General features: G+C 48.8%; 1 protein-coding gene across 5 annotated transcripts; it reads left to right on the top strand.

Moving 5' to 3' along the window:
* Positions 1-20,824: 20,824 nt before the first annotated feature.
* spata17 (spermatogenesis associated 17) lies at positions 20,825-70,602 on the top strand. 5 transcript variants are annotated; one of them, XM_084668089.1, is made up of 11 exons: positions 20,825-20,963; positions 21,381-21,470; positions 22,550-22,631; positions 24,501-24,551; positions 26,768-26,871; positions 33,108-33,207; positions 35,272-35,490; positions 38,240-38,388; positions 41,274-41,409; positions 68,492-68,603; positions 70,385-70,554. In XM_084668089.1, exons 1-11 carry the CDS (start codon positions 20,896-20,898, stop codon positions 70,537-70,539), a joined length of 1,266 nt encoding a protein of 421 aa, XP_084524215.1. In that variant the 5' UTR covers positions 20,825-20,895; the 3' UTR covers positions 70,540-70,554. The 5 variants fall into 5 exon arrangements, with proteins under 5 accessions (XP_084524215.1, XP_084524218.1, XP_084524217.1 ...); XM_084668090.1 differs by having other exon boundaries at positions 20,851-20,963; positions 21,319-21,470; positions 70,385-70,602; XM_084668092.1 differs by lacking the exons at positions 68,492-68,603; positions 70,385-70,554 and adding an exon at positions 55,416-55,552.
* The last annotated feature ends 1,487 nt before the right edge of the window (positions 70,603-72,089 follow it).

Raw genomic sequence — 72,089 nt, 5'->3', positions numbered from 1 at the left:
ACACACACACTAACATAATCATACACACAATCACACTCACATCTACACAGACATATTTGTAAGGATACACACATGGGCACACAGTTGTGGTGTGTGTGATGTGTCTGTATGTGTGTGGGACGTCTGTGTGTGGGTGTGTTTCTATGTGTGTTTGTGATGTGTGTGGTAATGAGAGAGAGGATGCTAGTGTTTGTCACAGGTCACTTGTGTTTGATCATTTCCACTGCCTGCTTTCACACATACAGGGCCTGCCCTAAGGCCTCAGGCAGACATCACACACTCACACACACACAGACACACAGACACACACACAAAGACACACAGACACACTCACACACACAAAGACACACAGACATATACAGACACGCTACAAAACACGTAACAGAAAAACTAAATTGAAATAAATAGCTGGACTTTCTGTTGCACAACTAGAAAACAGAAGTTCTGAAAGTTCATTTCCTGAGTTTCACTCTCGTCTAAACTTCTGATTGGCTCTCTGGTCTAATTCCAATGACTCTGTGTAATTCCCTGGTGTTACTCTGAGTTAGTGTCTTTTACAGAACTGTCCCCTCCTTGTCCACCCTCCCTCCATCTACCCCCTCTCCCCTACCCTCATCCCTTACTTGATCTCTCTCTAATACCCTATGCACTGTGGGATCCAACCCGGTAACAGTCGCCCTGAAACACCACTGCACTCCTCCTCATCCCTCTGTCTCTCTCTCTTTCCATCACTTTATATTTGTCTCTTTCTCTTGATCTCTCTCAATCCCTCAACCTTTCCTTTTCTCCCTCCATTCCTAATTTTAATTCCTTTTTTTCTGCACCTCTATCAACCACTCTCCTCTCTCCTCCCTCCTTGTCATTTGTTCTATTGTTCTATGTGTTCTGTACTTTCCTCACTCTGTCACTGCGGCCCAGCATCTCTCCATCTCTCCCTCTCTCCTCCATTTCTTCCTGTGTTTGTTCGGCTCTGAGCAGCAGTGTTGTGGATTGGCCAGGTAAATCCCTGTCTCTGGAATGTGCTAGAATATTGTATAATGAAGCAAAGCCTTCATCTTCACCTTCATCTCATTTAGGTCCTCTCTCATGGAGGGGAAAGAAATCAATTTTCTCTTTTATTAAAGACTCCTCTACTCTTTAAGTCTGGGATTCAGGGTACGTTCCCTGTCTCTCTCTCTTTCTCTCTCTCTCTCTCTCTCTCTCTCTCTCTCTCTCTCTCTCTCTCTCTCTCTCTCTCTCTCTCTCTCTCTCTCTCTCTCTCTCTCTCTCTCTCTCTCTCTCTCTCTCTCTCTCTCTATCTTGTTCATTTTTCATTCCATCCTCTCCTGTCTGTGATTATCCTAGTGCATATCAAAGGTTCTTAATGAAGATTCACAACATTTTCCCCCTCTCCTCTAATACCTTATCAAAGAAGAATCTCCTTCCGGAAAATCAATTTTCTTTCATATTATTAAGTCCTTCTCCTCTACGCTTGCACACCGGATTCCTCTGTTAGCGCCAAGCAACAGAGAAGGACTTAACCCTGCACAACCTGAACCCTCCACACAGACACTGTTATTACTGATCACAGTACACCGAGAGGAGAGAAAATGAGGAGAGAAGAAGGAGAGGAGGGGAGATAAGAGGAGAGGGGAGGCAAGGGAAGAGAGGAGAAGAAGAAGGGAGGATAGGAGGAGGATGGGGCCTGTGGTGGAGGCAGAGTAGGCCCCACGGTGGAGGATGGGGCCTGTGGTGGAGGCAGAGTAGGCCCCACGGTGGAGGATAGGGCCTGTGGTGGAGGCAGAGTAGGCCCCACGGTGGAGGATGGGGCCTGTGGTGGAGGCAGAGTTGGCCCCACGGTGGAGGATGGGGCCTGTGGTGGAGCTGGGTGATAGATAAAGTGGGCCAAAGGTAATTATGAGGTATCATGGATGTAAATGATACCCTGGTTTGTGGAAAAAGAAAGAAGGAAGGATGCAGAGAAACACATGGATGGGAGAAAACAGAGAAAGTCAGGAAAAGAGAGGGAGAAAGACGACACGAGAGAGAAGAGGGAGAGATAAAGGCAACAGAGATGGGGGAGGGGTTAAGGTGGGAGGGAGAGGGGGTACAGCGATGATGAAGGGGGAGCAGAGAGACAAACAGAAGTATGGAGGGTGGTGATGTATGTGAGGCTGTCAGAGAGGTCGGGGAAGATGCAGTGTGTTCCTCCACTGGGAACCTAACCCCCTTCCCACACACATACACACACACACATGCGATAAGGACACTATCTTATCATCTCTTGCAGCCTCCCACATTGTTGGCAAGTTTGTGTTTTCATCACTCTGTCCCATGGCCTAAATAGTGTCTTACAGCTTTGTGTCTCTTATAGAGTAGGATTGGATGTGTGTGCAGGCACAGACATCTATTTGTGTGTGTCCCTGTGTCCGAGTTTGCGTGTGCATATGAGTTCACATGTCTGTGTAAGTTTGTGTGTGTGTGTGTGTATGTGTGAGTGTATCTGTGTGTTCGTGTGTCAGAGTGTGTGTGTGTGTGTGTATCTCCTCCTAGCTGGGCCAGTGTAATCCATTATCCCCAGCGTGGCTTGGTGTGAGGCAGGGCCATGCCTATAGTCATGCTGAGTTACATGGCGTCATGATCACATTATCCAGGCCTGGACCAGACACATTTATTCAGTTTACAGACGCTCTGTTCCCAGCCAGCTGATTTCCTACAGCCTCGGCTGCCGACAAGCTCCTCCACGCTGCATTAATCTGGTTCACTACACCTATCTCACCAGATAACACGACCAACACAGGACAGCAGGCAGGTACACAGCAACGGACACACACACACACATGCTCAGACATTGCCCCTTTATCCATCTTCTCACAATACTTACTCACACACACACACACACAGTCCCCCTCACACAGGGCGAGGCTGGAGGAATGCAATTGTCTGTGTTTACCTGCAGGAGAGACAGTGTTTGTGCGTGCATGCGTGTGTGTTTGTGTGTATGTGTGTGTGGTGCAGGCAGGGGGTACTAGATAGATGCAGGTTTTCACCAAGATGGGGATAGAAGTTCAGATTTGTCACAGAGAGAGAGAGAGAGAGGGTTTTCACAGTACTGGACATTGTCTAGAGAAATCACCTAGCTTCAGGGGATCCCTTTTCAGCAGAATTACATTCCAGTTCACATCTTCTGTTCTCAAATGGCAAAAAAGTACATAAAACGTAGGTATATAAATATTTTTATTACGCAATCCTCATGTAAAACAAAAAAATACACAGACATACATTTTTCACTACTACAGTAAACACTAGATCTTTCATACGGATTTTTATCTATTTACATTTTCTACACTTTTCCCCCATTTTCTCCTTTTCTTCTTGGTGCACTTTCAAAGCTGGAGACATATTGATTTGGCGTCACCTTTCCCTTCTAAAGATGGAATAATGAAGGAATGTGGAAAGAGAGGGAGAGGGAGAGATATGGGAAGAGAGAAGGGTGGGTGGAGCAATGGAGAGAGGGCAGGTTTGGGGGAGAGAGAGAGGGTGAGAGAGAGAGAAAGAAAGAGAGAAAGGGGGGATGGAGACAGAGAAAAAGAGAGGTGAGAGACAGAGAGAGAGAGAGAGAGAGAGAGAGAGAGAGAGAGAGAGAGAGAGAGAGAAAAAGAAAGAGGGAGAGGGAGAGAGGAAAGAGAGAGAGAGAGAGAGAGAGAGAGAGAGAGAGGGAAAGAGAGAGGGATAGAGAGAGGGAAAGAAAGAGGGAAAGAGAGAGAGGAAAGAGAGAGAGATGGTCCATGCATTGACTAGGGGATGAGAGAAGTCAGGATTAAGATGATTTCATTAGCTATATCCTCTGTGAGTTCCTCCTTAAACCCCAGCTTAAATACACACACACACACACACATACGCACGCGTGAGCACACACACATACTATTACATCCTGTGCTCAAGTCAGTTCCCAGACAGACAGTAAGCCTCCCGCACTCATCACTGTGCAGAAGGAACATGGCATGAAAACACACATACACACACACATTATTATAATTATATTTCAATAATATGTTAAATCAGGATTTATACATACAGTGAGTTAACATTGAATTCCAGTTAATTTCATATTTATTTAGAATAAGAACATTTACATTTTAACTGTTAATTAATAACATGACAAATGCAGATTCTAATCGCAGTTAAAACATGAATGATAATAATTGATTGTGTACATTGAGTAATAACTATGTACATTTGAGACAAACTCATAACCAAACAGTTGCAGTTTTACCTAAGATTTATTTTTTTTGTCTCAGATCGAATTATTTCCACATTTTCACACATCTGTGGTTCTTCATATGTTTCTGTGAATGTGTTTCTGAAAGAAACGACCACAATAATGAAAAGATTCCTCAGAAAGATGGAGATCCTGTGTGTTCCCTCCGCAGAGTGAGACACTTGTATTTTACAACCCTCCCCTGTACACAATACACACACACACACGCAGTCTCTCTCACACACACATAGTCTCTCTCTCTCACACACGCGCACACAGTCTCTCTCTCTTTCACACACACACACACACACACACACACACACACACACACACACGCACACACACACACACGCACACACACACGCACACGCACACACACACACACACACACACACGCACACACACACACACACACGCACACACACGCAGCTCATCTGCTTCCCTCTCTAATCCACGCAGCGAGCATTTATCATCCGCAGATCAATCGCTGCAGCTCCAGTTCATATTTTCTCATGGATAAATCATTTATCTGTTTTTACCACCCAGTGATAGATGGTTCTCTCTTACATTGCGGTGCTGGAACACACTCAGACACAGACACAGAGCACCTATCACACAACATCACATCCTAACTTCCTACTACTGCACGCCAGAGAAGAAATAACACTGGAATTGGTATGGAATTGGTACAAAAATTTGTTGGAACTGAATTTGTTTTTAAACTAGTTTATTATTAAAACAGTATTAGAATTTGTCTTAGGATGCTAATATAACAAGGCTTGGTTGTTTCTTGGCAGTGGAGTAACATATCAAATGTCTAAAAGTTAGTTACCCAAAGTGAAATGAAAGAATGACAGTCTGACAACACCAAAGAGAAACACAGGCAGTTTGTTCACGAGTCTCTGTCTTCCTCCTCTTAGCCACACTCTCTACATGTTTTTCCATCTCTCCCTCTCAGTCTTTACGTAACTTCCACTCTCCCTCCCTCCCCTTCTCTCTCCTGTCGTTCTCTCTCCATCTCTGTCCAGCCTTTCTCTTTTCACCAGTCCTTTGATTGTATCATTCTCTCTCTCTCTCTCTCTCTCTCTCTCTCTCTCTCTCTCTCTCTCTCTCTCTCTCTCTCTCTCTCTCTCTCTCTCTCTCTCTCTCTCTCTCCTGTCTCTCTCTCTCTCTTCTCTCTCTCTCCCTCTCTCCCTGTCTCTCTCTCTCCCTGTCTCTCTCTCTCCCTCTCTCCATGTCTTTCTCTCTCCCTCTCTCCCTGTCTCTCTCTCTCCCTCTCTGTCCAGCCTCTCTCTTTTCACCAGTCCTCAGATTGTTTCATTCCCTCTCTCTCCCTGTCTCTCTCCCTCTCTCCCTGTCTCTCTCCCTCTCTCTCTCTCTCTCTCTCTCTCTCTCTCTCTCTCTCTCTCTCTCTCTCTCCCTGTCTCTCTCTGTACAGAATGATGTGACTGGCCTCTACTGGTTAACCAGGGGCAGTATGAGTCACAGAGCTGAACCTCAGGACCATTGCATGATGAACGCACACACACACACACACACACACGCTCTTTCTCTCTACATGCCGTCACAGAACTACAGAACATTGTCTTCATCAAATCAGCTGTCGTGGGAGTGTGTCATATGTCTGTGTTGTGTGTCATTCTGTGTGTGTGTGTGTCTGTGTGTGTGTGGCGTTATGATTGGTGGTGTTTGAGCACAGCATGGATTTATTGAACCTTAGGAACAGAAGCAATGAGACCCAGGAGTGGGTCCTCACATCAATACAACAATGAGAGCCATCGACCTATCAGAGGGCTTGATTTATCAGTGGGCGATGGGTAAGTCGATACAGCTGTGTAGTTAAAGACCTCAAACATCCTCACATGGATGAGAACACTTGGACATACACAGGCTTCGGAGACGACACACACACCGACACACACATGTGGGCCAAAACGACACATGCAAGTACTGGCCAATACACACTCACTCACACACACACACACACACACACTGATAAGAAACACAATGATGGCCTCCCAGTGGTGTTTCAGCAAAGTTTCTTTGATATATTTTTATCATATATATGAAATTATTTGTTTCTCCTCAAACAAAACAAGGAAGACTAAATAATATTTGTTGTTGGGTTGACGTATCGTGACATCTCATCACATACAGGCAAACGTCCTGTTTACAGTAAAGGACTCATCCAAAAACTAATGAAGCACTCATATTTAAAAAAGAGACAATTTACTGTTAGTCATCATCATAATTTGTTTCTTTGACATGTTTAGAATTTCTGTAGTAACACATCATGAATCTAAAACAGGTCAGTTTGCTTCTTTGTGTGTGTGTGTGTGTGTGTGCGCTCGTGTGTGTGTGTGTTTCTAATGAAACTGTAACGATCAGAGCCTTTATGCACTTAGGGAGCGTTTTATTATAATCGCCATGAAGAAGCTTTTCATGCATGAAGATGAGACACACACACAGCACCCAACACACATCCATACAAAGAACAATAAAACAAACACAGAGAAAGAGAGAGTGTGAGAGAGAAAGAGAGACAGAGACAGAGAGAGAGAGAGATAGAGAGAATGAGAGAGAGAGAGAGAGAGAGAGAGAGAGAGAGAGAGAGAGAGAGAGAGAGAGAGAGAGAGAGAGAGAGAGAGAGAGAAAGAGAAAGAGAGCCAAAGAGTGACTGAATGAAAGAAGAAGTTAGAAAAGAAAGAAGGAAAAAGCTGCAAAAAAAATCCCATTAGAAGGAGAAGACGGAGGAGGGAATGTGCTGTAACATTGAAGGGAGAGTTTGTGCCATTGAATGATGGAAAGTCCATATGTTGCCGTGACATCATAAATTATGTCCAAACGCATGGCGAGGTCACAGAGGGGGCGCCCAGAAATAGGCCACAGAGGGAGACAGCACGCCTGGAAACAAATAGCCCTGATATCAGGAAGAGAGACCCATCGCTACACACAGATATATAAACACACACACACACACAAACACACATACACAAAAACACACGTACACAAACACAGGACAAGAGAAAGGGAGAAGAAAGTGAAGAAGTGTGTTGAAAAGGGAGAGTTTGAGAGAGAGAGAAGGAGGGGTGGAACAAAAGTGGAGACATAAACGCAAGGGGAAGGGATTGAAGCATGTAAAGAGAGAGAAAGGGAAAGAGAGAATTAAAGAGAGAGAGACAGATATGGAGTAAAGCAGTTGACAGAAGGAGACAGAGACAGTGTAGAGGTAGAGAGAAGGGTAGAGAGAGGTAGATATAGAGATGCAGTAGAGAGGTAGAAAGAGAGGTAGACAGAGAGATGGAGTAGAGAGGTAGAAAGAGAGGTAGACAGAGAGATGGAGTAGAGCGACAGAGCGAGGGAGGCAGAGGGAGCCAGACGGAAGCAGCAGGACAGAGGAGTGCAGACAGGTTATCAGTCTGCAGACCTGCACTCCAGCACCACCCTGAGGTTATCCACAGACCAACAAGACCCTGCCACAGTCTATAACCTAGCTCTCCAGCACCCTGATACAGTCTATAGACCATGACCACCCTGAGACCGTCGATACACTAACACCATCATGCCAAACATCAGACCTGCACTCCAGCACCACCCTGGGACAGTCCACAGACCAGCACCACCCTAGGACAGTCTACAGACCAGCACCACCCTAGGACAGTCCACAGACCAGCACCACCCTAGAACAGTCTACAGACCAGCACCACCCTAGGACAGTCCACAGACCAGCACCACCCTAGGACAGTCCACAGACCAGCACCACCCTGGGACAGTCCACAGACCAGCACCACCCTAGGACAGTCCACAGACCAGCACCACCCTAGGACAGTCCACAGACCAGCACCACCCTAGAACAAGGTACAGACCAGCACCACCCTGGGACAGTCTACAGACCAGCACCACCCTGGGACAGTCTACAGACCAGCACCACCCTGGGACAGTCCACAGACCAGCACCACCCTAGAACAGTCCACAGACCAGCACCACCCTGGGACAGTCCACAGACCAGCACCACCCTGGGACAGTCTACAGACCAGCACCACCCTAGGACAGTCCACAGACCAGCACCACCCTAGAACAAGGTACAGACCAGCACCACCCTAGGACAGTCCACAGACCAGCACCACCCTAGGACAGTCCACAGACCAGCACCACCCTAGGACAGTCCACAGACCAGCACCACCCTAGGACAGTCCACAGACCAGCACCACCCTAGAACAAGGTACAGACCAGCACCACCCTAGGACAGTCCACAGACCAGCACCACCCTAGGACAGTCCACAGACCAGCACCACCCTAGAACAAGGTACAGACCAGCACCACCCTAGGACAGTCCACAGACCAGCACCACCCTAGGACAAGGTACAGACCGGCACTCCAGCACCCTGAGACAGCATGTAGTCAATGAAGAGTTCTCTAGACAGCAGCGGTACCACCGCGAGCACGCACACACCTCGTGATGAGCCAGAGGTGGGGTTTGATCTTGATGCAGTGAGAGGGATCGCTGGGTACACTTCTTAGCTGCTGTCCTCGCTGCACTTATTTATTTACTCAATAAATCATCACATTACACATCATAAGTAGGCCATCATAATTAATTGGCCAACGGAGAGTATTTCTGACAGCAAGCCTCCAGTGGCAAAAGGCACACATTCACACACACACACACACACACATTCACACACACATTCACATCCACACACACATTCACACACACATTCACATGTACACTCACACACTTAAGGCACACAAATACAGTACATAACTCACATACACAGCATTACTTACGCACACTCACTGTTCTGCAAGTTGGCCACGAAAAGAGAGACATGAAGAAGTAGGAGAGAAAGGAGAAGAGAGAGAAGGAGAACTACACGACAAAAACAAGGAGATAACATTGTTCATTTTCCTAATTTTCAACATTTTCTTCTTTCCTAGAGATGGATCACACGTTTTGCACTGTGTGCAATCTTGTGTTCATTAGAATGATGCAGTTCTCTGACATTAGAGTAATATAGTTGGTATACTGTACAGGCTTCCCAAGGTGTGCTCTATTTCCTCTGGCACCACTCTCTCTACCTCTACCTCTCCTTTTTTTCCTTTCAAACTCCCCCTTTCTATTTGACTCCTGGCTGTAAAGACTAGGATCAGTAACTCTCAAACACTTTTCCTTCCCTCTTCCACCACTCCTCCTCGTCTGTCCTCTCTCCCGCCTCTCCTGTCTTCCCCTTCTCTTTGTCCTCCTCCACCTCCACCTCCCTCTCCTCATCTCCTCTGCTCCTGCATGTCCTCTCCCTCCTCTTTACACCTCAAGGCCCATTGTTGTGTTTAAACCAAAGAAAGTTGCATTTGGAGCAATAATCTCAACATGGACACCAGAAGGTCACTATTACACACACAAACAATCCCACACACACGTGTGACCCAACACGTCTCAAACAAAGACAAAGAGAGAGAGAGAGCGTATGAGAGAGAGAGAGAGAGAGAGAGAGAGAGAGAGAGAGAGAGAGAGAGAGAGAGAGAGAGAGAAGAGAAGGTGATGTTTTTGAGGGGAGTAGGACAAGGTGACCTGTGACAGGAAGAACAGACCATCTCTGATAGTGATCTTGTGATGCGAGGAGAGCTGATGTGATTGGGTCTGAATAATTAAAGGGTTTCTCAGCTGTGCGGTAACACAGGCTAACAAAGAACAACAGCAAACAACAACAACATCAACAACAAGACAAACAAACATTACATTACAATTCTTCTCAGCTGAATAGTTAAGTTAGTGCTGTGTTTGGTTGAATGTGTTTTTTTTATATTTTTGTTTCAGTTGCAAAGTTCCTATTATGTTATCTCTTTTTCTGTCGTTCTTTTGTATAAATGAAAATGAAACTGCTCAAGCAGATGTTTTGTGGTGTAATCACTGTAACTATAAAATAACATTTGGTTCCTTCTCTCCTTTTGTCAGTTTCCACATCCTTCTCCTCCCTCCCTCCTTTCCCTCCCTCCCTCCCTCCCTCCCTCCCTCCCTCCCTCCCTCCCTCCCTCCCTCCCTCCCTCCCTCCCTCCCTCCCTCCCTCCCTCCCTCCCTCCCTCCCTCCCTCCCTCCCTCCCTCCCTCCCTCCCTCCCTCCCTCCCTCCCTCCCTCATAGACAATACATTAAAACATATTGAAATAAAACCAACATTTTATAATATGTAGTTTGTACTGTCTATATAAACAAAACGTCATACATAGTATAAGTACTGTGTGTGTGTGTGGTGTGATGGTAGCTGAGATGAGAAGGAGGGTGTGATGGAGAGCCATCCTCCTGCTGGTAGTCTCTCACTCAGAATGCAGATGGAACCTTGAGACTCTACCAGACACACAGATTTATTGGCTTAATTTGCCGACCACACACACACACACACACACACACTTAAGGTCTTAGCGAGCTGGAGGAAAGGAAAAAGAGGTGTGTGTGTGTGCGCGTGTATGTTAGTGTGTGAAGTGTATGTACATGCAATGTGTGTGTGTGCGTGTGTGAGTGTGTTTGGGGGAGGGGCCAAGGTCAGTCAGATTTAGCAGGGTCAAGTTCACTCTGTCTCCCTCATGCATTCTATTATGCAGTCACCAGTCTCTGAATTAGCATTGCAACCTAATTTACCTCTTCACCTCATCTGACAGAGACACCGCAAACCCAACACACACACACACACACACACACACATTGAAACACTCACCCACACACACAGACCTTGCATTCCCAACCCCTCACTTAGATAATACTTCTTTAGTGTGTGTGTGTGAGTGTGTGTGTGCGTGTGTGTGTGTGTGTTTGAATGTATCAACTGAGATGTGCTTACAGACAAACCCCTCTCCTGATAACCCAGCTCTCTTCTGCTCCGTGTGGTTTGGCCTGCATCAGAGTGCACAGGCTTGTATGGGTGTCATCCAACTAATCCAATATGAACTTCCTGTTGCTTTGTTAGAAGGTGAAGTTAGCTAAGAGAGAGAGAGAGAGGGAGAGAAAGAAAGAAAGGGAGAGAGAGCGAGGGTGAGTACAACGTGTCCTCTCCCATTGATCAGAAATTCAATTCAAAGTCTATAAATATAAATAAATGAGCTTCAGTCGTTCTTCCTTCACACACACACACACACACACACACACACACACACACACGGACACACACACACGGACACACGTGCACACAGACACACACACCCTTCAGGTGCCAGCTAGGTAGAAATCAGATCTATAATCCTTCAACTCAGACGGCAGAGCTTCCAAACTCTGTCTCTTTCCATCGCTCTCTCTCACATACACACACACACACAGATCATTCACATGCACAACTCAGCACAGGCCAGTCCAGAATTAAATGACTTATCCAGTAATAGAATGAATGTCACAAGTTGAGAGAATCTGTCTCAGACATGGGCAGTATCTGAAGAGAGAGAAGGGGGGGGAGGGAGGGTGGAGAGAGAGCGTGAGATTGAGAGGGAGGTAGGGAGAGGGGAGAGAGGGATGAGTGGGGAAAGAAAATATAAAGAGATGGCTAAGTCTAAATTAAGATGTTGGATGTGGGGTGTCCAATAAGACCTTGACATCATTGTTGACCCACTCATGACACGATCACAGTGGCGAGGATTTGGGATTCTATTAGTATTACCACAGGAGAAAAAACTCGAGGAGTCATCAGGATAGCAAATCCATAGCTTCTATCCATCAGCCAATTAGGCATGTTAAAGTAGAATTAGATGGGTATTGACAATGAGAGGGGGAGGAGTGGAGGAGAGGAAGAATGGAGTGGGGGGAGCAGCCAAATGACAGAGAGAAGATGGCATGGCCAGCGCACTGCGAGGGATAGGAGGAGAAGGGGCCACAGGGAGAGGTGGGAGGGTGAGGGGAGGAGAGAAGGGGAGGAGAGGAGTGGAGATGGGAGGAGAGGGACGAGAGGATGGTGGAGAGGGCGACACAGAAAGAGGTGAGAGGAGGGGGGAGAGGAATGAGGGACATAGAGTGGTGGTTGGAGAGAGGAGAGGAGAGGTGGACACAGAGAGTAGGGCAGGAGAAAGCCAAAACAGAGGAATGACAAAGAGAAAAAGCAGAGAGAAAGAAGTTGATGAGAAATAGTTTTTGTTGCACAATAAACCCTGACATTGTATTACAATTATTGGTAAAATAATATAAAAATCAATACTTAAACAACAAAGAAGAAAGTATCATGAAAGTGATTGTTTTTCTTCTTTTTTACCTCATACCACAGAACACGCATGACCTCACACCACGTTACAGTAATCTACTGAGTTGGACTGTACACACACCCAGCCCCTGAAACAGGTACATACTCCGTTCCACTGTTTAAGGTTTCACCTTGCTGTCTCTCCTTTTCGAGGGAGGAAGAGAGAGAGGATGTTTAACCACAGGAGCTTTACCTACGCTGCCTGCACACACTCAATACACACACAGGTCCCCACAGAGGAGCACCCAGGATCTCCAAAACAACACAGCAACAAAGTCACACGGTGACGAGAAAAGCAGGAAGAGCGATGGAGGGATGGAAAGAGCCTGTGTGTGAGAGAGAGAGAAATAGACATAGAGAAAAAAAAAGAGAGAGAGAGAGAGAGAGAGAGAGAGAGAGAGAGAGAGAGAGAGAGAGAGTAAACTGAAAGCGATGTAATGAATTTATGCCAGGCTGCCAGATCTTTATAACTTATTGGAAAAATAGCTGGGGCCAGTATTGACACAGAGCTGTGCGATCAATACATTGAGAATGAGCAATACATTTTAATTTAAAAGTGCTCAAACTTCAGCAGCAAATCCATGCAGCTCAGCTCAGCCCCTGCCCCACACACTGCAAATAAACACACACACACACACACACACACACTCACACACACACACACATGAGCACACAGACTTGGTTAGGTGACAGAGAATCACACTCCAACTGTAGGTCAGAGTCCTAGTCCTGTTGAACCCCAGTGACACTCAAACACACACACGCAAACACACACATGCAAACACTCACACAAACACACACAGTCTGTCATGGGCAGTAAATGACTTTAAAGTTTGCCAAACACCTTTTGCAGCATCCTACCAGATTGTACTCAAAACCACACACACACACACACACGTACATACACACACACACCTTTGTAGGAGCTGCAGGAGGCAGAGGAATGATCTATTCTCTATCCTGACTATCAATAACAGTTTAAGTGCATCACAGCAGACAACCCGTGTCTCTCAGTGCGGGCGTGTGTGTCCCCCCCTCCCCTCCCACGCCCGCCCCCCGCCCCCTCCCTACCCCCCGCCTCGGACGCCGGAGATTCCCGCCCGGGCACGCCAGGAACGTCTATAAATCACCAACATAACGCATTTCCAGGAAGAGGTGTCGGGATAGAGTTAACCTCTTCCTCTCCTCCACACATCACCAGGCAGGGTTCATTTAATGCACTGCATGATATGCATGATAAACACTGTAATGAGCGTGTGTGTGTGTGTGGATGTGTGTGTCATCTTTTCTTGTGATCAGAGACAGACCTGGCTTGTGCTTTCTCTGGGTCAGGAGGTCAGCTAGAAGGAGAGAGAAAGAGAGAAGCACAGCATGTTAGATCCTGTGCTTAGTCAGTGTCACAATTCTATACAATCCTATCACAAAGAATGCCGTTTCAAGCAAACCAGATAAAGACCACTCAATGCAATTCAATTAAATTCTGTTTAGTTTTGTGCGATTCAATTCAGCTAATCCCAGACATTCATTCCTGTGTCTGTGGATGGATGCTCTCCAGTGGTGAGTCATGTTTGTCTAAATGATGCTGCCTGATCAATAATGAGACCTAATTCCCTCCCATCTCCTGTTTAAGCACTCATAACTCATTCCAGCCAGCCAGTCAGCCAGCCAGCCAGCCAGCCAAATTGGCTAAAATTATACTTTTTACATTAGTGGTGGATAAGCAGTGGGTATACTCTGTGTCCATAATTGGTATGCTGTGCGGTCCTACAAGTGGTGAGTGCACTAAATGTAGTTTGACTGGCAGCAAAGCTGTTGTCAGCGCCACAGGAAGTCTAACAGCATCACAGGAAGTGCGGCCATGTTGTCCAGCCCAACCCGACCTAGGCCTGTCCAGTCCAACTGCGTCCAGCCTACTTTAGAGTTATTTTTAGATAACTGATACGATCAGTAATTAAGGCCTGGTCTAGTATTGGGGGTTGGGGGGGGTAGTTGGAGAGTGAGGGGCGGGGGGGACATCTGTTTTCGCCCTGCACAATTAGCATAATTAATTAACGTTAATCAATCCAAACAAATTATTTTTTAACACCTAGAATAAATCACAGAGCGAGGCACACACCACTGATCCTGTGGACCAGGAACAAGTCATTGATCACCAGCAAATGAGACAATGCTGGGAGATAGAGCTGCATTGTGTTGCTGCATCTCCACACCTCCCTCGTCATTACTCAGAGAAAACAGATGGATGGAGGATGGAGGCAGGATAGAGGCAGGATGGAGGCAGGATGGAGGCAGGATGGAGGCAGGATGGAGGCAGGATGGAGGGATGATGGAGGGAGACATCCTCCTCTCCTTCTTTAACTTCGTCTGTAACTCCACATCTCTCTCTTGGTCTCTCTTCTTTGCCTTTGTATCTCTGTCTTTGTTTCTCTCTCTCTCTCTTAGTTGTCTTTCTCTATCTGTCTGTCAGTCTTATTCGTTCTTGGTGTCTTTCTCTCACCCTAGCTCTTTCTCTCTTTTCCTTCTCACACACACAGCCATAGGTGATGTATTGTTAGCTGCAAATATGTTAATCGAATGAGGAGAAAAAAGGTGAAAAAGGCAAACCTCTTCCAGTGAAAGCGATAAACACTATTACACACACACACACACACACACACGCACACACACACACACACACACACACACACACACACACACACACACACACACACACACACACACACACACAGGAGGCCATAACCACCACCACACCCATACCTATAAACATGGCTTCAGATGTGTCCAGAAGGGTTTATGAAAAGACAAAAGCAGTCCCAAGTGTGCGTATGTGTGTGTGTGAGTGTATAAGAGTGAGTGTATGTGTGTGTGTGTGTGCTCCAGGAGCGCTAGGGAGCAATATTGCTGTCAGCCTCCAGTCAGATGGGTTAATCACACACGCAGGGAGAAAGGTGCTATCTGCTCACCACACCGCCATTTTTTATTGATTCCATTTACACTGGCAAACACCCACCATGACACTCCTTTTACTATTAAATTGGCCCAAAATAGATTTTTCCATTTTCCACAGAGGAGGTGGAGGGAGAGGGATGGAGGAGGGGGGAGACTGGAGCAGAACAGTGGTGATATAAATGTATCAAAACCAGGGGAACAAACACTGAGGGAGATTTATTAGGAGCAGTTTTAATGCATCCGAGGCAGATGAATTGATTTTGGTTGGAGGTATAAGAAACAAATTTATTGGGTGGGAAGATGCATTATTTTCCGATTGTTATCAAGCTACTGTAAAACTGATTTGTGTTCTATTGCGCTTTATGGATAAAAAGGAGAGAGAGAGGGAGAGAGGGAGAGAAAGAGACAGGGAGAGAGAGGGAGAGAGATGGAAAGAGAGTGAGAGGAACCTTTGATGATTTAGATGAGATGTATTAATCCGAAGCGTTAGACTGTGAACCCATAGATCTATAACTAAAGAAGGCCTGCTGACGTTTAATTCAGCCAGAGCTGTTTGGGCCTCTCAGCCTCCAAGCCTCCGAACCTCTCACTCTCTCAGCCTCCCAGTCTTTCCCCAGTCCCGCCACAGTCCACAGGACACTCCTCTGCTTGCCTCTTATTTTATGAGACCTAAAGTATCTTTTAACCATCCAAGCGGCAAATAAGTCGAGATTACAGACATTTAGTGTTTTCCTGAACTCTGCATAGAGACAATCCTTCACACCACAACTGTGACCTCCGCTGTGTGTGCCGATCGCGTATGTGCGTGACTGCACTGAGCTACGTGTGTGTGTGAGCCTGCACTGTGTGTTTATGTGTGTGTGTGTGTGTCTGATGGACAGAGCTGGTCTGGAGCAGGGGTGGGGTCAGCTCAGCTGTTTATAAAGGGCCAAATAGAGGGGCTAAAACACCAACCTAGCACCGGATCCAGTGGTTAGAGAGAGGCAGCACACCGGCCAGTAATGATTGTGTTTGGCCGGGGCAACACACACACACATGCAGTCCTCCCTCATCATACTTAAGGCTAAAACAACACTTATGCCCACTGACTGTGGAGCACTTACCTCAGTTGATTTGATAGTTAGAGAGAGCTGTTCCACTGGGCGGGGGTGGGGGGGTAGGTGAGCAGTGATTGGTTTAGGGACCAGCTGACCCATCAAAGGTAATAGCCTCTATAAAGGCCAGACCTATAGCTAGGGACAAAGAGGGGAGGGACGAGGAGCAGGCTACAAATCCTGGCCGTACTCTGCAAAGCGTTGAAGCAAAATACACACACACACACACACACACACATAGGTATATACAGAATGTAAACACTCTCACACACACACATAAATGGGATCAGGGGCCTTGGTACCTCATGGCTGAACCACAGTCTCAGAGGCCCTGAGGGTCAAGGGTCAAGGTCTGAAGGAGGGAGGGAGTGGAAGTCACACACACAGACATACATACATACATACATACATACATACACACCCGTACCCACACACAGAAACATTCAACATGCACAGACACACAGGTGCAAAAAACAACACACTGTCACACACTATTTGCCCAGAACTGCTTACTATTTTCTGATTGTGGGATTGGCTAGATTATGTTCAATCCGAGGCAATTTAAAGATGTTACTGGAAAACATATAATCCAAAAACACTCAGACCCTGAAAACAGCCATCTCACACAGCTTTACTCATACTGCAGAAAACAATTTGGGATGATCATGTGTGTGTGTGCATGTGTGTGTCTGTTTGTGTGTCAATTCTGATTGCTCTTGACTTCATTAATCTCTGCAGTGTGGTTATGATTAGCTTTCCCAAGCCTAGTAGAGGACATCCAACTCTCTCTTTCTCACACACACACACACACCGCACACACATACTGTCGTCGGGTCTATGGCTCCAGCCCGGCACCACTGCCATGATCCTCCAATTAGCCCTGGCAGAGAGGAATGGATGCCTGCCCAGGTTGACAGATCCAACACACACATACACCTACCCACACACACACACAGTGTTTGGGGGATGATTGAGGGCCTGGCGGGGCGGTCTGTTGTCGTCTGTAATGACTGAGGTGTTTGTTGTTGTCACATGTTATACATGGTGCCACTGCTGCTTTTGTTCCAACCCTCCTGTCCGTGTCACCATTAACAACGCAGACAGAGTGGGTGAGTGGGAGAGAGGGTGTGTGTGTGTGTGTGAGAGAGACAGAGATAGGGAGAGAAAGGGAGAGAGAGAAAAGAGAATGTGTGTGTAGACAAGAGTGGGTAGGTTAATCTGTGCGTCTGTTTGTGTGTGTGTCTGTGTGTGTATGCAGGGAAGGGACAGGGAGGGGGTAGACCGGTCGAGGAAGAGGAGTGGAAGAGACAGCAGAGAGAAAAGATCAAAATAACAATTGATCTTTGAATCGTAAAATGATATAGAGGGAAGCTGGCTCTGTGAGGCTGGCTAAGCCCTGGGATGATCAGAGCTGGATAACATGATTTATTTTTCTCTTTTGCCTGCTCTAGAATTGGGCCCTGCAAATATCTCTTTTCCATTAACTACAGAGGGTATTATTTTGGGGACATAAAGCCTGTGTGTCTCTGATGGAGAAGGGAAGGGATGGAAGGATGGATGGATGGGAAGAGAGGGAGGAGGGGTGGAGGGTCAGTGGTGAATCTGGAAGAAGGCAGCCATGCATTACATTATTTCTCTCCTCTGCTCCTTTCCTCTTTCCTCTCCCTGCAACTCCTGTCTTCTCCGCTTGTCTCCTCTCCGCTCCTCTCCGCTCCTCTCTCCTCCTTTCTTCTCTTGTCTCATCGCCTCTCTCCACTCGTCTCCTCTCCTCTCCCTTGTGTTCCTCTCCCCTCCTAGTCCACTTGTCTCCTCTCCCTTCCTCTCCTCTCCCCTCCTAGTCCACTTGTCTTCTCTCCCTTCTTCTACTCTCCTCTACTCCTCTCTCCTTGGCTCCTTTCTCTCCACCCCTCACTCACAAAACACACCATAACAGCCATACCTCCATCTTGGTCAACCTGAAACATATAAACAAGGAACGAGGAAGTTGTAGCCTGTGTGGTTGTGTGTTTCAGTGTGTGTGCATGGGTGTGTGGGAATGTTTGTACATTCTATTTGTGTGTATGTGTGTGTGATGATGAATCTCTTAATGCGACAGTGGGCCGGCAGCAGCGAATGTCCTTCCGCATGGAACACACACACACACGCACACACATAGAGGATCGTCATAGAGAAGACCATGCTAATGGATCACCCCTGTCTCTGAACGCAATTCACCACAAATAATGATGAACCACTCCCGTGTTAGACTATTTTACACAATGCTCAATTCATTACCCAGAACCCTCTGGGTACAGGTGGGCCAATGAAGGTTTGATCTCCCTCTTCCACAGGCACAATCACACTTTTTATCCATTAGAAAGATATTAAAGGGAGAAGGGGAAATTGAGAAGGAGGAGGAGGTATGGGTAAACGAGACAGAAAGAGGGGGAGCCAGAGAGAAAAAGAGAGAGGGTGAGGGAGGGAGAGATGAGCTTAAATTGGGTTTAAAAGCCATGGGAAAGAATTAACAAATATCTATGGATTTCATTATGGATTTGGCTGAAGTTCTTCCTGTACTGGGAGGGTTGAGTGTGAGCATGGAGGACGGTGCTCTGAGCAGATGTTTCATAATGGTGGCTCTGGGTCAGAAAACTCAATCCACTGTACCTGGCAGCCCCAAGAAGACCAGGGCAGGGTCAGATAATGAGGCATGTGGGTTTGTGTGTATATTTATAGCCTTATTGTGTTTGTATGGAACTGTGCAGGCTTTATTGTGCGTCTCTGTGTGTGTGTTCCTTATTTATGACCAGTGCTGGCCGCAACACATATGGCCCTCATTTGGACACAATGAGCCTGGCGGATGAGTGCTTGGATGAACCTCCTGACTGCGAGAGTTGAGCAGAGGGATGATTGCCGAGATGAGGCACCTGACTGTGTGAGGGCTGCTAAATGACATCCCCTGTATGGATAATGTGGCCAGGGCCTGGAGCAACCATATCATCTGGCATACTGCTAGAAAGGAGAGACCTGGGCAGTGTAGAGAGAGGAAGAGAGGGAGGGAGAGGGGAGGGAGATGGAGAGAGAGAGAGAGAGAGAGAGAGAGAGAGAGAGAGAGAGAGAGAGAGAGAGAGAGAGAGAGAGAAAAACAGATGTAGAGAATGAAAAAATTGAGACAAAATTTAAACTCGGACAACATGAGGGAGAAAGATAAGCTAAAAAAGACAAACAGTAAGAGAGACAGAGAGAGAGAGAAAGAGAGAGAGAGGAGCGGTGACAGGCACCACCAGGGCTGAAGTGGGTCATGTGCTGGAGGTGTGTAAACAGCCGGCCTCTCCACATCCTCTCCAGGTGACAGCTCATCAACGTGCCTCTGGAGTGATGGCTTACACCCCTCCGCCTTGTCAAAACAACACTTCCACCGCAATTACCAGGCTGGCCAGCCCTCCGTGGGCCCGGATGGATGGGCCGGGCGGCCGTGGGGTCAGCCCTGCCCCCATAACTCTTACCTGCGGCCAGAGGCAGCACCGCCGTGCCGGGACAGCAAATTGGCCCACACGCCTGTCCGTCCATCGGTTCCCGCTGCTCGTGCATTCACTCGTCCGTCGCTGGTTATCTGTGAGCTGGCCAGACAGGGCAGGGAGCCTGGGCCGAGTGGGGAGGTAGGACATCTGATGTGTGTATATGGGGGGGATGAGTGGGGAGGGAGGGATGGATGGAAAGCGGGCGGGCGGGAAATAAACTGATAACTATGTGATGAGGGGCGATAACGTCAGGAAGGAGGCAGACGAGGAGCCGGCGAGAAGCTGACAGATCAATCCTCAGACGGACAATCTGCATCCTGGGATCTGTCAGCCTTGAAAATGAGGGAGAGAGGGGGAGAGAGGGAGAGGGGGAAGGGGAGAAAGGAAAAGAGGGATTGCGGTAGAGAAGGAGGGAGGGAACAAGGGATTGAGAAGGAGAGAAAGAAGAGATGGAATGTGACTAAACAAAAATAAAAATTTCTGCAGCAAGATAAAAGAAAGAAAGCTAAACTGTCTGACCCTGTAGTGTATTAGAAATATGAAGTGTTGACATACAAAACTGTCGAGACATTATTCAGGCTTATTTGTCTACATTATTTATGCAATTTGGAAGAAGAAAACATATAATTTACTCAATTTAACACTCCAAAAGACTAATCCAAAACCATATTTTTTTCTTGTGTGTTATTACACTCATTAAATGTAACTATTCACAATTTAGTCGAAATACGAGGCATTATAATTTTTCGATTAATGCAGAATTAACAATAATTCATGTAACAGAAGACAAGCTCCCATGCGTTCGCGCGTTGACAACTTTTCCCGCGAGCATTGAGGAAACAGCTGTCTTGTTGCGCTCCTCTGTTGTCACGGAAACATGTAAACTCTTGCCCTGCCGAGCATGGCTAGGTTTGTGAAGTTAGAGAATAAAATAGAGCGAATTAAAGAGGAATTTTTCATCAGAAACCGGTAAGGAACCAGAATACTATTAATTCAACTGTTTGAACAACTGTCCCCAGAAATAGGTCATTTTATTTCAGTTTTTCAGACACTATTTAGCAAGCAGCTTGAACTTCTTGCTATGCTAATCACGTTCGCTTTACAGTACAATACAGTACAATAGCGATACAAAAACAATATCAACAATTCTTGTTTACTACTTAACTAGTTTGTAAAGTACAGTAAAACCACATTCGTCACTATGGAGTAAAGGAGTGTAAAGCAAGCATAGGTTTGTTTTCAAATGTGGGTCTGGGTGGGACATATTTTCTCATTTTTAATAACCGACAATGCGGTCGTTAAATATAATTTCCTTTATAAAAAGTGTGTTGGGCGGGTTTCATTGATGAAACCGAATGAAACCAAACGTACGCCAAACGTATGCAGGATAGCGGAGGAGAACCGACCGGGGGAGAACCGAGCGGCTATCCAGATCCAGAGCTGGTTCAGAGGCTGCCAGGTGCGCGCCTACCTCAGGTAAGCTGTGCGTGCTCTTGTCCGTGGCCTGTGAGCTACTGCGTCGGTCTGAAAGGGATTTCATGTCGACCATTGCTATTTTTTTTATTAATATTTAAATAATTCCAAATATATTTTACAGTAACATGGCAAAACAATAATACGAAATTATATAATAATGAAAAACAAATACTAATGAACCTACACAATTTCAAAACAAATTACTGCTGCTGTTTCCATTTCACATAAGCACGTAATCAAATTCTACAGAATCCCGGTGTCAAATACTACCCCCACCCCACCCACCCACCCACACACACGCACAGACAGACACACCCACACCCTCCCCCAGCACACTTCCCCAAAAGCTGAATAATAAACCTCTTACATTCCCAGTAATAATACCTCCTTCCCTGTTAGAGCTGTGCAAATGGCAGCAGGATGTAAACCACCCTACTAGTATGACCCCAACACCATTTTGCAGGGTCAGCAGACAAACTTCCAGACAGTAGGTTAATTCAGATTACTTTAGTTAATTGATCAATGTGTTAAGTGGTTAATTAGCCACTATTTGAGCCGCTTAAGTGCAACTCCAGGGCTAGCCCACTCCACCTATAAGCATTGATTTTCTGGGCATATAAATGGCCTTTTGGAAATTGATGGCCCGGTTTGAGGCTGGGATTGCAGCGCTCTCGCATTTAGAGTATGTTTGATGATGAATACCAATGTCCGTTCGCTCTGAGAGCCTTGAATGCAGCACGTTGTGGAATAAAAAAAGCCTTTAAGTAAAGGTGCATGATGATGGTGATGTGAGGGAGCGTGCCGCTAGCTTGACCTTTCAACTCTTTGCTCTACAAGCTTGATTTCAGTCTCAGCGCACAAATCACAGAAGCAGTGTGATTGCATTTAGGCTATGATCTCATACCTGACTAAGGCCTAACTTTGTGTGTGTGTGTCTGTGTATGTTTGTGGTGGCTGGATGTTTTTCCTGCCTTTGACTGTAGTTTTTTTCTCAACTTTCTTTTCTTTATAAGGGCTGATGTTAAATCTCATTAAAAAATATCTAAAAACTCTTCTCTTCGTTTTCTTTTTTTCCCCAGTCACCTAGACAAGCATGCGACCATTATCCAAAAGACATGGCGGGGTTTCCAAGCAAGGGCACACTTCAGACAAATGGTGAAGGTATGTTAGCCCTATCCCCACGCCTTGGTGCTATTGATTATGTTATGATAGCATTCATTAAAATTCAATTGCTATATTCCTAAGCTTCTGACTCTGACCTTAAGCAATATAATTCACCCATTACACATTTGGAAATGAGCACTTAGAGAATACCGAGTGTTAGAATGTAGAATTGCAGCAGGATCACCGTCAGAATGCAAAGAGGGAGATGTGAGCGATGAGAGAGGTATGGAGTGAGAGATGGAGGGGAGAGGGAGGGAGGGAAAATAAGAAGGAGAGAGGGAGGGAGAGAAAGAGAGAGAGAAAGAAGGGTTTAGCAGAATGAGGCCATTTTCAACATATTGCCTCCAACTGCTTCTTAATTGAACAGATTGTTGATACTGAATCTAATCCCCACTGCTCTCACCAATAATTTTCTCTGGATTGAGTTTTGTAAACACATCACAACAGCTATTTATCACTCCCTAAATGGACTGTTTGGAGAAAACATAACAGCCAGGCGCATTTGGGAAGCTTTCATGAAATGGAATCTGGAGACCACAAACAAGTGTGACAAAACACATATGGCATAAAAAAAAAATGGTAAACAGCATGCACAACGCCTATTTCTGTTCACTTAAAAATCCCTAAATCAACCCAGAATTGTAATGACTCCAGACAACCTGGGTTGCGTCTGCATCTTATTTTAAACGAACGCTCATCTTTTGTTTCAGTCTTTGTCTCTCTTCCCTCCTTTGCTCTCACTCACTCCCTTCCTCCCCCCCTATCCTCACTCCCTTCCTCCCCCCCCATCCTCTCTCCCTTCCTCCCCCCCTATCCTCACTCCCTTCCTCCCCCCCCTATCCTCACTCCCTTCCTCCCCCCCTATCCTCACTCCCTTCCTCCCCCCCCTATCCTCTCTCCCTTCCCCCCCCCATCCTCACTCCCTTCCTCCCCCCCCTATTCTCTCTCCCTCCCCCCCCCATCCTCTCTCCCTTCCTCCCCCCCTATCCTCACTCCCTTCCTCCCCCCCCATCCTCACTCCCTTCCTCCCCCCCCATCCTCACTCCCTTCCTCCCCCCCCCTATCCTCTCTCCCTTTCTCCCCCCCCATCCTCTCTCCCTTTCCCCCCATGTCGTTATTAAAGAAGATATGTGTGAGATATGAATTCCCTTTATAGTTCCTCTCAAGTTGCGTCCCTGAAGTGCGCCCCTGGTGGATGGAACGAGGCGTAGCGGGTGTAGTGGGCACGTCGTGAACACGCTGCCCTTTGTTGGCCAGTCTATCCTGGCAGGAGTGTCATTGATTATCAAACCCAGCGGAGAGCGTTTGGCCATCATATATCTCCATTAGTGCTCAGCTTGACTACCATAGATTTTCTTGGCCTTGTCTGCATTATGTATTAAGAGAGGAGCCCCGTCCCCTCAATACAAAGACTGACTAACCTCTCTCTCTCTCTCTCTCTCTCTCTCTCTCTCTCTCTCTCTCTCTCTCTCTCTCTCTCTGTCTCTCTGTGTCCCTCTCTCTCTCTCTCTCTCTCTCTCTCCCTCTCTCTCTCTCTCTCTCTCTCTCCCTCCCTCCCTCCCTCCCTCCCTCCCTCCCTCCCTCCCTCCCTCCCTCCCTCCCTCCCTCCCTCCCTCCCTCCCTCCCTCCCTCCCTCTCTCTCTCCCTTCTGCACACACACACTCTCTCCTCAGTCTCTTTTCTTCCTCTCACCGCCTCCCCCCCCGCCCCCCCTCCTCCCTCCTCCCCTCATCTCTCGGTGCTGTCTGTGTGACTTATTATGTATTATGTATAAAGAGTGCTTTATCTCCTGGCAGCTCAGGACAGATCAGAGGGCTGGGACAAGGCAACGGAGATGTAACGCCATCTTCTCCCTTTTGTTCACAGGCGGCATGTTTTATCATGAAGATGAATTTCTACAACGAGATGGCCGTGAGGGTAAATATCACACTGTCTGTTTTAGCAAATGGAGTAAAAGAGAGAGAGAGGGAAAAGGGGGTGGAGAGAGATAAATAAAGCGACATATGAAGAGAGTGAGAGAGAGAGAGAGAGAGTCACGTTTAGCTCTGAACAGGAGGCCTATGAATAGCAGGAGACCTGGGTCAAACACTATTTGTATATTGTCAGGTACTTGGGGTACATTTGATTTACTTCACCAGGTCCAATGAATCTGAAGGAACAGTCAAACATACCCCAGTAACCTCAAGGTATCTCAGTCTGGATTTGACAGAGCAGGTCTAATAAAAGGCACTGTACTTGCAGACCAATGTCATCACACCTGTGTCACAGTAAATGAGGAGCAGGGGAACACACAAACCCATCACCACAAAACTGAAATGAGATCAATTCAAGTAACAATGAATGCCTTCCATGTCACATTTCATAGCAAAGCAGCTGTGTGTAATGTCTTTGTTTGGTTTGTTAGAAGTTAGTTCTCCGCTGACACAGTGAGAACACAACAGGGACTCCTCATGTCCCTGTCATAAAGATCCCTCATTTTACCGGTTTAATAGCCTCCTGCAACACAAACCATAAATCAAAAAGCTTTGGGTTTGACTGACGCTTTGGCATTTTTATACGAGGATATTGCATCGAAACCTTATATTTTACAATTCCATACAGCCACTCTTTTGGCTTACAATTTCACTCAACCACAATTGTTAAAGATCTTTTTACAAGCCAACAAAACCACCAGCATTTATTGAAGAGGCCGTATTAACCGCCGCAATGTTTGGACATTTGCTGAAAACCCCCTGAATCGAGGAAAAGTTTTTTTATATGTGACAGTAATGCGGAGGAATAAAAGCCCTCCAGTGTTTTAGTTGGGCTCCTATTACGGCCCTCACACACCGCCGTCGCTATCTGACTGCCCTGGCTGGGGTCACGGGTTGAAAGGTCAAAGGTCAAGTCACCACTTAGAGGCTAACAGAAGCCCCTGTGTAGAAGCTGGCCTGGGTTTACTGCCCTTGTTAAAACACAGTGATATGTACAGGAAGCAGAATCCATTTTAAAATCTCCTGTTAAAAGGTAGAAATAAAAACAAAAGGATAGAGGATGAGGGGGATGTCATAAAACTGGGTCTTGTTAAAAAAAATGTATATATATTTATATATATGGATTGTAAAATAAGAAGTACAAAAATAGAGGGAATTCTCAAGGTTCATGTTCTGAATTAGAAATTGCTTTACGCTATCTTCAGAGAATAGATAATTGTTTCAAGCAACTACTGTGTCAAACATTACGAGCACAGTTTTAAACTTTTGTCAGGTCCATGTTTGTGTCAGGACACAATGGTTTACAGTAGATGTGCTAATGGAACTGGATTCTGCATATATGTTTAACTCATGAAGAGTGTATGTGTGTGTGTGTGTGTGTGTGTACATTTGCGTGCATGCATGTGTGTGTGAAGGACATCTCCACCCACCACTTCTCATTGACCAAAAAAAAAAAAAGAGAAGCTGAAAAACAATCATCGCAGAATCCCCTCAGTGCTCTCTCTCCCTCCTTTCTCTCTCCTCTCCCTTGCTCTCTCTCTCCCTCTTTCTTTCTCTGTCTCTCTCTCTCCCTTTTAAATCAATTTTTATTCTATTCTGTTTCTGCCTCCCTGCGATGTCTTTATCACAGTGTCTGTAGAAGAGGCTAATGCATTAGCAGCTTAATAGAAACCAATGTTTACAAGAGGCTCCACGTTCCTATTAGATCAAACTGGGCAATATGCACCATTGATTTCACTAGTCAAAAAAGGTCAAAAAGAACTTGGGCTTGTGAGCCAGCAATTACTTTATTTAAAATTATCTATTGACTGCCGATCAATTGTGATTCAGATTTTAGTCTCACCCCCTCTTCCCTTCTCCTCCTCTCCTCTCCTCCTGATTATTCTCTTACCTGCTATTGTTTTAATCTTCTAATTAGAGTGAAGGACATCCACTGGTGTGTTTGTGTGCGAGTGTGAGTGTGTGTGTGAACGCATGTATGTGTATATGTATCGTGTTTGTGTGTGCATTTGTGTGTTTGTTTCCATTACGCTCGTAAAAATGAACGGAACACTTCCTCTTTTGGCTGTGTACTGCATCTCTGAGACTTCATGGATGCACCTTCCTCATGCGACGACTCTGTATACCTCAGACGACGATGTTGTTTACGCTCTGCTGCAGGTCCAGAGACGGTGGAGAGGCTTCTACACCAGGAAGTACGTCCACAACTTCTACGCCAGGAAGAGATACCTGGAGGGGCTGATGAGGACAAACGAGCTGGTCAGGTGAGTGGAGACCAACTCACGAACCAGAGAGAACACACAGCACAGAAAGCACCTTCCCATTGGCCTGCTTCCAACAACACCGCAGACAGACTTCACTGTCAAGAATTAAGATGCCTTGTTGATGGACTTGACAACAAAAAAGTGTAATCCTTTCAAAGGTTTTAGAAAAGGAAATCAGTCCGTTGATTCAATTTGGTTACACCCTGATGGGTAGTTTTTGTGTCAGACTTTTCTGGGATCTTGTTCAGTGTTTGAAACATGGGACCAACACTTTACACTTTGTCATGTCTTTATGCTTGTATCAGTTTGAATGCAGGGTCCAGACAGAACTTTCTGGACACTTTCAAACATTTCTAGAACTTCCCACTGCTGGCCAAAGACTCTGCAACAAACAGAGTCTGAATGAGGTCGATGTGGTGACTGAGGTGGTCTTTAGCGCGTGCTCTGTAGGTGCTATGCTAATGTATACCGAGGTACTTGGAGACCTCTATTAGTTACACAGCTCCTGTTAACACAAGGCCGTCTGAGAGCCTGGGCAGAGATGAAGCGATCTGATTAATATCAGAGATTGCTAGTGTGCAGTACTTGTGTACCGGTAACCTTAAAGAAGGGGTGGGGGGGAGGGGGGGCTCTTCTAACAGCCTGAGGTAAGCAAGGGGATGGGGGGGCAACGAACGATGTGACGAAATTAAAAATTACCCTCCAATACCAACCAGCTCTCACATTAATAAAACATGCTTGGCTTAAGGGGGCACGAAAAGATGCCATCTTTTATTTTCGACAAAAAAAAAGTATATATATATATTTTTTTTTCTCCAAGTTAAGTCACATTTTTAATGTTGCTAATATATTTTGTGGGAAAATATCTTTAGGCCTCAGCTAAAATTAAATGTAAATTTGTTAAGTGCTCTTTGGATCACTGACTCACCCCCCTTCTCTTCCCCTCCCGTTCCCTCTCCTCCTCACCTTCCCTCCACCCCTCCTTTCCTCTTCTCCTGCTCTCCTCCCCTCTTCCCTCTCCAGAGGTAGAGTAGGCATTGCAGGTCTGTGAAGCCCATTAACCTCTGTGTTCGCTGGGACCAGACACCTGCTATATGCAGCTTCATCTAACACACTATAGTAGCACAGAGTAGAACTTGAAGTAACATTACATTCAGGACAGGCTTCTCCCCAGACACAAACTAAAACCAGTCCCTGACTCCGATAATCTTTGACCTTTTAAAACAGATGTATTTTTGGGAGGCAGCCCTTTATAAAAACGTCATGATATAAAGCCTTGGTACGATTATGACAGAGGCTTCAAAGGAAGTGTAACCTGCGTGTGCTGGGCGTGTGTAGTGTGTGCTGTTTGATGTGTCATGAGAGCTGACAGGAGGAGCACCTGTGTGTGTTTGAAACACACGCTGACTCACAGACACATGGTGTCCGTGAGCTGGCCAGGGGAACGCTGACTAGCTGGATGCCAGCTCTCATCAGGTACCAGTTCAGCTGTAGGTCTGTCACCATGGTAGTCTCAATATTATTGAGTTTTTTTTTTCTTCTCTTTGATACCCGATTTCCCCAAAACGAGCACATGCACCAACACACACCCTCCCCCTGGGCTTCCGTGTCTGTGTTTCTGTGGTGAGGTCGTCCTCTCGCCAGTTAATCACTTGTTTATTTAGTGCTTCTGGGGTCGCGATCAATTAACGCGGAGCTCCGTTTATTTAAAATATCCTCTGTGTTAGCCCTGGCCCCTCGGATCGCAGGCTGCCCGATCACTCATCCCGCAAAGGTCTGCTTTTTAATCCACCGCTCCCTCCCGCCCTCCCTGCCTCTGTCCATCCGTCCGCTGCATAAATTATTCAAAGTTTTACTAATGGTTCCTATTTAGCACAGGCAGACAGGCCTTGCATGGCAATGATGGCAGTTGGCCGTCCGAGAGAGGGGCGAGCAAGCATCATAAGAGTCTCTCTCTCTCTCTCTCTCTCTCTCTCTCTCTCTCTCTCTCTCTCTCTCTCTCTCTCTCTCTCTCTCTCTCTCTCTCTCTCTCTCTCTCTCTCTGTCTCTCTCTTGCCCCCTGCACTGACGGATCTCCAGGATACAAAACCATCTGTGTCATTTCATTAGCTCCACCACCCCCCCTCCCCCTCCCCCTCTCACCCTCACCCTCTCTGTATCATCCCTCCCTCTCCCTCTCCCTCTCTCTCTCTCTCTCCTCTCTCTCTCTCTCTCTCTCTCTCTCTCTCTCTCTCTCTCTCTCTCTCTCTCTCTCTCTCTCTCTCTCTCTCTCTCTCTCTCTCTCTCTCTCTCTCTCTCTCTCTCTCTCTCTCTCTCTCTCTCTCTCTCTCTCTCTCTCTCTCTCTCTCTCTCTCTCTCTCTCTCTCTCTCTCTCTCTCTCTCTCTCTGGCTGGGGTTCACCATGTAAGCATGTCCGTCTCCATCGGCCTGTCCTCTGCTGTACAGTCTAATGAAGCCAGGACCTCTTCGCACCACTGTAATTCCTCCGCCACGAGTTTGTGCAACGTAACAATTTATCACTTGTCAGGAGGAGACACTTAAAGTTCCCAGCCTTAATAAGGGCACAGTGTGCACCGGGCAATTAGGAGTGGAGCCGTTTGCATATTTACTAAATGCAGAGTGTCATTGCCGCCGCGGCCTGTTGCCTGCATGAATTATTTCTCTATCTGCAATAAACAGCAGGGTAATTATTACAGCCATGATCAGATAAATTCTCTCTGTAATGTTCTAACGTGGCGGAATCTTTTAACGCATCGCAAGATGAGGGGAATTTATGGACTCGTACTGGTTGGGTGGAGATTTTTTTTGTTTTCTTATTTCCTCTCTCTCCCTCTCTCTCTCTCTCTCTCTCTCTCTCGCTTCTCTCTCGCCTCTCTCTCTTTTGCTCTCTTTCCTGCCCTCTCTCTTTTCCTTTCTCTGTCGCCCTTTCTCTTTTTCTCGCCCTATTTCTCTCCCTTCCTCCCTCATTCTCTTTCTCTCTCCCTCCTTCATTCTCTCTCTCCCTTTCTCTTCTCTCTCTCTCTCCTTTCTCTCTTCTCTCTCTCTCTCTCTCTCTCTCTCTCTCTCTCTCTCTCTCTCTCTCTCTCTCTCTCTCTCTCTCTCTCTCTCTCTCTCTCTCTCTCTCTCTCTCTCTCTCTCTCTGTCTCTGTCACTCTCTCAGTCTCTCCACGTCCCTCTCAAGGACAACCATGAAAGGGAGTCTGAGAGGTTGGCCCTATGCTTGGCTTTGCCTGGCTTCCTTATGATACACCCGGGGTGGAACTCACACACACAGGCGCAGACACAGACATAGAATCACACACAAACTTTGATAGGGTTTTTGAGTGTGTGAAATATCTGTACTCTTCCAGTCACCGTGCCTTTAACAGAAAGAGAACACATAGGAGGGGGGAAGTTCTACTGAGGTATTTTGGTGTTTGATGTTCTTCTGATGTTTTCTGTCTTATCTAGGGGAATTGGGATGGCCAAGGGTTGTCAGGGTTGGTCAAGGGTTACCAGGATTGGTCAATAATGATCGGAGTTGGTCAAGCTTGGTCAGGACTGGTGAAACGCGGTCATGGTTGGTCAGGGTTTAACCCTGGGTACATCAGAGGTGATAGATTAGAGGTCAATACAGTCAGTGGAACACACAGCCTTAATGGACTGCTATGTCCTTCCTCTGCCAAGTATTGAATTATTTAATTGCCACAATTAAAACAGCCAATCGGTCCGGCTGTCATTAAATATTTAGGAGAGCCAATTAGCTGCTCTGGTGTTGGAGGCCTGGAGGACTGGAGGGGTGACCTGCTGGCCCACAATTCCTCACTCCTCTGGTTTACCCATCAACCCTTCTTCTGTAGTTCTTGTCTTTCCACGCTATGTCGACCCCCGGGCTCTTAAACATTAACAAGTTATGTACTGAAGCTGCATGGCTGTCTTAATGCTCTAATGCTCAGACTTAATCTGTGTTAAAAACAAGCTGTCATGGCGTGCTTAAAAAGCACACATGCACATACTCAGACACAGACACGCGCACACCCTCTTCTCTGGGGCTGTTCTAGGACAGTAGAGAGTCTAGGACAGTAGTCTAGGACAGTAGAGAGTCTAGGACAGTAGTCTAGGACAGTAGAGAGTCTAGGACAGTAGAGAGTCTAGGACAGTAGTCTAGGACAGTAGAGAGTCTAGGACAGTAGAGAATCTAGGACAGTAGAGAGTCTAGGACAGTAGAGAATCTAGGACAGTAGAGAGTCTAGGACAGTAGTCTAGGACAGTAGAGAGTCTAGGACAGTAGAGAGTCTTAGGACAGTAGTCTAGGACAGTAGAGAGTCTAGGACAGTAGAGAGTCTAGGACAGTAGTCTAGGACAGTAGAGAGTCTAGGACAGTAGAGAGTCTAGGACAGTAGAGAGTCTAGGACAGTAGTCTAGGACAGTAGGACTGCAGCTCCACACCCTCTGTTCTGAAGCAGAAACACAGGGATGGCTAATTAGCTCAGAGATCACTGCACAGCTTTTACTGCAGCAGGGCGACTCCCCACAATGACACTCTCCCAGGCCTCCACACAGTCAACAAGCCGCGTTTTACGGACTGCGTGAACAATATTCAAGGCGGATGTGTTTAGTTCATAAGGCGTTTGCGAGTTAATTCTTTCCTTCCGAATGTTTTTGTTGTCGTTGAAATATGACCGTGTCTTCTCTGCCATGCCGGTGTTCAACATCTCCTCTCCCCTGTACAAGTTAGTAAGGACACAGGGAGGTCAGAGAGTTAGAGAGCCCTGTCCCCTCTATCTAACACACACACACACCGGCACAGAGACACACAGTCAGACGCACACACACACACACACAGACACACACACACATGCGTAGCTGCCTATCAGGGCTAATGAGGGTTGTATGTTCTCCCGCCTGGTGAGAGACACAGATCGAGGTGCCTTCAGTCCTTACAAATCTGTTTGGCTTTTGTCCACTACAGAGCAATTAATAAGGAACGCTGGGAACAGGGAAGCAAAGGTCAACACAACCAGCAGCATACAGCGAGCTTGTCAGCACACACACACATGCACGCGCGCGCGCACACACACACACACACTCACACGCATGTTGTACTCACACCCACACACTCTTTCTCTCCCGTTTTCTGTGTCTCCTGCTCGCAGTCAAGCGCACACACAGGCAGAAGTCTACACCGAAAACACTGTGGTGCAATAACAGCATTTTGGAAGGGGGGGGGGAGAGAGAGAGACATAAGTAGTGGAGAAAGAGAGAGAGAGAGACTGAAACAGACTGGCTCACAACTTCATCTTTTCACATTAATAAGCAATCTCCCCTCTGCCAGGTGCCCAGATAGAGGCCGCGCTACTCTACATATTTCTACATATTTCATTTATTTTCTAATTTAATTTTGTGTGCAGGAAGGAATGAAAATGCTCTGATGCAAAAAAACGACCCCAAAAAAGAAAAGTGTCGTTATTTTTTCGCCCGTGTCAACACTGCGCTGGGGAGGGGGTGCGAGAGGGTGGGTGGATGGGGGTGAGGGAGGGTTTGGTATGGGATGTAGGGGGTGAGGGGGAGGTTGGGGGGGACGACGACCTCCCTCTGCTGTGTGGGGTCTGAATATGCTGCTGTGGGAGAACACTGAGAGCCTGATGAGCAGTGGCTGCTGTTCTACCCAGTTTCAGCTCGCTGACGGAATTAGATTGGCTTTTTTCTTAGTCTAATGCTGGGAGGGCGTGCCGTGCATTCATGCCCGCCCGCCCGCCCGCCCGCCCGCCTGTGTGTGTTTGTGTGTTTGTCTGTTTAAGTTTGCCCTCAAGTGTATGTTCTGTGTGTGGGTGTGTTTGTTTGTGTGCGCTAAAGAGACAGCGAGAGTTTGTGTGTTTGGGTAATTGTTTTAGATTTCCCTTAAGTTATTACCCAGGCACTTTAACACAGTGTGATTGTACAATGAGATTGTGTATGGGCTTTTAATGTGTCCCATTTAGACATCTCAGATAGCAGATGTCATGAAGCGCCTTCCATGTACTGATGGAATATATTCATCATCCCCAACGCTCCCCCCCCCCCACCCACCCACACACAGATACACAGGATGGTGTCATTAAGCCCCTGCTTTTTGCTAAACTAGAGCTTAGGGATTCACTGGTAGCAGGAACAGAGATTTTCATTACACATTACACACACACAAGACCACACGTGAGCACATACACTCAGTGTGTGTTGTAACCCTATTGTGTGTGTGTGTGTGTGTGTTTGTGAAGGAGGGAACTGGGGGAGTTTGCAGAGTACCAGCAGAGGGAGAGAGAGCAGGAGAAGACCCTCCAAGCTGAGAGGCTGCATCACCTCCTCAGCACTCAGCAGGTAACACACACACACATGGTTGCATAGCCATGCACACACAGATATGCACACATACACACACACACTTGCATCAGGACATTCTCAAATCTTTCAGATCATGTCCCCTCTAGTGGTTCACTCACCTGAGAGAGAGAGAGAGAGAGAGAGAGAGAGAGAGAGAGAGAGAGAGAGAGAGAGAGAGAGAGAGAGAGAACATAGAGATAGGGGATGGAAAGAGAGAGGGGAGAGAGGGAGAGAGAGACAAGTCAGATAGCAAAGGCGCAGTGACAGCAGCCTTCTGACAAGCGTTCATGTTCTCCTTTAGTCATGGCTGGAGGAGTAATTGAAAAGGGGTGATGTGACTAAGCGGGGGTGTCCGTTGGAGGTGTGTGTGTGTGTGTGTCAGTCAGGGCCTTTCCTGTCCTGGCTCTCTCAGGCTGCAGGGTAGTGCTGAGTGGATGTTTTTACACCTTCTCTCCTCCCCTGGCACCCTGCTGGGATCATAATGAAGATGAAGTATGCTGGTCAGTGTTGATTCAGCACTGCTCTCTCTCCCTCTCTCTCTCTCTCTCTCTCTCTCTCTCTCTCTCTCTCTCTCTCTCTCTCTCTCTCTCTCTCTCTCTCTCTCTGTCTCTCGGTCTCCCTCTCTCCTTCATGCCAATCTGCTCCTCCTCCTCATGATCCTCATCATCATGGCCTGTACCATTCTTACGTCCCGTCACTGCCGTTACTGCCTGGGTCTCGCTCTGGGTCTCGCTCGTCTTCCCTGGAAGTGAGCGCTACTGAAAGGCTCCGGGACCTCCCCGGCTGTGCGGTGCGACTGAGGCAGAGAGACTGCAGCTGGAGCGGGGAGAGGAAGAATGACATCCAGCCATACAGAGAAAGAGAGAGAGAGCGGGAAAGAGACAGAGCGCCATGCAGAGAGGAAAGAGAAAGAATAAGAGCGAGAGAGAGAAAGCAAGGAAAGAGTGGGAGGGAGAGAGACGGAAGGAAGCGGAGACGCAGAGTGACAGCGGGCCTGAGAGAGGGAGAGGAGGCAGGATTGTGGAAGACAGAGAGGGTGTGGTGTGTTTTCCGGGTGGCGCGGGGGCCCGTACATATGGCGTGGGACTGCTTCCTCTCCCTGGCGTCTGACCTTGTCACCAGGAAATGGATGGGTCTCCCACAGTTCATCGTTAGCGCCCGCGCCCGCGCCGGACACAAGTGGCTCCTCTGACATAGATGCAGCTGCTCTGTTCAGGGGGTCAACATCATTGCTCTTATCCAGCGGCCGTTCTGGGAAGAGGGGAGGGAGGCGGGGGGGGGGGGGGGGGTGAGGGGCGTTTGGTGTGTTTGCAGTGTAGTACCCCCCACTGAGCACCTCCCCAACATTTCTTCTTCATTCCTTCTCTCTCTCTCTCTCTCTCTCTCTCTCTCTCTCTCTCTCTCTCTCTCTCTCTCTCTCTCTCTCTCTCTCTCTATCTCTCTCTCTCTCTCTCTCTCTCTCTCTCTATCTCTCTCACTCTCTCTCTCTCTCTCTCTCTCTCTCTATCTCTCTCACTCTCTCTCTCTCTCTCTCTCTCTCTCTCTCTCTCTCTCTCTGGCGTTGCGACTCTCCAGGCCCAGACTCTTCCCTCTCGAGTGGTCTAAAAATGTGAGTTATTAGCATATATAGTAGCCAGGGAGCGTCCAAGCTTTGGTCTACTAATTAAAGGAGAGGAGAGGATCAGTCTGATTTGAATAATTATTTCTCTTTCCCTGTCTGTGACAAATCTCTCACTGTTTGAGGGGGTGCGAGGGGCCCAGACTGCGCTGTGGTAGAACGAAGCTGAGCCATGTGTGGTGCGTGTCTCTCTCTCTCTCACTTTGTATTTCTCCCTCTCCCCTTCTTTTCTAGTGCAACCTCATGTTGACCTACTCGCATAGTAAATTAGATACCGTTGATGAGCAATCCCAATGACTCCTGTGCATACACTCATGTTGGGTCTCCCTCCCTCCCTCGTCTCTCTCTCTCTCTCTCTCTCTCTCTCTCTCTCTCTCTCTCTCTCTCTCTCTCTCTCTCTCTCTCTCTCCCTCCCCTCCCTGCCTCCCCCCCTGTGTGTGCAGCGCCCTGGGGTCTTCAACTCTCCGTTCAGACCCGCCCCTGACGAGATGGAACTGAGGCTCCGCAGGGCCAAGCCCCGCCCTTCCAGGAGCTCTCCCAGGAACAGAGGCCCTCTCCTGGGCAGCACCATCAACTCGGTGCCCTCCCTCCACGGAGCTCCTGGAGCCTCGCAGGGCCTCACCTCCAGGCCCCTGCCCCCCATACCCAGCAAGAAGCCCCAGGTGTGACGCCCTACACTCAGACAAAGTAGTCATGACAGAAGATGACCCATGACTCTTTTCCCAAGTAATGGATTTGACTAATTCCAACTGAAACCAAACATTTCCAGTGGGTTTTTTCATTACGATTGAAAATATTTTAGTTTAAGTTAAAACTATCTAAATAAAAATAAGTTAATCTAATATCAAATGTAATATAAAAAGCTCCTCACCGCTCTTTTCCTACTTACAGTATTTTAAGGCTGCTCTATACATGACTATTCAAACTCACCAACAACCAGACATATGCTTAACTGTATTATCATATTCTGCTATCCCAACACATACTGTACAAGGAAATTCACACATTTCCTCAGTCACAGCTTTAGCTTTCAGTGGACAGCTCCTACTGGAGAAGATGTTGACCATGCTAGAAGGAGTCCACAACAATATTGGAGCTCAAACTCAAATTTGAAAGTTCAGTGATAGAAGTGAAAGGCGGTATCTCCAGATTGGTGATTGTCTTTCCAGACGTATCTCATCGGGCCTCTCAGAAAACACTGATGCGCACGCTGACTTCCTTTGAAGGGAACCAATCAGAGTGCAGTGAGAGAGTGATAACAAAGTGTCATAGTAATTATCAGAGGAGCCTCACCCCTCAGCCCCCCTCCCCAGCCCCTCCCCCCCCCCCAGCCCCACAACCCCCTTGAGCGCGATAAAAGGTCTTTGTCCCGAGAGCTTCCGTCATGAGATGATTCTTTAAAGTCCTCTTAAAGAAGAATGGTATCATTAAAACATGGCGTCCTCCCTCTGTCCCTGGGGGGGCGTCAGCAGGGCCGTTTAGACGGAGAGGAGATAAGGAGGGCCTGCCGCCAACACCCCTCTCTCTCTCTCTCTCTCTCTCTCTCTCTCTCTCTCTCTCTCTCTCTCTCTCTGTCTCTCTCTCTCTCTCTCTGTCTCTCTCTCTCACTCTATCCATCTCCACTCTTGTCTATCTCTCTCTATCCATCTCCACTCCTCTCTCTCTCTCTCTCTCTCTGTCTCTCTCTCTCACTCTATCCATCTCCACTCTTGTCTATCTCTCTCCATCCATCTCCCCTCCTCTCTCTCTCTCTCTCTCTCTCTCTCTCTCTATCCATCTCCACTCTACGCTCTCTTTCTCTCTAATCCTCTCTCTCTTCTCTCCGTCCGCTATTAAACTCAGACTCATCAAACGAGCTGCGTCGACGAGGGAATGCTTCTGCAGCGTTTAAACTGGGGGGCCTTGATGAAGGATTCTTTAAGTACCTCTGGATGTGGCGTGTCTTCCAGTCCAGCTGTGCTGAGGCCAGGATGAGAGGCGCTTTGCCATTTGTGTTATTTACGCTCTGCAGCCTTTATGGTGACCGCCTCCTATTATTGGTTTCTATTAATGTTAAACATAAGTGAGCAGAAATGAGGCGTGGATCATCTCTTTTTATTATCCTTGGAGCCTCTCACCCCCAGGGCCACAGTGCTGCTGCTGCACTGGCTCTCTCACACACACACACTGTCACACAGACACACACACACACACACTCTCAGACACACACACACACTCTCAGACAGACACACACACTCTCTCTCTCCTGGACACACATGTGCAGACACTCACACTATCTTGCTTAAACACACACGTGCATACACAAACAGACACACACACACACACATGTCCAGCTGGCTCTTGTTGAGTTCATTAAAGGCAGGCCTGTCTCACATGACTCCATGCATGAGTCTACATTATTTATCTAGATGTTACCCTCGCTAAGGACAGGGTTCACCTCCACTTCCTCCTCTCTCTCTTCCTCCTCCTCCTCCCTCTCTTCTTCCTCTTCCTCCTCCTCCTTCTCTTCCTCCCACCATATCTATCTCTCTTCACCCCTATCCCTTCAGCTCCCACTCTTCCTTTCCCTCGTCTCCCCTCTATCTTCCTCTCCCCACCTTTTGCCCCTCTCTTCTATCTTTATCTCCCTCATCCCTCCCTCCCTCCCTCCCTCTCTTTCTCCCCCTCTAGGTGTGTTTCTGGTGACTGAAGAGCAGACCTCTCCCTGGTGTGATAACCATCTCAAGTGATGGATAGGTGGTGGTGGGGGCGGGAGGGGTGCGAGGGGGGTCTGGTCAGGCCAGGCCAGTGATCCTGCCGTGATAGGACCAAGGACAGGGTCCACAGCCCCCCCCCCCGCCCCACTGCTGCTACTGTTCAAGGTCACCCCCGCCACACCAAACAACCAAGCTTTCCCATGCGCTCCACAACAAAACACTCTCCTGCAGGGGAAAGTTACTCCGAGTCAACTAAGCAGGAGTTTTAACACTTACACTCAACACCAGACTCAACACCTACACTTAATACTACACTCGAAACTTCTATTGAACACCAGACTCAACTCTCTACAGTGTGAACCTGCTGGGATGTCATGAGGACAGGGGGGAGATTGGACGGTTGCAGAAACATATCCCTGAGTTCTTTGTCTCTCTGTCTCTCCTCCTCGTTTGTGATGTTAGAGTTTTACTCACTCTCTCCGTCCCCCTGGGGAAAGCACAGGATTGCTGTGGGATTTGCTCTTAAACCACGACTAGCTGTAGGCTGAGGGATCAGAGAGAGACAGACTGCTCTCTCTCTTCTCTCACACACACTCTGTCTTCAAGTAACATGACAAGGAAATCTGAGGAAATAAAACTACAGAGACGCACAGTATGTGTGTGTCTAACTGTCTGTCTGTGTGTGTGTGTCTGTGTGTGTGTGTGTGTGTGCCAGGGTCCGTTCCGTGACCCAGCAGAGGTGTGGCAGCAGCGTGTGTGTGTCTCAGAGCCGACCCTGCGTGCCCAAACCTCGCCCCGCGACCTGGAGCGCGCCCAGGAGGAGCTGCGCAGAGAGGAGTGGAGGAACCGCCTGGTGGAGCGCCCGTGAGTGGACACCACACACACACACACACACACATAGACACACACACAAGACCAGCACAAACACACCTGTGCAGACCTGGTCATGTGATCAGCTGTGGTGCAGTTGGTGGTGTCGGTTGGTGTTGAAGTTCCAGTCTCCATTCTAGAGCTCAGCTTTAGCCGCGCACGCTCTCTTCTCTCTCTCCCTTCCTCTTTCTTTTTCTTCAGTTCTCTCTCTCTCTTAGACACACACACACACACACAAACTTCCTCAATGAGTCTCACAGACTCATTACTGCATCAAAACACTGAAAACATCTTCTCTAAAGCAGAGCATAATCGCCATATAACAGGGGATTAGGTTAACACCACTTCTGACTGATGTTCAGCAGCTCCACCAATCTGGGTGTTTATTTAAAACCCTGCGTTAGTTTTAATTAGGAGCACAGTGTGGTTCTGGTGCTAATCGGCCTGGTCTCCTCATTCACTTGAAACACTCACAGCTAACCCCATTACCACACACTCAAACACCAGCGCTACTTACCAACTTACCGGCTCAAATCGTATTATTGTCTGTGTGTGGATGTGTTTGTGTGGCATCTGTGTGTGTGCCTTGTGTGTGTGTGTGTCTGAAGATGTGTATGTCTGCATTTGTGTGTGTGCGTGTCTATCTGTGTGTGTGCTTGGGGGCATGGAGAACCACCATTAACCCCCCTTTGTTTGATCCAGCACAGACACTCATTTCCGCTGCAAATGTTTCAAAGGACCACTGAAATGTGGCACTCGTTTTTCTCCTCCCTCTCCTCCTCCCTCTCCTCCTCCTCCCTCTTCTCCTCCCTCTCCTCCTCCTCCCTCTCCTCCTCCCTCTCCTCCTCCTCCCTCTCCTCCTCCCTCTCCTCCTCCCTCTCCTCCTCCGTCTCCTCCCTCTCCTCCTCCTCCCTCTCCTCCTCCCTCTCCTCCTCCCTCTCCTCCTCCTCCTCTCTCCAGTTTAATTTCTCTGTAATGAGGAGCCTGGCCCTCCACTGAGTTGGAGGGTTTTGATGATGATAATATTTGGAGGATTACTCAAGAGGGAGATAATGTGTGGGTGTGTGTGTATGGGCACTGCATGTGTGTGTGTGTGTGTGTGTGTGTGTGTGTGTGTGTGTGTGTGTGTGTGTGTGTGTGGCTTCAGCTTAGGCCTACATTACAGGTAAACTCTAACATCAACCAGGAAAACTGTGCATTTGATCTGGCTTTGGTTGCTTCTCCCTTTGGGTTTATTGGGCTGGATAAACTAAATCAAACGCACCCCAACAGTTGACTGAACGGGGTAGTGTTCAGCCAGGAAGTAACACAGACATGAAACTCTATACAGTGAATGGAGCAGCCCGTCAAAGTCCCAAGCCCCCACACACACTCACACACTAGTAGTCGACTGCCTGACCTGACACAACAATGGCTGGCTGCTCTGCATGTCAGACAGAGAGAGCCATATGGAGCCCACAGCCAATCTGTCTCAGTTCACTGAAACAACACCCGTTACGTGGTCACACACACAGCCCACTGGAGAGAGCTCAGCTTAACTACCTCCCCGCGCTCCTCTCTGCCCTCACCTCTCCTCCACTTTCAGCCTTTCTCTCTCTCTCTCTTTTTTTTTCTCCCTTTTTTTTTCTCTTCCCCAACCCCTTTCTTTTTTGGGGGGTAGGTGTGTGGAGGTTTTTCGGTGTGGGTGGTTGTTTCTGTGTGTGCGCCCTCCTGTGTGTAAATGTGTTTCTGTGTGGTTATTTCTGTGTGTTTCTTTGTCTGCTCACACGCCTGTGGGTGTGGGTGTGTGTGTTTTGTAGCCAGGCGCGAGTAGCTCAGGCCCCAGCCAGAAGATCCCCGGTGAGGAGTCAAACTTTCCTTAATGGCCCTGAATGAATAAAAACTAGCCTATTAAAATGCAATCGGGAGGCAATGAGAGCGGTGAGTGTAACAGCCGGCTAGCCGCGCCCGGCCCTGTGTAGGCTGGGACATGGGGGCCACATTAATATCACACCACTGATGTCCCTCCCCTGAGCACATTAGCTGGGACTGCTGTGTAATCTGTCTTGTAGGAGAGACCAGGGTCTCTGGTGGCTTACCAGCGTCTGTGCCGGTGTGTGTGTGTGTGTGGAGGGGGTGTGTGGGTGTGTGTGGAGGGGGTGTGTGGGGGTGTGGAGGTGTGTGTGGAGCGGTGGGGGTGGTTCCATACAGGTCCATTTTTCAAAAGGGTCTACGCCCCACTCTTAATGTCTGTGTGTGTGTGTGTGTCTGTCTGTCTGTGTGTATGTTTGTATGTGTGTTTATCCATTCTCTGGATTGGATTGGCTTTATTTCTCTTTTTTCATTGTTCCATGTTTTATTATCATTATTTTGTTCTTTTTTATGACATGTTTTATTTGGTCTGTTGGGCTTTGCTACATTTACTGTGCATCTGACACACACTAAGCAGTTTGTTGTGTCAGACACTAGTCTAGAAGAAGAGGATACACACACGAGCACACACACGCATACACACGCACGAGCACACACAAACATTGTTTGTGTTGTTTACAGAAGAGGTTTTTATTGTTTGTTTGTGTGTTTATGTTTTTGTGTGAGACAGACTAAGACCCTAAGGAGCATTGGCCAGACCCAACACACACACACACACCTCACATACTTAGCTGTGATGATTGTAAGGGTTCATCTTCCCCCAGGCCGTGTCAAGAGTGTCAGTTAGAGAATCAACCTGAATGTAATTAAGCTGGCAATGGTCACTAACTACCAGACTATTAACTCCCTCTAACTCCCCACTAACTACCAGGCTATTAATACTAACTCCTCACTAACTAATAGACTATTAACTCCTAACTGCTCACTAACTACCAGACTATTAACTCTCTAACTTGGTACTCCGGCAGGTTCCAGCCCTTCTCCAAGGCCTGGAAGGACAGGAAGTACGAGCGTACGGTCCACAGCACTTCCTGTTTCCTGCCCCTGGCCTACGGAACCAAACACTTCAGAGAGGAGAGACCAGAGCAGCTCCATGGGAAAAAGGTGCACATATACCACACACACACACACCTTCACAGACACACACCTACACACACACACATCAACGCACATACCGGTTGCCTGTAGTATGGTTTTGGTATGTCCTCAACCCCCCTGCTCTCACCCCTCCTTCCCTCCACATTATCTGTGTTATTCTTACATTAAGCTATGCGCAATTTGATGCTGCACTGAATCCCTGCCCCCCCCCCCCCCTCGCCCCCCCCCCCCCCCCCCCCCGGCTGTCCTCATCAAGTCAGTCAGCAGAACATTCGTCTCCTGGCTAAGAGACACGTGCTACAGAAAGCGTGTGTCACAGCACCCGCACGCACAAGTCTTCCCTCTGGAAAAACCAACAGTCGGACCTCTCCCACCTACGAGAGCCACCAACTGCCAGTGTAACCTCCCAACTTCAGCTATACAAATTTGTCAAAACTGACAGCAGTTTAATAAATCCCTGCTCTCTTTCACACCCGTATGCACACACACACACACACACAGACACACAGACACACACATATTCACACACAATCACACACACCCATTCGCCTGAAGTCCCCCGTATGTATAACCATCTACCCACACACCCACCCAGGCATACGTAAATGAGGGGGGCTGTGGAAGTCTGTCTCCCCCCAGCCCCCCGGCCCCCCAGCCCCTCGGCCCCCCAGCCCCTCGGCCCAGGCATTAGGTAATTGAGTGTGTCTTTGCTCAAGGCCTTTCATGGATCAGAGTTCTTTATTAGCTCTGTTCCCAGCAGCCACTGCCCCTTGCACACACACACACACATACGGACACTCACACACACACAATCACACACACACACACACACACTACTCTGCAGCCAGTGCCTGGAAACTGGGGGAGACGGGCAGAGGAGAGGGAGGGAACGAGGGAATGGCACCTCCCCAGGAAGGAGATAAATAAGGCTGTGTTTGTGTACAGGGTCTCCCTGTGTTGTTAGCAGGGGCAGCACCAGGGTCTTGTTGTTGTCCCCGGCCCTCTGATTGCGCTCCACTGTGCGACCTCTGCATATGCAGACGCTCAATGAGAAAACATTGCTGTTTGTCTCCGCCGTGGTGCCATGTTCTCTGTGGGCCTCCCCTTTCCCAACGCTGTCGTCTCATAGCCGTCGTCTGAGGGGAAATGGCCCATGTTTTACCCAGAGAACCGAATCAAGCACCTCTCTACCTGTTTAATCAGAATCCTGCAGCTGTTACCGCTGTCTGCCGCTAGTTTTACATCATCCGAACTATAAAAAAAAAAAAACTCCTTAATTTCTCAGCGGGAAAGCTTTTTCCCCTGATGATGATCCTGGGCTTTGAAACGTAAATTGATTCTTAAGAGGAAATGAGATGGTGCTTATTACACTGTCGAACTAGTAATCCTGTGTCATTCCTCCGCCATGTGATGGATGTCCTGCGTTTTGCCTACCTCTCCCGCCTAACAATGAGAGCCACTCCAGAGAGGCTACGCGCATAGACACACCGGCTCAAACTCACACACACAGACACACACGTTTGCACACATACACCTGGCTGTCTAATGAATCTCCATCGCCCTGCACTCCTCTCCCATTGACTCAAGAGAAGATAATGATGGATATGGTGATTTTCAAGTGAATTTCTGATTAAATGATATCCCTTTTTTTTTCTTTATTCCTTTCTTTTCTTTTTTGTCTCTCTTGCTCTCTCTCATGTTCTCTCTTCCTTAGTTTCTTCCAATCTTTCTTCCTCTGAACCCATGCGTGTGTGTATGTGTGTGTGTGCATGCGTGCGCGTGTATATGTGTGTACAATGGCTGTGTTATTTCCCTCAGATGACCCTGAGGTAACCTGGTGATTTATCTAAACACTGGAGATAAAGTCTGGACATGCTCATTGCTCACACATACACACACACACGCACACACACACGCACACACAAGTAGACAGCATTGTCTCGCACACACACAATTACAAAACATTCAGACACATCATCTGTCTTAGTTATCAAAGATACAAAATTCCGCAAACACACTCTCAAACTATTACATTTAAGGAACTATGTATTTAAAGTTGTTGGGCCAAATGGAGACTCTTTATGATACCTCACACCATTCAGATCAGAGTTAACATTCAGCTTGTGCTGGTCGTCTGCATAGTGTGTGTGGCAGGCCCATGTGTGTGTGTGTGTGTTTGCTTGCTGTGTATGTGTGGTTACTCTCTGCTGTGTGTGTAGCTCTGAGTGTGTACGGCAGCTCTGTGTGTGTTTGTGTGTGGGAGTGTGTGTTGTTGCTGTGTGCGCATGCACCTTCCTGTGTGCTGTACCTCTGCGTGTGTGTGTGTTTGTGTGTGTGTGCTAGCTGTGTGTGCGTGCAGCTCTGTGTGTGTGCCAGTGATGCCACCAGTAGCCCATCTCCATGAGCCCCTGTGTGTTGATTGGTGCTTGGTAATGACAGCAACCCCCCCCACCCACCCACCCACCCCCCAGCGGTGAGGCTGCTGGGCCTGAAGATGAAGACCAAGATGAGGATGAGGATTATTAGCTGTCAGCGCTGATGAAGGTCCTCTGCCCCGCCACAACGTCAGGCCGCTGTCATGGTGACGAGATACGTGGGGACAAGGGGGCAATCAGGGGCCTCACTGGCCCTCTGTGTCTCTCGGTCTCCCTCTCTCTCTCTCTGGTAATGAGTGTGTTAGCTGTCGTCAGTGTCCATGGCTGCTAGCAGAGCCGTCCTATCAGAATCACAACACGACCTGAGTGGACAGCTCAAACCCCCGTACCCCCACCCAAACCCCCTCTGCAGCCCCCCTCCCCCCATGGAACTCCTTGACCCTACCACGCTCACTCCTGTCCCTTCCTCTCTCCTGCCCCTAATCCAGGCCTGCCTTACCCACCCAGAGCTGCATGACCTGGGTTACACACCGGTGCCCTTGCCCAAGCCCCTTCCTGCTCCGGCACACCACCAGCCCCAGCCCCTGCCCCAAGCTCTACACCACATCCTCACACAAAACTCACCCCAGCCCATCCCCATAGCCCTACAATCCAGCCCGGCCCAGCGCCATAGCCCTCCAGCACAGCCTCTCACACACTGTAGCCCCCTCACCCCATCCTAGCCCCAGCCCAACCCAGAGCCTGTCTCCAGCTCCTCCCTCCTTCCCATTCCTCACCCCAGCCTAGCCCCAGTTCAGCCCAAAGCCCTTCCCCACAGCCCTAGCACCCATCCCATAATTCCCCTCTCCAGCACAGAGCCTCCTCCCCCAGACCTCTGCCTGATCTCTCTGCTTCCTTAGCCACCTGCCCCCGCACCATAGCCAGCGTCTCTTGTCTCAGCCCCTGGCCACAATGCTAGCTCCCAGCCCTGTTAGCATACTAGCTAGCGCTCTTATCACCGCCAGTGCTGGCTGATGGCGTCGCAAGGCTAATTACGCTGGCTAATGAAGTGCATGCAGTGGGCAACGTCTGGCCGCAGAGCCTGTCTGTCCGCTCGCGTTAGGCTGTCATCCATCAGCCAGCTGAAAGGAAGCCTGTCTCCGCTGCTAGCTGGACAGTTCTGCCTGCCGCACGGCACGCCGCGTCGCCTAGCGCCACCCAGGAACACGCGCGCAGGCTCTAACGTAGCCGCGGTAATTGCTTTTTCTATAGCCCTGCATCTCCTCCAACCCCTCAACCCTCGTCTATACCCACACCCTGTCCCTCACTATCTTAGTTGTGCGCTCACGCATACACACCTCGCTCGCACACTCACAAGCCTCTCCATCACGCACGCACGCACTCTCTCTCTCTTTCTTTCTCTCTCTCTCTGAAACACACACACTTCTCTTTCAAACTCACACACACCTTTCTCTCAAACCCACACACACACCGTCTCTCTCAAACTCACACACACACACACACACACACACACACACTCTCTTCTCTGCCCCCCAGCAACTCGTCTGCAGCGGTGTCTTCTTTATTATTATCATGACTGTGGCTGGAGGCTACGGGTGGAGAGAAGGATGGAGGGGTGGAGGAGGGGTAGAATAATGTTTGAGCTGGAGATGGCACCAGCCTTATCTTGTTAATTATCATCTGCATCATGCATCAAAATGATCCGCCTGATGTACGAGCTGTGCTTAAATGCGAATGATATTCATTACGAGCAATTAATACATAGAATAAAGTAGGCCACACACCCTGGACAGGGAAGAGAGGCACAGAAGAAGAAGGTGGAAGTGTGCTGTGTAGGTGGAATGAGCAATGAGGGTGTGTGTGTGTGTGTGTGTGTGTGTGCTTGGAACTGGTGTGCGTTTCTGTGCGTGTGTTTGCATGTGTGCCATCAGGTGGAGTGTATTTGAATGTGTGTGTGTCTTAGTTTTGCGTGCATAATAGTGAGTATCTGGGTAAAGTTCCCCCCCCCCCCTTCCCTCCCTACTGCATTAGTGACCAGCAGACACGGGAGGCTAATTCTCCATAAGCCTTTTACTGCTGTGTGAAACGGAGCGGCCCCTTCATCTCTCCACTCATAAAGCATCGTCCTGACATGCTGCCACCTTCCCCCAGACAGCAACTTAACCCAGCAGGCCATCCTCTGGCCAGCCAGGCTGCAGACACTACCACCAGCAGAGGAGGGGAAGGTATTATCCACGCTTGGTGTTTTAGAGGATTGAGGAGGGGCCGAGGGGAGGTGGGTTAGGGGGCGAGGGGAGGTGGGTTAGGGGGTGAGGGGAGGTGGGTTAGGGTGCGAGGGGAGGTGGGTTAGGGTGCGAGGGGAGGTGGGTTAGGGTGCGAGGGGAGGTGGGTTAGGGGGTGAGGGGAGGTGGGTTAGGGGGGGGGAGGGGAGGTGGGTTAGGGGGGGAGGGGAGGTGGGTTAAGGGGTGAGGGGAGGTGGGTTAGGGGGGGGAGGGGAGGTGGGTTAGGGGGTGAGGGGAGGTGGGTTAAGGGGGGAGGGGAGGTGGGTTAGGGGGTTAGGGGAGGTGGGTTAAGGGGTGAGGGGAGGTGGGTTAGGGGGGGGAGGGGAGGTGGGTTAGGGGGTGAGGGGAGGTGGGTTAAGGGGGGAGGGGAGGTGGGTTAGGGGGTGAGGGGAGGTGGGTTAAGGGGTTAGGGGAGGTGGGTTAAGGGGGTGAGGGGAGGTGGGTTAGGGGGGAGGGGAGGTGGGTTAGGGGGTGAGGGGAGGTGGGTTAGGGGGTGAGGGGAGGTGGGTTAAGGAGGGAGGGGAGGTGGGTTAGGGGGTGAGGGGAGGTGGGGTTAGGGGAGGTGGGTTAAGGGGGTGAGGGGAGGTGGGTTAAGGGGGGAGGGGAGGTGGGTTAGGGGGTGAGGGGAGGTGGGTTAGGGGGTTAGGGCGCGAGGGGAGGTGGGTTAAGGGGGTGAGGGGAGGTGGGTTAAGGGGGGAGGGGAGGTGGGTTAGGGGGTGAGGGGAGGTGGGTTAAGGGGGGAGGGGAGGTGGGTTAGGGGGTGAGGGGAGGTGGGGTTAGGGGGTGAGGGGAGGTGGGTTAGGGGGGGGAGGGGAGGTGGGTTAGGGGGGGAGGGGAGGTGGGTTAAGGGGTGAGGGGAGGTGGGTTAGGGGGGGGAGGGGAGGTGGGTTAGGGGGTGAGGGGAGGTGGGTTAAGGGGGGAGGGGAGGTGGGTTAGGGGGTTAGGGGAGGTGGGTTAAGGGGTGAGGGGAGGTGGGTTAGGGGGGGGAGGGGAGGTGGGTTAGGGGGTGAGGGGAGGTGGGTTAAGGGGGGAGGGGAGGTGGGTTAGGGGGTGAGGGGAGGTGGGTTAAGGGGTTAGGGGAGGTGGGTTAAGGGGGTGAGGGGAGGTGGGTTAAGGGGGGAGGGGAGGTGGGTTAGGGGGTGAGGGGAGGTGGGTTAGGGGGTGAGGGGAGGTGGGTTAAGGGGGGAGGGGAGGTGGGTTAGGGGGTGAGGGGAGGTGGGGTTAGGGGAGGTGGGTTAAGGGGGTGAGGGGAGGTGGGTTAAGGGGGGAGGGGAGGTGGGTTAGGGGGTGAGGGGAGGTGGGTTAGGGGGTTAGGGCGCGAGGGGAGGTGGGTTAAGGGGGTGAGGGGAGGTGGGTTAAGGGGGGAGGGGAGGTGGGTTAGGGGGTGAGGGGAGGTGGGTTAAGGGGGGAGGGGAGGTGGGTTAGGGGGTGAGGGGAGGTGGGGTTAGGGGAGGTGGGTTAAGGGGGTGAGGGGAGGTGGGTTAAGGGGGGAGGGGAGGTGGGTTAGGGGGTGAGGGGAGGTGGGTTAGGGGGTTAGGGCGCGAGGGGAGGTGGGTTAAGGGGGTGAGGGGAGGTGGGTTAAGGGGGAGGGGAGGTGGGTTGGGTTGGGGGTTTTGAGGGTGAAATGGGTCGGGAGGTGAAAAAGAAATATGGGCTCCTCTGCTCTGTTACAACAGATAGCGTTTTTTTGTCATGGTGCACGGGGTGAGTCCAATCTCATAGTATTCTAAACACACCGGTCAACATACAGCATCCTACATAGTCTGCTCTGGATACAGTCATACGGAGCAGCTGAAGGGGAAAACAGCATGAAGGCAGGTCATGTGAGGGGAGTGCCAGAGAGTGGGGGTCTCCATGGGCTTTCTGTCTGGGTTTGAAGTTCATCCGGATGTGAGGATCATCCTCACCCCGCATGGAAATCAGAGGTGTGCCGAGTTAAGAATATGTGCTCTTTAATTGACTCTGCCAGACCCCATGTCTGTAGGAGCAGAGAGACCTTGCTCCACTGGAGCGAGCCCTCCTCGCCTGTCTCTCCGCCCGCCCCGCCACGCGTGACATGCGTTTTACACCCAGGGAAACCTGCAGCCCAGCTAGCTGTGAGGGTCATGACAGCCTGTGGATGGGGAGGGCTGCTGGGGCTCGTCAGCTCAAAGATGTGGATGTTGGAGTGGGGTGGGGATGGAGGGGTGCATATGAAGTTTGTTTGTTGTGGACATGGAAGATTCTGTGGAGAAGATGGACAAAGACAGGCATAGACAAACGAATGCACGACACACACACACACACACAAACGTAAACAGTCAAGGAGAAAACAGTATTCTCAGAACAGACTTGATTATCCAGGTAATTTATGTATTTTTTTTAAAACATATTTTCTACTATTGTGTCTATCTTTATGATCCTATATTCGGTAGTCTCCAGATGGGGAGTGTGGAATGAGATCGCCTGAGTCTGCGGACTAGGGGTGGAGGGGGGTGTGGTGGAGGGGGGTGGGGGTGTTGGTGGTGTTTGGAAGGGGGAAGGGAAGGAGGGGGGGGGGGTGCAGGGAGTAGGGGGGAGAAAGCAATCACAAACACTTAAACCTGCAAATGGCCTTCATGTGTTATGCCAAGATGGCCGTGTTGACGAATGAGGGATCTAACCCTGGCTGAAACAGGCCCAGTCAGGGGATTAGATGGAAGCTCCTGCTCTGTTTTGCATGGGAATTGTGCATATTTAATCTAGGTGTGGCGGCGCCCTGACAAAAGCCCCTCTCTGTTTCTCATTACGCCACTAACACCCTGCGGCTGTGTCCTTAATGCTGCAGGGGGAGGGGCCCTGCCTCGCACAGGGCCCTGTCTCAATACTCTGGGAAACATCCTACCCTCTCACTTTCAGTCTCTAAACTTAGCCTCATCAAAGGCCCTGTCTCAATACATCCTTACACTCTTTTATCTTATGTTATCACATAGTATTTTATTTCCTATCAGTAGACATTTACATTTAGTCATTTAGCAGACGCTCTTATCCAGAGTGACTTATAGTAAGTACAGGGACATTCCCCTGAGGCAAGTAGGGTGAAGTGCCTTGCCCAAGGACACACCGTCATTAGGCGAGCCAGGAATCGATCCAGCAACCATCTGATTACCGGCCCGATTCCCTAACCACTCAGCCACCTGTCTCCCTGTAGATGTCTTCCCTTCCTATCTCCCTATTTTCCTTTTAACCTACCTTCTTTTCTAACTCCCTTTCTACCAACCATACTACCTTCCTTTCTATATTCCTACCTCCCTTCTCTCCTACATACTTTTTCTTTCTTCCTAACTTCCTTCTTTCCTACATGCCTTCCCCTATTCCTAACTTCCTTCCTTCCTACCTTTCTTCTTACCGTCCTTCTTTCTTTCACACTTTAAACACGAGGACCTCAGATTCCCGGAATCAGGAGTGGGCTTGGCTTGCGAAGATGGAGATGGTTGTGTTGTTTCTGGAAGTTTGGCCTGTGTGTGTGTGTGTGTGGTTTAGTATTCTATATCTGTCTCCTCGTTAACGGTGTGCAGTGACAGTGATAGAGGCTCTCTATCTGTCTCTCTCTGTCTCTGTCTCACCCTTTCTCTTATGTTCTCTACCTTTCTGTGTGTCTTCCCCCTCTCTCAGTCTCTCTGTGTCTTTCTGTCTGTATCTATATCTCTTTGTTTTTCTCTCTCTGAAATCCATCCATCTAACCCCCCTCTCTCTCTGCCCCAAGCATAGCCACCTTTTCATCCAGATCACATTTCTAAGGGGGCTGGGGTACAATTAATTATTATTTTCCTCTCTCTGCTCTTTTCTACTTTGATTCCTACTTTCTTTCTTCGCCCTCCTCTCCAGAGCACTGTTTTGGATGCATTGCGTATACTTCAGACTGAAAGACAAACAAGCATGCGTTTTTTAAGGGAAGGCCCCTCGCTGTGCGTGTAATTTCCTGTTTGTGAGTGGCGCTGCTGTCGTCCGCCCCGCATCCCCCCTGCCCACTGCAAAAAGGAGGAGAGAAGAGAGATAGAGAGGAAGAGAAAGAAAGAAAACAGGATGATAGCAAAAGCAGCTCGGATTTCACAAACGCATATTTCATCAATCATGTGAATATGTGTGAGTGATTATGCATTGCTCTGGCAGGGTTAGACCTGATTACCATAGACCGTAAAGCCAGCTTTCTTATCTCACACACACTGATTAGTTTCTTTCTGCAGATAGCCCCTCGCACGCACACCCTGCCCCTCTCCCCTTCTGCACCACACACACACATACACACATTCTTAGACACACACACAAAATACTCATACAGTACACACACACACACACACACACACTCACAAACATACAACCACTGAAAAACCTTGATTTCAGGGAAATTACTGTCTGTTTCTCTCCCTTTCCCTCACTTTCTCTCCCTTACTGTCTCTCCTCTCTCTCTCTCTCCCTCTCTCCAACCACAACGCAGATCAGATTGTTTCAGAGGGGGGACTATTTCTCATTTTGTTAATCTAAAGCTGGACACACCTAGCTGCAGTCTAGGAGGAAAGCAGGACCAAACTGGACTAGTGTGTGAAGAGCAACAGAAAAGCTGTGACCTGTACTTCTGAATCCCGCCCTGCCTCTTTACAGGAACTGAGAGCGCTCCATAACTGTTCTGCCTCCAGGTCTAGTTCAACTCCTCTCGCTTTTCCTCTCTGAAGGAAAGGACGGAACATTCTGGTGCTGTCGTGGTGTTGTTGTCTGTGTGGCGGAGCAGAGATCAGCAGCCAGGCTCCAGAGCGCCCGTGAGGGAGCGTCTCTCCAGACGAGCAATCTGGGATCCCCCTCTCTGTTCACTCAGGATCTCATCGTCAGGGTGACTCAAATGGAGAGACAAATTCAAAAAGAACAAATAGTTCGCAAGGCATTTCATAAGCTGTTTTGGAGCAGCGGTTTACGCAAGCTTACGTTTGGACTGAATTTAAACCCGAACAAAGCTCCGATGAGAAATGAAGAAAGGAGGGCATAGGGAGGGAGGGGGAGAGAGGGAAAGAGGGAGAAGAGAAAGTTGGTTTAGAAAGAGAGAGAGAAAGAGAGACAGAGAGAGGAAGGAGCCGTGTTGAGAGCAGGAGAGAGAGAGAAAGAGAGACAGAGAGAGGAAGGAGCCGTGTTGAGAGCAGGAGAGAGAGAGAAAGAGAGACAGAGAGAGGAAGGAGCCGTGTTGAGAGCAGGAGAGAGAGAGAAAGAGAGACAGAGAGAGGAAGGAGCCGTGTTGAGAGCAGGAGAGAGAGAGAAAGAGAGACAGAGAGAGGAAGGAGCCGTGTTGAGAGCAGGAGAGAGAGAGAAAGAGAGACAGAGAGAGGAAGGAGCCGTGTTGAGAGCAGGAGAGAGAGAGAAAGAGAGACAGAGAGAGGAAGGAGCCGTGTTGAGAGCAGGAGAGAGAGAGAAAGAGAGACAGAGAGAGGAAGGAGCCGTGTTGAGAGCAGGAGAGAGAGAGAAAGAGAGACAGAGAGAGGAAGGAGCCGTGTTGAGAGCAGGAGAGAGAGAGAAAGAGAGACAGAGAGAGGAAGGAGCCGTGTTGAGAGCAGGAGAGAGAGAGAAAGAGAGACAGAGAGAGGAAGGAGCCGTGTTGAGAGCAGGAGAGAGAGAGAAAGAGAGACAGAGAGAGGAAGGAGCCGTGTTGAGAGCAGGAGAGAGAGAGAAAGAGAGACAGAGAGAGGAAGGAGCCGTGTTGAGAGCAGGAGAGAGGGAGAAAGAGAGACAGAGAGAGGAAGGAGCCGTGTTGAGAGCAGGAGAGAGAGAGAAAGAGAGACAGAGAGAGGAAGGAGCCGTGTTGAGAGCAGGAGAGAGAGAGAAAGAGACAGTGTAGGAAAAGGAGAGGAAAAATTAGCCACGTATGAAAGGTTTCTATTCCAGCCTCAACCATGGGGATTAGAAATGACTTTTTCTCTCTCTTTCCCCCCTCTCTATCTTCTCGTTCTCTCGCTCTCAGCTCTCTGAGTGGCTGAAATAATGTAAAGTCGTTTGGGCTGGGGGCCGGGGGCCTGTGTCAGTGTGTCTGAATGCTAAAAGTGTGCAGGACACATTAGGACTTGACAGGGCCCTTCGTGAAATAAGTGAAATTAATGGAGCTCTTTTCATGTCGGACAAGGCCGAGGCACCCCTTTCACGCTGCGCACAGTCACCGAAAAGTCAATACTTTTTTATTACTCCTCCCTGCCCTACATCCAGCCCCTACAAGTGCTACACCCGCTAATTGGTTTCAGTTTGTGTAGAGAGAGAGAGAGGGAGGGAGGGGGGGGGGGGGAAGTGAGGGGGAAAAAACGACTTCATCCTAAAAGAACACTGAGGCAAATAAATCAATCTCATATTTTTTCCCCTGTCTTTTTTCATTGAGTAACATTGGCGGGCAAGGAAAGAGAGAGAGGAGGGGAGAGCTGGGGGACGTGGGAGTAAGAAAGAGAGGGGAGGGGGGGGGGAGAGTAAATGCTTGGTTAGTGCCCCGGTCCCGTGGGGTAATAGTATGTGCGGTTGTGTTAATGGACAGGTTTGGTTAAAGTGGTCTGGACCGCCGAGGTCACCCGCGGGGTTTCCCAGCCCGAACCACAGGGCTCCCCTAGACCTCGTACAGACACACAGAAGGACTGTCTGAATGCTGCAGACTAGCTTCTGTGTGCGACGATGATGCAAACATAGAGACAGACACAACAGAAAGGAGGAGGAGGAGCAGATAAGAGGAGGTGGAGAAGGAAAAGGAGGAGGATGATGGAGGAGAAGCTGATAGGGGTGGTGCAGAGAAGACCCTCCTCCTCCTCTATGTCCACAGTCTAAACTGAAGTGGCAGTGGTTGGCCTCTTCCTGAAACCTCAGCACCACTAATTGATGTGACACTTTGACCCCTCCCTCTGTGTTGTGTTGGCGTCCGAGAACCATTCCTAATTTTGCAACCCAGCTTTCACAGCTCTGGTTGGGGGGACTGCGGGGGTCGGGATTGGAGGGGCGGCTGAGGCTAGGGGGGCACAGGGAGGGGGGGCACGGGGGGGGGCAGGGGGGGCCTGGGTGCAAAGGGAGCTGTCACATGGAGCTTCTGTCATCAAACACACTGCTTTCTCTCTCAGTGTGACAAGTCCCTGCCCACCGGCCCCCTGGACACACACACACACACACACATACTGTCTCTCACACACAGATGCACACACACACATGCCACAGCAAACACCAACACCATAGTGACACCAATATGGTCACTTGGGTAGTTTGAGACAGCACTGTGAATGAGGCTGGGGATGTGAAGAAGCAGACAGACACACACACACACACACCTTCCTTCCTCACACTCCTGTGGACCTGCTGGGAGTCCTGCACACCAAGTTATCATCCTGCTTTAGAAGGACAAACATACACATACTTTTCCTTTATTCATTCCATAATTTCCTTTATAATATTTTTTTCACTGAAAAAGTCTCCCAAAAATCTCCCTAAATGCACTTTTTAGCTGTAGGGGATTGCATATGTGTGTAGGTGTGCATGTGTGCGTATCTGTGTGCGCGTGTGTGCAAGTGTAAGCGTGCATGCGTGTGTGGTTCTCTGTGTGTGTGTGTGTGTGTGTGTTGCCAGTCGTTAGTGTCAGTGTGCGGAGGGGCCTGTTTACAAGGACAGGCTTGTCCCCGCCCCCAGGCGTCGACATGGCGATGATTGTCATGGCGATGGAGTGTGAGTGACAGGGCGATCACATGCGTTGCCGGAGAGCAGGATGTGGCGGCGCCCCAGTCTCTGACATTAGTTTGTCCTTCTCAACTTCAGCTTTTTTTACACTCTCTTAACTACTATATATAAATATATAACCACACACCCTGCTCCACCTCCCTTTCTGCTCTCTCCCTCTCCCTCCTGCTCTCTCTTCTCTCTCTTTCTCTCTCGCTCTTTCTCTCTTGCGCTCTCTCTCTCTCTCTCTCTCTCTCTCTCTCTCTCTCTCTCTCTCTCTCTCTCTCTCTCTCCATCTCCCTCCTGCTCTCTCTCACTCTTTTTCTGTGTGTCATTCTCTCCATGCGTTCCTCCCTCCATCCTTTCAGACTCTTTCCGAACCAGATGAACCATAATAAACCCTCTACTCTTTCCTCACCTCTTTTCCTTGCTCCCTCCCCCCTCCCTTCGTCCTCCCGTCAGCTCCAGTTCTCTCCGCTGTGTTCTGGGTTGGGGCCGGTGTCACGTTGCAAGGCTCTCTGGGTAATCACAGACCTGGGTGGGAGGCCAGGCTGCACACCAGGTCAGGGGGGTCAAACCCGACCACACACACACACACATGCACCCCTACTGTATAGAAACACACACATAGAATCTCAAACACACACACCTACCTATACACACCCCCCCCCCCCCTCCCAGCATCTAGGCCAGCTACGTTGAGGCCTCAGCTATAAATACCAGGCAGCTTTTGTGCAGCGCAGCAGAAAAGGAGGTCAGGGTGTGAGCTGAGGCCCGGGCATTCATCATTAACGTGCTGCCGCTGCCGGTAATGCGCCCGTTACAGCCGTGATTAAGAGCCCCGGTTAGTTCCAGCAGCCGGTACACAGGCCCCGGACACACACACACACACACCGGGCTCCGCCACCGGCAGAGGTGACGCTGTGTGTACCGGCTGTGGTCCCGGACATGTGGTCTCACAGCCAGGCCACGCCACACACGGGAGAGGGGAGAGAGTGTGTGTGTGTGTGTGTGTGTGTGTGTGTGGTTGTGATGGGGTTATTGTGCTGTGTGTGGGGTTTCTTGGAGGGGGGGTTGGGGTTGAGGGTTGCTGCGTCCATGCTCTGTGTATGAGGGGGCTTCAGGGCGTGATGACAGTGCTGTCAGAATCACTCTGGAAAAGAGCATTCACAATGGGACACACGCACGTACACACACACACGTACACACACACACTTTACTGAGAGAACATACTGTGGGGCTGTTGTGTGGTGACTGTGTGTATGTAGCTGGCTGATGTCACTAGGCATGTTCCTTTTTGACAGCTATATCCACTGCCTTTCAACTGCTCAACTCACAATGGACACCTGATTTGACTTTACTGTTGTCTTGCCATCTCTCTCTCCCCATGTCTCTCTCTCTCCGTCTCTCTTTCTCCCGCTTACTTTCCCTCCCTCCCACTCTTGTCCTCTCTCTATCTCTCTCCCTATCACTCTCCCTGTCTCTCTACCTGTATCCTGCTCTCCCTCTCTTATCATCTCTCTACCTCTCCCATCCCCTCCCTTTCTGATCATCTCTCTACCTCTCTCACCCCCTCCCTCTCTCACCATCTCTCTGCCTCTCTCATCCCCTCCCTCTCTCACCATCTCTCTGCCTCTCTCACCACCTCCCTCTCTCACCCCCTCCCTCTCTCTCTCCTCAGCCATTCCAGACAGTGTTCACCACCTGTCACGTCTTCGACAGGTTTGGACGCTCGTACTCCAACGCTGGAAAGATAGTTTGAAACCAGGACAACATCACATCAGCGTTCCACAACAATAAAAATCGATATTCTCGTCACCGACACCTCTGCTTCTGTGTCTTATTATATATAGTAACCTATTAGATTATTAAACATGATTAATATTCATAAACTGCTAAGGGGACATTCAGCTGTCGGTCTGTTAATGTTTATGTTCAATATCACAACACTTAATTGCTGTAAGGAAAATAGAGTTCAGAAAATTAAGTAAATTGTATGCACCCACCCACACACACAGACACACAGAGATCAGTCAGTGACGTCATGGATGGACTTGGGGATGTTAATTCAGTAATGAGAGGGCCAGCTCAGTGTGATTTAGTGGTGAGGATGCTGTCACACACACACACACACGATCAAAACGCTTCCAAGAAACCTCATCCAACTGCTGTATTGGCGCTGGGATCTCTCTCTCTTTCCTCCCCGCTCTCTCTCTCCCCCTCCTTCACCTCCCCTCTCTCTCCCCCTATCTCTCTATCTCTCTTTCCTCCCCGCTCTCTCTCTCCCCCTCCCTCACCTCCCCTCTCTCTCCCCCTATCTCTCTCTCTCTCTTTCCTCCCCGCTCTCTCTCTCCCCCTCCCTCACCTCCCCTCTCTCTCCCCCTATCTCTCTCTCTCTTTCCTCCCCGCTCTCTCTCTCCCCCTCCCTCACCTCCCCTCTCTCTCCCCTCTCTCTCTCTCTCCCCCACTTCTCTCCCTCCCTCCCCCCTCTTTCTCCCCCTAACCCCGGTCTCTCTCATGAGTCAGGCTCTCATTGCTGCTGTGAGCACAGCAGGTCTGCACGCAGACAGACAGACAGGCATGCTGGTAGAGAAGGAAGGCAGACAGACAGACAGGCATGCTGGTAGAGAAGGAAGGAAGGCAGACAGACAGGCATGCTGGTAGAGAAGGAAGGCAGGCAGACAGACAGGCATGCTGGTAGAGAAGGAAGGCAGACAGACAGGCATGCTGGTAGAGAAGGAAGGCAGACAGACAGACAGGCATGCTGGTAGAGAAGGAAGGAAGGCAGACAGACAGGCATGCTGGTAGAGAAGGAAGGCAGGCAGACAGACAGACAGGCATGCTGGTAGAGAAGGAAGGCAGACAGACAGGCATGCTGGTAGAGAAGGAAGGCAGGCAGACAGACAGGCATGCTGGTAGAGAAGGAAGGCAGGCAGACAGACCGAAAGACAAATAGACAGGCAGAGAGGCAGGTAGGCAGATAGACGGGTAGGGAGGCAGACAGAAGCAGACAGACAGACAGTAAGGCAGGCAGGGGTAAATAAATGGGGTTTAATTTGAGAGAGTGGGGCAGGGGAACCCAGCTCATCCGCCTGCTCCCGTCCTCTTTTCATTTACACAAATAACACTGAGTGCTTTGTTCTGTCCGGGCCAAGGTGTGTGTGTGTGTGTGGGGGGGGGGGGGGTCTAATATGAGCAGTACCATAACTTCAATTAAGCTCCTCCCTGTGATGCTTGTGTACAGGTACTGTCACACACACAGTAAATCTGCAGCTTATATGTAAGGACACACTCACACACACACCGTCATCTCTGTAGCCTTCTCTCCCCGGTAGGCTGGACCTTTGACCTGACACCTCACTGACCCCCTCCGATCTCCCCCCCCCCCACACACACACTTCACCTGTCAGTGTTCACTGCTCAGATCATACGTGTGTCTGTGGGTGTGTGTGGTTGTTGATATGTGTGGGTGCAAGCTGGCTTGGCAAGGGTCTATTTTCTGTGTGTGCAGGACAGGTAGGGGGTGGAGGGATACGGGTCAGAGGTGTGACCGAGTAGTGACGGACTGTCTCCACTCCCTGCAGCCTCACAGCAGGTGAGCTTTCACACACACACCTGACTTCACACACACACACACACGCAATCTGCTGCAGTCCTCTAGACCTGTCAGTATCATCCCACCAGTCCAACGCACACACAGAGCGGATGAGGGAGATCGGAAGGTGGAGAGGAAGAAAAGGGATGAGGAAGGGATGATGTTAGGAATGTGAGGGGAAAGGTGGATGGGGGGGGGGGTAAGAGGTGACTGAGGAAGAGAGGTATGGAGAGATAGAAGGATGGAGATGTGGAGAGATAGAGTGGTATGAGGGGAGAGGGAGGAGGATGACGGGAGAGGGAGAGACATCATTGTCGGGGTGTGTCATTTACATGGCCTCCCAGGGTCTCCTTCGTACTGTCAGTAACAGCTGTCAGGCCTGGCAGAGAGCGCGCCCAGCATGACACACACACACTCCCTGACACACACACACACACACTCCCTGATAGACACACACACTCCCTGATACACACACACACTCCCTGACACACTGACACAGAGCTGTACAGGATCTGTCTGCACAGCCTGGTTACCTCCCTTTGTGATACAGTGGATGGATGGATCAATGGATCGATGGATCAATAGTTTTTCTTTTAAAGATAGAACTCCTTACGTTGTCCCCTCTCAGTCGTTGTAGACATTTACTGTAACTGCACTACGCACAAGCCACCTTTTTTGCACTATTGCCCATTCATATTCTTATTTTTATATATATTTTATAAATATTTTATCATTTCCTTTTAAAATTGTTTTATTGTTTAGATTGTTAGTTCCTAGGATTAGTTATACTACTGTACCTTTATACTTTTTGATTGTAGATCCATATATGTTTTTTTTTTTTCGCACCTTCTGGACACGTGTTTGTGTAAACCTACATGGCGAATAAAAGCAAATTCTGATTCTGATCTCCTTCCCCTCTGTCCTTCCCCCTTTCCTCCTCTTCCTCTTTTTTGTCCTTTGTGTCTCTCTTTCTTACTTCTCTCTCTCCCCCCCCCCTCCCTCCTCCCCAGGGACAGAGTAGCAGTATAGATGGAGCGTTTTGTAATGTCCTCTTAATGGTTCTTGTAGACAGGAACATTAGACATGGGTAGAACCAGGATCAGGCCTCAACGAGCTGGCAGACAGATGCCAGGCCAGATGTGAGCTGCATCTCGCTCACACACACGTACATGCACACACACACACATATGCACACACATACACTCATTTACACACACACATACACACACATACTTAGATGTAATCACATTCCTACACCCAGGCACGGCATCTTAACTCCTCTCTTCCTCTTTTCTCTACTCTTCCCTCTAATCTCCAGTCATTAATGAACTGGATTCAGATCAGTTTAAATGCATGGAAAACTGCCAGCGTATATAAAGATCTTTACAAGCCACGAACAAAGTTTCTGAACCCCACTCAAAGCAACATCAGTGTCCTTACTAAAGGTCTCCAGTAGGGGGTGCTCTTTCACATTGACGTCATTATCTCTCTACGACTCAACTCAGTACACTTTTGACCCTTTGTGTGTTTTGTGTACATTTGTGTGTGTTTCCTACACACTCTTTGTCAACTCCCTTTCTCCTGGTCAAATGTTCACAAATACGCGTCAACACACACACATACACACACACACCTTTTCTCCTCGAACATCCACCTGCGTCAGCGATGAAGAGGCCTGATGGGGTCCCTTGTATTGGCAGCTGATTGTTGGGCTGTGAGGAGCTGGCTGGCAGCTGTCCGTCTCCTCCCTCTCTATCGACTGAACAGACACACGGACGATTGTTGTTGTGTGTGATTGACAGGTGGGTATTGATGGACAGGATATGCTGACTGGCCCTAATGAAGGGACAGGGACCTCTGGAGCCCCAGCAAGGTCCTGGAGAGGAGAGGAGAAGAGAAGGGAGGAGAGAGGAGAGAATAGGAGTGGAGATGGAAGGGAAGGAGACAAGAGGAAACGAGAGGAGAAGGGACAGGAGAGAGGAGGAGAAGAGAGCGTTCAGAGTTATCACTGAACAGACAGCGTGGACCCATACATGCTGAATATGATAGGTGCCTTTCGAGACCCTCCCTCTTTATTTATGTTTGATTCGTGTTTGATTTTGTCTAAGAAGCAGTTTTTGCACACGTCACCCATCCTGACCTTCACCTCATCTATGTTTCACATGTCGACGCACACGCAAACACACGCACACGCACAGCCTAGGTCTGTGTCTCGTATCACCTCAGGAAACTTGTGGCTAATTTCATTATAGGGGGGAGAGCATGCAAATGAGCCCAGACAGCTGGTGCTTTCCTGGTGGTGGAGTCTGATGGAGGGCCTGGGGGCTGCTGCTGATACACACACACACACACATACACATACATACATACACACTAACACACACGCACACACACACATACACTCATACACAAACACACACAGACACTCAGATTATCAAACCCATACACACACAGTACAGTAGACATCACCCCCCCCCTCTCTCCTCCTCTTAGACGGGCACCGTTGGGGACTCAAGGGGGGGTTAGGGGTGGGAGGGGGGCTCCAGCGGAGAGACCAGATGGTCCGAGAGATAGAGAAGGAGAGCAAAATAAATGTGTGTGTGAAAGAGAGAGACTAGGGGGAGAGAGAGGCATAGCGTTATATATTTGGCAAGTCCCATTAAACATGGTCATCTGATTTTCAAACATGCGCAGCTTTTTTGAACAATAAATAAATCATACACACTCACATCAACACACACACAGGACCTTGATACACATACACACACCCACATACACAGGACCTGGGTACACATACACACACACAGGACCTGGGTACACATACACACACACACACACAGGGAGCATCAGCCAACCCGTCAATCACACCCTGGTCACCGTGACTACTGCCTTCTGCTCTGTCGCGCCGCCTCGTTCCTCGGTGTGGTGGTTGTCATGGCGCCGTGCTGTCCACTGTGTGATTGGTGTGTGTGGGCCTGTTGTTACACCTGTGTGTGTGTCTGACATGTACTGTACTGAGTCCACCATCCACACACACACACACACACACACACACTCAGAGTGTGATTATGGAGCTGAGGAGAGGAACAAGCTGCCTCCATGCTGCAGCATCTGGCTTCTCAGTAGTGTCATCACACCTGACTGACAGCCAATCAGAACCTGTCATGTGCTAAATGTGATAGGTCCACAGGACACAGAAACACACATAAAAAGAAACAGTGTCCACTTATACACACAGACACACACACACAGGCACACACTCAGATACTAACCATGACAGGTTCTCACTGACACACACACACACACACACTCACTTGGCAGCAGTGGTAGGGAGGGTTAATAGTTGGAATGGAGGTGTGTGAACCTGTCAGCTGTCTGACCCTAGGAGACCAGACCGGAGCCAATGCCCTCACAACCCTCAGGGCCGTGTGTGTGTGTATGTGTCTTGGATCCATCCCATCTGAAGTGACATGGGGAGGTATTTCCATGATATTACCTATAAACAGGACACAGAGCACTGTGATCCTAACTCGACTGGCCCCGCCCCTGACCTCTGACCTCTGACTCTTAACCCTCACCTGGAGAGCTGGGCAAGGATGGGGAAGGTGTGTGTGTGCAGTGTCAGGCTGCAGATGGGATGGCATGTTATGGCTTTTACCCCCTGCATTCATGCACACACACAGACACACACACAAATATTCACACACACACACACACTTACCCAAGCTCAAATGAGGGAGCCAGGTGCGAGTCATAGTTACTGGTTACTATGAGACTTGCCAACCAGTCTGTGAGAAGGTTTCCACTGTTCAACATCCACCCCCCCCCACACACACACACACTATCAGGCCCCATCCTCCAGCCATTCTGTACAACTCCCCTGCCAGCCCCCTCCAGAACAACAAAGCTGCATCTCCCTGCCTTCCTTTCATCATCATGTAGATACAGTCATCACTTATCAGGCCCCGCTGTCAACAAGCATATGGACGTCCCACTCTGGAGACAGGGAGGGAGAATGGAGGGGAGCGCGAGCGAGAGAGGAAGAGAAAGGAAATGCCGGGGTAGAGATGGAGCCCAGAAGATAAAGGGTGTAATGAAAGTGAGGAGAGAGGGGGGGGGGGGGGGTGGTGTGAAGTGAGAGAGGAGATATAGAGATGAGTGACTAAAGGGGGGATGAGAGAGATGAAGAGTATGAGGAGTGTATAAGAGAGAGAGAAAGGTGGGAGGAGAAAAGGAGGTCAGGTGCTTCAGATGAGGCGTGTGTGCTTGTGTGTGTGTGTGTGCATGCATGAGTGTGTGTGTGTGTGTGTGTCAGAGAGTGGATTAGCTGGGCAGGAGTGGAGGGCCCTAGCTGTTTCCTGATACATCAGAAACTGATGGAGAGACACAGTTCAATTTGTCCCACTTTCATAAAAGATAATTAAGCTGTCAGTCTGGACACACACACACCACTTCATTAGAACTGAACAGGATCTGCCGGGGCCCCTGCACAGGGCGGCTGGGGACACATACACACACACCAGCGCTGCAAGCCATCTATACCGCTCCCCCCCTCCGGCCTCCGCTAAACATATGTCAAAAATATACATGTAAAGTGAACAAGAGAGTTGGCTGTGGTGAGCTGTCAGGCAGACTGGCATCCACACAGAGCCTGACACGCTCCGCTCTCACATGCTGGGGGAGAACAGACAGCAGCCTGATAGGAAATAGAACCAACCTTGAATGACTTCTTTTCTGCTCAAGTCAATTCTATTCTGCTGTAGATATGACTAAACCGAGACAAGCTGCGAGGAGAGGAGGGGGAGGAGAGGAAGGGTGGGGAGAGGAGAGGAGACGAGAGGAGTGTAGTGGCGAGGAGAGGAGTAGAGGAGTGTGGTGTAGTGGAGCAGACAGTCTTCACATGTTATATTACTTAGACCTCAGTCTGGCTTAAAGACACACCCAGAGGTACACAGGGAGCAGACACAGGCCCAGTGGGGAGTGGGGATACACCCAGACATGACTCCACTGCTGCCCCTTCATGAGTTGAAACAGGAACTGACATGTCTCTGTCCACTCATTTAAACAGCATCTTCAAAGATATCTAAACATACCACCATAGTGAAGTCCAAGCACACAGTCAGACAAAGGAAGACAGAAAGAGAGAAGGAAGCAAAGGGAATGTGTGTGTGTGTATGTGTGTGAGAGAGAGAGAGAGAGAGAGAGAGAGAGAGAGAGAGAGAGAGAGAGAGAGAATGCAGGAAGAGGAAAGGGGAAGAAGTACAGAGGGAAAGAGTGAAGACAGAGAACTACAGAGAGATCGTTACCATACTGTCATGTGATCACGCTCATTGGACCCCCATGGTTGTCTCTTCTCTCAAACGATGGATATAATTATATCTTTGAATGTTTGCTTTTAGTTTCTTCTCCATCTCCCTTAGTATGTATGACAGAATAACTCTCTCTCCTCTCTCTCTCCCTCTCTCTCTCCCTCTCTCTCTCTCTCTCTCTCTCTCTCTCTCCCCCTCCTCTCTCTCTCTCTCTCTCTCTCTCTCTATATATATATATATCTCTCTATCTCTCTCTCTACTCCCCCCTCCTCTCTCTCTCTCTGTGGGAGCTGACTCTGTGATGTGTTCATACTGGCTCCCATCCAGACCAGTCATTATGAAGATAATTTGCTTATTAAGTTCACTCTTGTTGTCTTCAAATAAAGTCATAATGAGATATTTAGCGTTTGGCACCTTGAAATATTATCTCAAGCAGTATAACACTTGAGTGGATGGAAATAGGAGCTGCTTGTGTGGATGTCTTTATCGTTGTCAAGTTAATGAGGATTTCCATGAAGGGAGGTGTATGTGAGTGTGCATGTGTGTGTAGATATGTGTGTGTCTGTATGTATGTGTTCATTTCAGAGTGTTAATTCATTGTTGTAAAATGTTCTTTGAAGCTTTACACAGCTGAAGCTGAAGTGAAAAAAAAAAGTGCTACTCTTTTTGCGATTTCTTTTTTTTGTTCCTTTTACTTCTACTGTTACTTTCCCTTGGGTACAGTTTTCCAGAACAGTGCTTAACCCACCTCTGGCTGCACTACTGCATAGCTGCAGTGTAGTATTATGGTCTGGTTGTCGGGGTGAGTACAGTACACCGTGGTAACCACGGAACTCTGTCTAATCAGCGCGGTCCCGCTCTGTGCCTTAATGAGGCCTGGATAGTAAAGGTCCTGTTTATGGCAACTCATTATCTGGCCCATTGAACATAACTCCTCTCCACATGATAGAGTCCTGTGTCCTCTACACCTCACCCCTCACACACACACACATATGAACGCACTCATATACCTTGCACGTTGTGTGTGTGTGTGTGTCCTCTAAACGTCACACCCTCCTGCCTTACAGCCGCTCACATAGCAGAAGTGGTTAGGTAATGGTAATTGTTATTGAGGCCTGAGTGTCCTGACGAAAGTTATTGGAATGTGTGTGTGTGTTTGTGCGTGTGTGTGTGTGTGTGTGTTTGTGCGTGTGTGTGTGTTTGTGCGTTTGTGTGTGTGTGTGATAGAGAGAAAGAGAGAGAGACTAGAAAAAAATGATCTAGGAAACAGTGATAAAGAGGAAGTGGGAGGGAGTGAAATACTAACATATTGTAGGATACTGTACAGGGTAGTTTACCACTAGACTGTGTTTAACTGCTAACACGGTTTGTTTTCCTTGTCTGTCAGGCCAAAGCATAATCAGTTCAAGTGTTACTAAGCATGTATACTTGTATGTATGTCTGTGTTTGTGGTTCTGTATGTGTGTGTGTGTGTGTGTGTGTGTGTGTGTTATCACCGTCTGCCAAAGTAAAGTGTTTGCAGGCGGGAGAGGCAGGGGCGGTAAGCTCAAGGGCACATTTGTATAAAGCTAATGATAGGATGTAAATGGGCAAATTTCCTCTGCGAGAAGAGAGGCACACACACTAACACACACACTAACTCGCACACACACACACACACACACACACACACTAACACTAGCCCACTCGCTAGCACAAGCACACCTACACACACAGCGCGCTGCCGTGTTGATGGACTGCAGAATGTCATTACTGATCTAATACAATAAGGTGTGTGTCGATGGGGAGGGGACTAGCCCAGCAGATTAGCTTGATTACTTTATTATGCGCACGGCGCCGCGCCGCGCTCGCCGGACAATCGCATTAGAGCCCCGGAGAGATGCCGGGGCCTCGCCGCGCCCCTCTGAAACACCTTAATTGATTTTTCACCAAATTAGTGGGGACAGGTGGACGTCGTCCCAGTGCTGGAAGGAGGGGCTGTCGTCCCAGTGCTGGAAGGAGGGGCTGTCGTCCCAATGCTGGAAGGAGGGGCTGTCGTCCCAGTGCTGGAAGGAGGGGCTTTCGTCCCAGTGCTGGAAGGAGGGGCTGTCGTCCCAGTGCTGGAAGGAGGGGCTGTCGTTCGGCTGACGGGGGCCCGGTTGCACTGCGCGGGGGGAGAGGGGGGGGGGGTCCAGACTTGGGTCGGATATTGGTTTGTCATGTTGCGTGTCGATTTCTTCTGCATTGTGCACCAGTTGGCGTGAAATCTGTCGTTTCTGTCGTTTGCGCTGGCTTTGCATTGCGTCGTCGTTAGGTAAAGTATAAACTGTCCCTTGTTGCTATGTTTGTTATTTGTTGTTGAGGGGTGTGGGGCAGGAGCGGGGGGGGGGGCAGGAGATGGGGGGCTGGTGGAGAGGGGGAGGGTGGAGAGGGGGGTCAGAAGAGCGGGGAGGAAGGGGGTCAGAGGAAGGTCTTCCGTACTGTAGGAGACAGGTTGCTTTGCTGACTGGACTGTCTACAAGTGCTTACAGAACTTTTTCAGTAAGTTGTTTTGGGGAGAGGGGTGAAGGGAGGGGGGAGAGGGTGAGGGAGAGGGAGAGGGTGAGGGGAGGGAGAGGGGAGGGAGAGGGTGAGGGGAGGGAGAGGGGTGAGGGGGGGAGAGGGTGAGGGGAGGTACAGGACACACAGGGGGGGAGAGAGTTTGTCTTTGTCTCTCCAGGTCCGCCGAGAATTGTGGAATAGTGGAGGTTAATGAGGATGGTTGGGTGTAGAAGTTTTTCTGCTGGGGCAGCTGTTTGGCTGTTTTCATGGCTCTTCAGTCCTCTCTAAACCAGTCTTCTAGAACTCTCCAACATGTCTCTACACCTCCAGTCTTCTAGAACTTCCAGGTGTGTCTCTCCACCTCCAGTCTTCTAGAACCTTTAGATGAGACACTCTACTTCCAGTCTTCTAGAACTCTCTAGGGTGTGGCTCTACCCACGTGTTCCCCACCTCATGACCAAGTCACATGTATGTAAATGTCAGAAGACACACACACACACACACACAGAGGCAGTCTCCAGTGGCCAGTATTGGAGCGAGCCATCACTTGTCAGAGTGTGTGACGGTATTGTGTGTGACACCTCACCTTGACCAATGATCCTCACTGTGCTTTTACAGCCTGGCTGCAACCCTGCAGCCTCATAGCCTTACACACACATACACAAACACACGCACACACACACACACACACTATGACCTTCCTGTACACCAAGGGGCCAACATTTGTAGCAATGCCTCGATCCATCTCCCCAACCCTTCCCCTCTCGCTCTCTCTCTTTCTCTTATTTTCCTAGTCAATCCAATCTCTCCCGTAGTCTCCTCAATTCAATCTCTCTCTCTCTCTCTCTCTCTCTCTCTCTCTCTCTTTCTCTCTCTCTCCCTTACCCTCCTCAATCCAATTTCTCTCTCTCTCTCTCTCTCTCTCTCTCTCTCTCTCTCTCTCTCTCTCTCTCTCTCTCTCTCTCTATCTCTCTCCCTTACCCTCCTCAATCCAATTCCTCTCTCCCTCTCTCTCTCTCTCTCTCTCTCTCTCTCTCTCTCTCTCTCTCTCTCTCTCTCTCTCTGTCTCTCTCTTTCTTTCTACCTCACACACACTCACACGTACACACACACACACACACACTTCAGCGCTGCAGCAGCTTATCTGATCAGACTTTGTGCTGACCCCTGGCTTCCTCAGGATCCTCACATTTATTGGTGTGAACACAAGTCAAGATGTCACCCACCGGACACACACGCACGCACAACAAAAGAAGACAGCACCTCTCCTCAGAGGTCAAAGGTGTTGGAGGAATGAAGAGAGAAGGGAAGGTTTGTGAATTTTAAAGACGTTTGGTAGCTCTGCAGTTTGGCGTTAATGCTCTCATTAAACACGGATCACAGTAAAGTTGCGTGTGTTCTTGCGAGTTGCGTGTGTTCATGCAAACACGTGATGCTGGTGATGTCCCGTTCGGGCCTGGTCAGATCCATGCCCGTGTGTGTTGGTGTGTGCCTGCGTGAGTGTGTGTGTCTGTTTGCATGCGTGCGTGCATACGTGTGTGTGTGTTTGCATGCGTGTGTGTGCTAATGAGAGCGGGCGAAGCTGCTCGGCAGTGTCTCCTCCGCTCCCTGGGCAGGTCAGTGCGACAGATGTTCTCAACATATGTGGAGAATTAATTACCAGCTAGTAAACAGAGTCGGCCGAGCGCCGGGGTGTTTTGTCCAAATTCCTTTCGTTTGCGCCGTTATTAGGGGCATCATTTTTCTTGATCAGACCGCCCTACTCAAGCTGAAAACATCTTTAATGGACAAGGGCCACGGGGTGTGTGTGTGTGGGGGTGTGGGTTTGTTTTATTATTGCGTGTGTATGTTCATTCAGTTCATGCGAGCCCCATCATTTGGACGAGGTGATTGGCTGATTGTTGTGCGTTGAGAGCCCCTTGATGATCTAATTGGTTGATTGAAGCCCGCCAGACGCTGCCAGCCCTCCTCCTCCCAGAGCCAGCTCCAGGACCCAGAGTGTTTTCACAGCCTTGGAAAAACTTGGCACAACCTTGGAACACACAGAGGGCTGTTTGGATTGACTAACACACGCGTGTGCGCACACACACACACACACACACACGTGGATCAGACTAGGCCTGAGAGAAAAGGGACATCAGAATGGAATGCAGCCTGCTTGGGTAGAGCCCAGGTGTAAGGGGAGGACTGGACACACACACACACACACTGCCAGGATAATGAAGTTGTTAGTTAAAGTGGTTCCACACTCGAGGGACATGGCTTAAGCTGTATGTGATTGCTCAGGGACGGGATTGAGATACACACACACACTTATCATTACACACACACACACTCAGACTATCATTACTTCATTACACTCATGGAGTATTGATTTGCTGTCATCGTTTCGTCAGGTTGAGGCATTCCAGGGAATATCAGACGGTCCGCTGAGAAAATCAAAGCGTTACACCACCACTCATCCCTTCCCCCTCTCCTCCCTTCCTCCTCTCCTCTGTAACTTAAAGCAGATAAACACTAAACAGCATTTCTAAAATCCCAGAATGTCTCCAACAACAACAACAGCAGCACCCAGACAGTAAGGAAAGGGACATGCCTCACGACAGAGGCATGTTGATGGATTCTCTCCTCCCTCTCCTCTTTCTCTCTCTCCTCTTATCCCTCCCTCCCCAAGTCTCCAACTTTCAACCCAATCAATCAGCCCCGACCTCCCCCTATCTCCCCCCCCCCTCCCTCGCCCTCTCCCCCTGTCCAGGTTTTGGGATCAGTGAATGTAAATCTATGACAAGGGTATCTATATATAATATTAATAGCCGCACTGGAACCTTCACAGTGTGGAGCGATCCCACACACACACACACACACACACAAACACCCTCACACGCACACATGTTCAGTGCCAAATAAAGAGTGATCAGAGGCTGTGTTAGATGCTGTGTTGTGAGCCCCAGGATGGATGTCGCTTCTCACACACACACACACACACACACCTGACACACACCTAACACACACACACACACGCCCCAGGATGGATGTAGCATCATTAGGTAGAGGAGCACGGCCATTCTCAGCAGAAACGGCCAAGCCGGAGGTAGACATCAATCTAGCACCGCACGCTCCCCCAGATACTGTCACACACACACACACACACACACATACGGGAATATACAGGGACCTGCTATGCACATTGTACATATCAGAAGGGTCCATAGCACCACATGCGCACACACACACACACACAGACCCTACAAGCCTTGTTCAGCATGTGTCTGTCTAGTCAACAACACACACACACACACTCACACTCTGTCTAATTTATTTACTGTTGGAAAGGCCCACCAAGGAGAAAGAGACAGGGAAGGAGAAAGAGGGTGTTGTCATCTCCTCATCCTGCCATCGTCCTCTCCATCCCAAACACTCTCTGGAGGGACACGCCGTTCTGCTGGTGGGACCTCTCACACACACACACACACACACACACTCATTGATACACACACTCATTGACACACACAAGCACACACACACTCCCAGTTACGTTCATGACACCACCGAAAACTTGCTCTGGAAGACAAAGAAAGATAGGACGTACACAGACACACACACTTTGTTTTGTGAGGAGATAAGATCGGAGAGAGCACAGAAGTGGTGTGTAAAGGGTCTCCTTGCTGCTCATTGATCTGCTTGTTTGTCATGTTGATAGTAATAGAGGCAGAACGAACTGTGACCATATTCAAATGAAAGAGAGTGAAGAGAGAGAGTGGGAGAGGGTATGGGAGAGACAGGGAGGTGAAAGAGAAACCCAGTGAGAGCGAGAGAGAGAGAACAGAGCAAAGTTTTTTTCACTCCCATACAGCATATTGGTAATCAATGTGGATGCTGCAGCAATTGAACAACTGTCTACCTTTCAATTGCTCTCAGTTTAAGAAACAATTTGACAATAATGGCGTGAATAGAGGGAAAGACAGAGAGAGAGAGAGAGAGAGAGAGAGAGAGAGAGAGAGAGAGAGAGAGAGAGAGAGAGAGGTGGAGCTGGAGTCGATAGGCAGAGCAATCTAAAGGACAATTTGGTTATCGGCAGGCGGGCGGGCGGGCGGGCGGGCGAGCAGGCGAGACACTGGCCTTTGTCTCGGAGTCTGACTGGACTCAGCTGACAGCATTGTACACACTTCACTGATAAACAGCTGAGGAAGACAAGCATTGACTTCCAGTGTTAGGAGGCAACACAGTCTCACATGCGCAGATGCTCACGCAACCACACACACACACACACACACACACACACTGTACGGCATGTGCCGACTGAAACCGGACACGCAAAGATATTCATTATTTTGGTGTGTGTCCACTTGGACAATTCTCAAACGGCAATTCATGGTAATACCACAATTTACTATATCAAATTTTCTTGTACAAATAATATTTTATAACCGATATTTTAACCAATTGAGATGGCAATACATAACACTATTTTATTGTTGTCTGGACAAAATTTGATAATTCTTAGAAAGCTGACTTGCATTCTTTTAGTATTATATGCATTAATTTGTATTCTACTTGAGACAAAAAAAAGACATTTGAATTAATGAACATCATTTTTATTTAGTTTTTATTTCTTTTAAATGATGCATTGGTTTGCTTTCACAGCCAGGTCTTTATCTTTTGAAGGCCATCAAGTGTAACTGATTCAACCCTTACTGATACTGATTACAGTAATATAAATCATCCTATCAACACTTGATACATGAACAAACAAGAAATATATAAATATATGCAGTATATACATACTGTATATATACACACACAAATAAATAGGTATACATTTGTTTTAAAATTGCTCTGATTAAAACTGAAACTCCACAGATGCTGCCTACATAAGCAGATTTAATTAAACATTTAACTTGTTATTTAACTGTTGTCCAGATATCCTATAAAATAAAACTTCTGTAGCTGGTGGGAGAATATGTTTTTTAAAGCATGTATTTTTGCTTCTGGCATCGCTGTGACAATTATAATCTAAATTGTAGAAAATGTTTGATGAAAAAGTGTAAATACTGCTTAACAAACTTGATTGAACCTCACATTTCTCTCTGTCTCTCTGTGTCCCTCTCTTTGTATCCCTCTCTCTCTCTCTCTCTCTCTCTCTCTCTCTCTCTCTCTCTCTCCTCTCTATCCTGTTCCCCTGCTGCCATCTCTTGTCTTGTTCTGTACTTTGCTTTTCCCACACAGCCCGGCGCCGTGAGCTTTTCCAAGGTGTGTGCACGTGTCTGCACGCTCACTCCCTATCTACGTGCCTATTTCTGTCTGTCTTGTTTACGTGTGCTTCCAAGAGAGCGCGTATATTGTCAGAGCGTGCACTTGTGTGTGTGTGTGTGTGTTTTTGAGTGGGTGCGTGTGTATGAACAGCAGTATCTGACTTGTTAGTCCACCACTGTCCAATGTGTTGAGGGTGTGTGCGGTTGATTAAGGCAGGGTCCCTCCTGCTCTGCTCCCCTCCCATCAATCACATTGATAACTCCCAGAAAGCTACCCTATTGCCTGCGACCCGCATGGAGAGGGATATCAATTCCACTGTCGCGTCGCTGTCTCCTCACCCCAACGTGGCGGGCAGTTTGAGAGGAGGTGCAGACCTCCAGGAAGGAGGTGAAGGGGAGAAAGGAGGGCGAGGCTCTCGGCGAGTGAGAGGAGGGTGTAGAAGGGAGGGGGGTCTAGGTCTTCGTTTGAAGTTCTTCTCTGTTTTCCCTAATCCTCACTCGTAAACTCTCCATGGTAAAGCTGTTTTTGTCGCTCGTAAAGAGAGGGAGTGAGAGAGGGATGGGACGGTGGGAAAAATAGATAGAAAGAATGAAAAGAATGAATTACTTTTTCCTCCCTGTTTGCCTCATCACCTGTTCATCCCTGAATACCCTTCATCTGTTCTGGACTCTATCACTCTCTCTCTCTCTCTCTCTCTCTCTCTCTCTCTCTCTCTCTCTCTCTCTCTCTCTTTCTCTTTCTTTCTCTCCCTATCCTCCGCATCTCTCTATTTTCTTTCTTCTTCCCTCCCTAACCCCTTCCTCCTCTGTCCCTCTCTCGCTCTCTTTCTCTCAGACAGATACTTCCTGACAGACGGCTGTATTTCAAAACCTCCAGGACAGGACAGGACCTGGAGGGGTGGGGGGGGGCGCGCAGACACATGGCCGAGCCAGCCTCACTGCCCTCCCCCGCGCCCCCTCCACAGCTCAGATCGCGTTTGCCCCAGTCTTGTTAGCAATGTATACAGCAATCAGAGCAGCAGCAATCGATAAGTGTACAGCAGGTGTGGACTGGGGGGCCAAGGTGAGGGTCAGGGTTAGCATGGCGCTGCTAGCGTTTAGAGTGCGGGTAAGTAAATAAGAGGATAACTGGACAGATGAGTGATGAGAAAAGTAAATGAATTGCGTGAATTTTAAATGTTTTTTTTTTGTGTTTTAGGGGCACATTTTGAGCGACAAGGGATTTATGATTGATAATAAATGCTGTAAATTGATGTACAGTATAATTACATATTTGTAACTTTTTTGTTATCAAATTGTCAAACTGTTTTATATATAATCATTAGAGGATATTTACAACAACACAATTATTACCATAAGTAATGTGAAAATTGCATTGAATAACTGAATTAATTTGTAAAATTTTCAGTTTTATACAAATTAGATTTTTTACACTTAAAATTACCGTTGATCATACTTTTCATCAAACAGCATGCTGTAGCGGGGTGTCGTCATTAGTAGAATAGTAATTGACTCTGTGCTACAATGTATGGATATTTTGAACCAGTGTATTTTAGGTTGCACATTTCTAGAACCATTGTAGGGATTCTACACATTGATATTCAGCTATGATATAAATATATATATACTGATGTAAATATTATATTTATGTATTTAATACTTATTTACACTTTGACCCC

This window comes from Hypomesus nipponensis, chromosome 12 (assembly GCF_054491055.1).
Source record: "Hypomesus nipponensis isolate SF chromosome 12, ASM5449105v1, whole genome shotgun sequence".
Classification (NCBI taxonomy): domain Eukaryota; kingdom Metazoa; phylum Chordata; class Actinopteri; order Osmeriformes; family Osmeridae; genus Hypomesus; species Hypomesus nipponensis.
The sequence above is the reverse complement of the archived record's forward strand: the minus strand, read 5'-3'. Positions and strand labels throughout refer to the sequence as shown.

Excerpts from the sequence above, each read along its gene's own strand:
- spata17 (XM_084668089.1), top strand. The coding sequence starts at position 20,896 with ATGGCTAGGTTTGTGAAGTTAGAGAATAAAATAGAGCGAATTAAAGAG. Across the intron at positions 20,964-21,380 it reads GAATTTTTCATCAGAAACCG|GATAGCGGAGGAGAACCGAC; the intron begins GTAAGGAACCAG and ends AAACGTATGCAG. Across the intron at positions 22,632-24,500 it reads ACTTCAGACAAATGGTGAAG|GCGGCATGTTTTATCATGAA; the intron begins GTATGTTAGCCC and ends TTTTGTTCACAG.